Here is a 71,621-nt window from a genome sequence, read left to right as displayed (position 1 = left end):
CCTCTCCTCTCTTCCACTAAAGCCCACTAAGGCCCATATACCTCCCGGGGGGTTCCGGTAACCTCCCGGTACTCCGGTAAAATCCCGATTTCACCCGAAACACTTCCAGTATCCAAATATAGGCTTCCAATATATCAATCTTTATTTCTCGACCATTTCGAGACTCCTCGTCATGTCCGTGATCACATCCGGGACTCCGAACAAACTTCAGTATATCAAAATGCATAAAGTCATAATATAACTGTCATCGAAACCTTAAGCGTGCGGACCCTACGGGTTCGAGAACAATGTAGACATGACCGAGACACGTCTCCGGTCAATAACCAATAGCGGAACCTGGATGCTCATATTGGCTCCTACATATTCTACGAAGATCTTTTATCGGTCAGACCGCATAACAACATACGTTGTTCCCTTTGTCATCGGTATGTTACTTGCCCGAGATTCGATCGTGGGTATCTTAATACCTAGTTCAATCTCATTACCGGCAAGTCTCTTTACTCGTTCCGTAATACATCATCTCACAACTAACTCATTAGTTGCAATGCTTGCAAGGCTTATGTGATGTGCATTACCGAGAGGGCTCAGAGATACCTCTCCGACAATCGGAGTGACAAATCCTAATCTCGAAATACGCCAACCCAACATGTACCTTTGGAGACACCTGTAGAGCTCCTTTATAATCACCCAGTTACGTTGTGACGTTTGGTAGCACACAAAGTGTTCCTCCGGCAAACGGGAGTTGCATAATCTCATAGTCATAGGAACATGTATAAGTCATGAAGAAAGCAATAGCAACATACTAAACGATCGGGTGCTAAGCTAATGTAATGGAATGGGTCATGTCAATCACATCATTCTCCTAATGATGTGATCTCGTTAATCAAATAACAACTCTTTTGTTTATGGTTAGGAAACATAACCATCTTCGATTAACGAGCTAGTCAAGTAGAGGCATACTAGTGACGACTCTGTTTGTCTATGTATTCACACATGTATTATGTTTCCGTTAATACAATTCTAGCATGAATAATAAACATTTATCATGATATAAGGAAATAAAATAATTTATTATTGCCTCTAGGGCATATTTCCTTCAGCAGTCTCCCACTTGCACTAGAGTCAATAATCTAGTTCACATCGCCATGTGATTCAACACTAATAGTTCACATCACCATGTGATTAACACCCATAGTTCACATCGTCATGTGACCTATACCCAAAGGGTTTACTAGAGTCAATAATCTAGTTCACATCGTTTATGTGATTAACACCCAAAGAGTACTAAGGTGTGATCATGTTTTGTTTGTGAGATAATTTTGGTCAACGGGTCTGTCACATACAGATCCTTAAGTATTTTGCGAATTCTATGTCTACAATGCTCTGCATGGAGCTACTCTAGCTAATTGCTCCCACTTTCAATATGTATCTAGATCGAGACTTAGAGTCATCCAGATCTGTGTCAAAACTTGCATCGACGTAACCTTTTACGACGAACCTTTTGTCATCTCCATAATCAAGAAATATTTCCTTATTCCACTAAGGATAATTTTGACCAATGTCCAGTGATCTACTCTTAGATCACTATTGTACTCCCTTGCTTAACACAGTGTAGGGTATACAATAGATCTGGTACACATCATGGCATACTTTATAGAACCTATGGCTGAGGCATAGGGAATGACTTTCATTCTCTTTCTATCTTCTGCCGTGGTTGGCTTTGAGTCTTACTCAATTTCATACCTTGTAACACAGCCAAGAACTCTTTCTTTGACTGTTCCATTTTTGAACTACTTCAAAATATTGTCAAGGTATGTACTCATTGAAAAAACTTATCAAGCGTCTTGATCTATCTCTATAGATTTTGATGCTTAATATGTAAGCAGCTTCACCGAGGTCTTTCTTTGAAAAACTCCTTTCAAACACTCCTTTATGCTTTGCAGAATAATTCTACATTATCTCTGATCAACAATATGTCATTCACATATACTTATCAGAAATGCTGTAGTGCTCCCACGCACTTTCTAGTAAATACATGCTTCACCGCAAGTCTGTATAAAACTATATGCTTTGATCAACTTATCAAAGCGTATATTCCAACTCCGAGATTCTTGCACTAGTCCATAGATGGATCGATGGAGCTTGCATATTTGGTTAACACCTTTAGGATCGACAAAACCTTCTAGTTGCATCGTATACAACTATTCTTTAGTAAATCCATTAAGGAATGCAGTTTTGTTTATCCATTTGCCAGATTTCATAAAATGCGGCAATTGCTAACATGATTCCGACAGACTTAAGCATAGATACGAGTGAGAAACTCTCATCGTAGTCAACACCTTGAACTTTGTCAAAAACCTTTTTCAACAAGTCTAGCTTAGTAGATAGTAACACTACTATCAGCGTCCGTCTTCCTCTTGAAGATCCATTTATTTTCTATGGCTTGCCAATCATCGGGCAAATCCATCAAAGTCCATACTTTGTTCTCATACATGGATCATATCTCAGATTTCATGGCCTCAAACCATTTCGCGGAATTTGGGCTCATCATCGCTTCCTCATAGTTCGCAAGTTTGTCATGGTCTAGTAACATGACTTCCAGAACAGGATTGCCGTACCACTCTGGTGCGGATCTCACTCTGGTTTACCTACGAGATTCGGTAGTAACTTGATCTGAAGTTACATGATCATCATCATTAGCTTCCTCACTAATTGGTGTAGTAGTCACAAGAACAGATTTCTGTGATGAACTACTTTCCAATAAGGGAGAAGGTACAATTACCTTATCAAGTTTTCTACTTTCCTCCTACTCACTTCTTTCGAGAGAAACTCCTTCTCTAGAAAGTTTCCGAATTTAGCAACAAAAAGTCTTGCCTTCAGATCTGTGATAGAAGGTGTATCCAATAGTTTCCTTTGGATATCCTATGAAGACGCACTTCTCCGATTTAGGTTTGAGCTTATCAAGTTGAAACTTTTTCACATAAGCATTGCAACCTCAAACTTTAAGAAACAACATCTTAGGTTTCTTGCTAAACCATAGTTTATATGGTGTCATCTCAAACAGATTTAGATGGTGCCCTATTTAACGTGAATGTAGCTATCTCTAATGCATAACCCCAAAACAATAGCGGTAAATCTGTAAGAGACATCATAGATCGCACCATATCAAATAAAGTAAGATTACGACGTTCGAACACACCATTACACTGTGGTGTTCCAGGTGGCGTGAGTAGTGAAACTATTTCACATTGTTTTAACTGAAGACCAAATTCGTAATTCAAATATTCTTCTCCACGATCAGATCGTAGAAACTTTATTTTCTTGTTACGATGATTTTCCACTTCACTCTAAAATTCTTTGAACTTTTCAAATGTTTCAGACTTATGTTTCATCAAGTAGATATACTCACATCTTCTCAAATTATCTGTGAAGAACAGAAAATAATGATACCTGTCGCGAGCCTCAATATTCATCGGACCACATACATCAGTATGTATGATTTCCAACAAATCTGTTGCTCGCTCCATTGTTCCGAAGAACGGAGTCTTAGTCATCTTGCCCATAAGGCATGGTTCGCAAGCATCAACTGATTCATAATCAAGTAATTCCAAAAGCCCATCAGCATGGAGTTTCTTCATGCGCTTTACACCAATATGACCTAAACGGCAGTGCCATAAATAAGTTTGCACTATCATTATTAACTTTGCATCTTTTGGTTTCCATATTATGTTTATGTGTATCACTACGATCGAGATCCAACGAACTATTTTCATTGGGTGTGTAACCATATAAGGTTTTATTCATGTAAACAAAACAACAATTTATTCTCTTACTTAAATGAATAACCGTATTATAATAAATATGATCAAATCATATTCATGCTCAACGCAAACACCAAATAACACTTATTTAGGTTCAACACTAATCCCGAAAGTATAGGGAGTGTGCGATGATGATCATATCAATTTTGGAACCACTTCCAACACACATCGTTACTTCACCCTTAACTAGTCTCTGTTTATTCTGCAACTCCCGTTTCGAGTTACTAATCTTAGCAACTGAACTAGTATCAAATACTGAGGGGTTGCTATAAACACTAGTAAAGTACACATTAATAACATGTATATCAAATATACTTATGTTCACTTTGCCATCCTTTTTATCTGCCAATCACTTGGGGTAGTTCTGCTTCTAGTGACCAGTCCCTTTGCAGTAGAAGCACTTAGTCTCAGGCTTAGGATCAGACTTGGGCTTCTTCACTTGAGCAGCAACTTGCTTGTCGTTCTTCTTGAAGTTCCCCTTCTTCCCTTTGCCCTTTTCTTGAAACTAGTGGTCTTGTCAACCATCAACACTTGATGTTTTTCTTGATTTCTACCTTCGTTGATTTGAGCATCACGAAGAGCTTGGGAGTTGTTTCCGTTATCCCTTGCATATTATAGTTCATCACGAAGTTCTACTAACTTGGTGATGGTGACTAGAGAATTCTGTCAATCACTATCTTATCTGGAAGATTAACTCCCACTTGATTCAAGCGATTGTACTACCCAGACAATCTGAGCACATGCTCACTAGTTGAGCGATTCTCCTCCATCTTTTAGCTATAGAACTTGTTGGAGACTTCATATCTCTCAACTCGGGTATTTGCTTGAAATATTAACTTCAACTCCTGGAACATCTCATATGGTCCATGATGTTCAAAACGTCTTTGAAATCCCGATTCTAAGCCATTAAGCATGGTGCACTAAACTATCAAGTAGTCATCATATTGATCTAGCCAAACATTCATAACATCTGCATCTGCTCCTGCAATAGGTCTGTCACCTAGCGGTGCATTAAGGACATAATTCTTCTGTGCAACAATGAGGATAAACCTCAGATCACGGATCCAATCCGCATCATTGCTACTAACATCTTTCAACACAATTTTCTCTAGGAACATATCAAAATAAACACAGGGAAGCAACAACGCGAGCTATTGATCTACAACATAATTTGCAAAATACTACCAGGACTAAGTTCATGATAAATTTAAGTTCAATTTAATCATATTACTAAAGAACTCCCACTTAGATAGACATCCCTCTAATCCTCTAAGTGATCACGTGATCCAAATCAACTAAACCATGTCCGATCATCACGTGAGATGGAGTAGTTTCATTGGTGAACATCACTATGTTGATCATATCTACTATATGATTCACGCTCGACCTTTCGGTCTCCGTGTTCTGAGGCCATATCTGTATATGCTTGGCTCGTCAAGTATAACCTGAGTATTCTGCGTGTGCAACTGTTTTGCACCCGTTGTATTTGAACGCACAGCCTATCACACCCGATCATCACGTGGTGTCTCAGCACGAAGAACTTTTGCAATGGTGCATACTCAGGGAGAACACTTCTTGATAATTAGTGAGAGATCATCTTAAAATGCTACCGTCAATCAAAGCAAGATAAGATGCATAAAAGATAAACATCACATGCAATCAATATAAGTGATATGATATGGCCATCATCATCATGTGCTTGTGATCTCCATCTTCGAAGCACCATCGTGATCACCATCATCACCGGCGCGACACCTTGATCACCATCGTAGCATCGTTGTCGTCTCGCCAATCTTATGCTTCCACGACTATCGCTACCGCTTAGTGATAAAGTAAAGCATTACAGCGCAATTGCATTGTATACAATAAAGCGACAACCATATGGCTCCTGCCAGTTGCCGATAACTTGGTTACAAAACATGATCATCTCATACAATAAAATTTAGCATCATGTCTTGACCATATCACATCACAACATGCCCTGCAAAAACAAGTTAGACGTCCTCTACTTTGTTGTTGCAAGTTTTATGTGGCTGCTACGGGCTTAAGCAAGAACCAATCTTACCTACGCATCAAAATCACAACGATAGTTTGTCAAGTTGGTGCTGTTTTAACCTTCGCAAGGACCGGGCGTAGCCACACTCGGTTCAACTAAAGTTGGAGAAACTGTCACCCGCTAGCCACCTTTGTGCAAAGCACGTCGGGAGAACCGGTCTCGCGTAAGTGTACGCGTAATGTCGGTCCGGGCCGCTTCGTCCAACAATACCGCCGAACCAAAGTATGACATGCTGGTAAGCAGTATGACTTATATCGCCCACAACTCACTTGTGTTCTACTCGTGCATATAACATCAACACATAAAACCTAGGCTCTGATACCACTGTTGGGGAATGTAGTAATTTCAAAAAAATTGTCACGACCGGTTTTCCGGGTATAAATTTCCAGAAAATGGCCGTCGTGCTCACCAGCCCCAGGATTACTGTTAGCTGATGAGGCACCAACTTGATACAGAAATTCCAAGCAAAAATACAAAATATGTAGTACAAGACCATTCTGGCCTGTGAGTACAACAATTGGGTTTCTAGTGGTCGATGGCGGAAGCGGTTTGTGAGTCGTCAGTGTCCATGGGACTCCATTTCCCACAGGAACAGCTGACCAGGTCAACTCCTATCTTCGCGAGGCTGCTATCACCGTTGCTTAGTTTCCGGGGCTGTCATCGCCACGCTCCTCTCCAAGCAAGCAATCTGGCCAAGACAATAGCCAGGGACAAGCCAGTGAGTACTTTGAATGTACTCGCAAACATTAAGAACACAGGTATAATATAATTGATAATCATGCACTGAAAAATTCCATGATCACATCGTCAGTCATAAATAAAACATCTTTTATGCATGCAAGCAGGTTATTTTCATGCAACATGAATAAGCAGTAATAGAGTGGGAATAAAATGCCGCAGTCGGGCGTCTGAGCACCACCACATAAAGGGCTTTAAAAGAAATGCCACAGTCGGGCATCTGAGCGACACCACATAAAGGGCTTTAAAAGAAATGCCACAGTCGGGCGTCTAAGCGACACCACATAAAGGGCTTTAAAAGAAATGCCACAGTTGGGCGTCTGAGCGACACCACATAAAGGGCTTATAAAAGAAATGCCACAGTCGGGCGTCTGAGCGACACCACATAAAGGGCTTTAAAAGAAATGCCACAGTCGGGCGTCTGAGCGACACCACATAAAGGGCTTATAAAAGAAATAATCACAATGAATATCCAGGAGGTAGAACCGTCCCAGGGATACTCGATAATACAGATAATGCAACGGGTTAGTCCATCACAAAATAATAATCATGGTCCTCACAAGTAACTAGTCGGTATCCAAGTTTGGTTTAACAATATCTCCTCCGAAGACCGACACTAAGACCAACACTTGACCCATCCCAGACTGTAATCCTTAACCATGGACATGGCTATTCGAATAGGTTTTAATCTCTGCAGAGGATGTACTCTTTACCCACGAGTAACGGATTCCTTTAGTCCATCGGGACTAATTCCGTCTACGGCCTTTTTGTTGAAAACATGCCTAACTTGCACACACCAGCTTAACTCACCGGTGTCTGGAATCACCCACGACACCTGTCAAGCAAACTCTAAGTGGGGAGGCTACAACCTCGCGTAGCATGGGATCAAATTTATATCGCGCGCTCTAAGGGGTGGCCTCCCCTCTCGGTCCCAACCGGAAACACCCATGCCCCCGGACCAGGTGGCCTGCCTACCGGCTACAACCGGTATCTTCCACCATGGCCTCTCTGTACGGTGTGTGCTTGAAAGGGGTTGATGACTTACTGAACCGTACCCTACCTGCGGCAGGGACAAGTGGTAGTACAAAACAAGTATGGGGGTTACTGGAACAAGACTCGATCTACGGTCGACTCAGGAGGTTTATAAATTCCCTGCATGACATGTATATCAAATATATTTCAACCGACGAAATCACCACCCATTATACCTCACTATGCCATACCGGACATAACCATCCCGACGGGGACCGGCGATAAGCTCACTCCTACCCAAGGCAGAGGCTTTCCCAGATTCCTTTCCGGCATGCATGCAAGGCACATGAGGATGATTACCATCACAAGTATATTCATTTCCAACAGCAAGGAAATCACTATATGCATTCATGCAAATGATCATATCACATGAAATAACAAGTTCTCCGATATAAGGTGGTGTTATAAACGTGTCAACTAACACACCAAAAAATATTATTCCGGGGTTCAGAATGCTTGCCTTCAATGGTGTGGAAAGGCAGGGTGCACTCCAAAACTTTTGAAAGCTTTCTTCTCTTCCAAAATCCTATTTTCAAAAATATGCAAATAACACATATTTCAAAAACAGTACAAAAAAGTTGTTTGGAAAATTTTCAAATAAATCTTAAAATAACTAGACATAATTTGAGAGATGTAGGAAAAAGAATCAATTCATTTGGAGTTATATTTAAAAAGTTAAGCTCAGTCAAAGTTTTGGTCAAAATCTGTTATTTAAAATTAAAACAGAAAAAGAAAAACGTTTCGAATATACATACACGTCGAAGGCGTACTCTGGAAATACGCCTCCACTTATCCAGCGTGGACTGCGCGTGGGTCACCGACAGTGGGCCCGCCTGGCCCACTGGTCAGGTTTGACTGGTCCACGCGCGCGTCGTCTCCCCCTGACCGAACAGAGGCGGAGTTTTGGCGAGGCTTGCCGGCGAATGGCGGCGTCCCTCGGTGATCTGAGCGCATGGGCGTGCTCAGGAGGTCGAGACGAACTCGGGGGTACCCGCCATGGTCGCCGACGTGGACGGAGTTGCCGGCGACGAGCTTCGCGGCGGAGATGGCTTCGGGGGCGAAGTGAGTTTGGGGCTGCGGTGGTTCCCGATCAAAATCGAGCAGGGGAACGAGTTCACGGGAGGATGAGAAGGTTCCTGGTGAAGAGAACGGAGAGGGGGAGGCCCTGGTGGTGCCGGAATGGCCGGGGCAGTGGCGGCGGCTGCGGTTGCCGGAGATGGGGAAGGAAACCTCCCCGGGTCGATTGCGAGCTAGGGGAGCGCCATTGGGGTGGCCTGAGGTCGCCTGAGTGCTCGGACGAGCTCGGGGGCCTCCTTTTATAGCGCGACGAGGTCGGTTCCGTGGCGGTGGATAAGGCTGCCGGCGACCGACGTTCTGTAGCTTGCAGGGCAACGTGGCGGGGCTGGGGATGGCGGCAGGAGCTAGCGGATGAGCGGGCACTGTTCCAGGGGCGAGCTGCCGAGCGGGAGAGGCTCGGGCGGCACCGACATGAGCAGGGGCTGTCGGGCGGCCGTGGCGGCTAGGTTTTGGCTTGCCGGAGCCGTGGCGAGGGGCTCTTGGCGCGTTGCGGTGAGAAGGGGAGCGCGTGGCGTGGTGCTGCAGAGCGGGCCAAAACTAGGGGGGCCAGCGTGTCGGCTCGGCGCACGTGCGTGCCAAACGCACGCTCTGCTCGCGCTCTGGGCGTGCATGGGACATGCTCGTCGTAATGCCAGGGCCTGCTATAGGGCTTGGGTGAGGCTGGCACTTAACAGACCCAGGTTAGGAGTAACTGGGAGCCTAGTGGACAAGTTGGTTTGATCAAAGGTGCAAGCTCACAGTGCAATGTCAAAATTCATGTCAAAACAGATCATGCCCGTAAGGTGTTTGACAAAATGCCAAGGGCACTTAGGCATTTCTTTGAGTGGCCAAATTCTCCAGATCAGGGTCTCCTTAGATGCAAGAGAGAGTGGTCAGGTCAATTGGACAAAAGGAGAAACTTTCTAGTGCAAGTTTTACAAAACTTTAATTCTGGACAGGAGATAAATGGCATTATTTCATGAACCAAAAATGACCCAAAGGGTGCATGCTCCTAGACTTAAGGGTTTGGTAGGGCTGTCTACAAGTAGGAGAAGGCACAAGGTTACTGGAGCAAAAATAAATAGGGTTGTAGTAGAAATCACAAGGCTGGACCAGAATGAAAATGAGGTTGATTCACTCAAATTTTTCAAATAACCTCACTAGGTTTTTGCATAATGTTGAATCATATGCTACTACCAACATCCCATAATTTTGGTGGAGGCTAGAAAGAAATATTTAGATGGGTTGTAGTGCAAAATTGCACTCTGGACCAGAGAAGAAAAATTGAGTGTAGAGCTCAAAATATTTCATGAATAAAAGATATTTTTGTATAAAAGTGATTTAAAAACATCACATGACATCTCCAAATTTTGGTTGGAATTTTAAGTGAATTTATCAAATGGTTGTAGTGCAAATATGGCAACATAACCTGTAAAAACCATTTTTCAATAAAATAAAGATCAAGCAAATTAATTATGTAATTAGTCATACTGATAAAAGAAAAGTTTTTCTTGAGAGGTTAAACAAGTCCAATAACATATTTGAAAGGTTTTCATTTGGGGAAAATCTCCATAATAACAAGGGAGATAATGGTTAAAAAAATAAAAAGGGAGCCCAGAAAATAAAAGTTTTAATTCCTGGCAAAAAATTTAATTTAACAAAACAAGGCCAAAATTTTGGGGTGTCACAAAAATCCTACGCACACGCAAGATCATGGTGATGCATAGCAACGAGAGGGGAGAGTGTGATCTAAGTACCCTTGTAGACCGACAGCGGAAGCGTTAGCACAACACGGTTGATGTAGTCGTACGTCTTCACGGCCCGACCGATCAAGCACCGAAACTACGGAAACTCCGAGTTCTAGCACACGTTCAGCTCGATGATGATCCCCGGACTCCGATCCAGCAAAGTGTCGGGGAAGAGTTCCATCAGCACGACGGTGTGGTGACGATCTTGATGTACTACCGTCGCAGGGCTTCGCCTAAGCACTGCTACAATATTAGCGAGGACTATGGTGGAAGGGGGCACCGCACACGGCTAAGAATATGATCACGTGGATCAACTTGTGTGTCTAGGGGTGCCCGCTGCCCCCGTATATAAAGGATCAAGGAGGGGGTGCGGCCGGCCAGGAGGAGGGCGCGCTAGGAGGAGTCCTACTCCCACCGGGAGTAGGATTTCCCCCCCCCCCTTCCTAGTTGGAATAGGATTCGGGAGGGGGAAAGAGGAGAGAGAGAAGGAAGGGGGGCGCCGCCCCCTTCTCCTTGTCCTATTCGGACTAGGGGGGGAGGGGCGCGCGGCCCAGCCCTGGCCACCTCTCCTCTCTTCCACTAAAGCCCACTAAGGCCCATATACCTCTCGGGGGGTTCCGGTAACCTCCCGGTACTCTGGTAAAATCCCGATTTCACCCGGAACACTTCCGATATCCAAATACAGGCTTCCAATATATCAATCTTTATTTCTCGACCATTTCGAGACTCCTCGTCATGTCCGTGATCACATCCGGGACTCCGAACAAACTTCAGTATATCAAAATGCATAAAGTCATAATATAACTGTCATCGAAACCTTAAGCGTGCGGACCCTACGGGTTCGAGAACAATGTAGACATGACCGAGACACGTCTCCGGTCAATAACCAATAGCGGAACCTGGATGCTCATATTGGCTCCTACATATTCTACGAAGATCTTTTATCGGTCAGACCGCATAACAACATACGTTGTTCCCTTTGTCATCGGTATGTTACTTGCCCGAGATTCGATCGTGGGTATCTTAATACCTAGTTCAATCTCATTACCGGCAAGTCTCTTTACTCGTTCCGTAATACATCATCTCACAACTAACTCATTAGTTGCAATGCTTGCAAGGCTTATGTGATGTGCATTACCGAGAGGGCCCAGAGATACCTCTCCGACAATCGGAGTGACAAATCCTAATCTCGAAATACGCCAACCCAACATGTACCTTTGGAGACACCTGTAGAGCTCCTTTATAATCACCCAGTTACGTTGTGACGTTTGGTAGCACACAAAGTGTTCCTCCGGCAAACGGGAGTTGCATAATCTCATAGTCATAGGAACATGTATAAGTCATGAAGAAAGCAATAGCAACATACTAAACGATCGGGTGCTAAGCTAATGGAATGGGTCATGTCAATCACATCATTCTCCTAATGATGTGATCCCGTTAATCAAATAACAACTCTTTTGTTTATGGTTAGGAAACATAACCATCTTCGATTAACGAGCTAGTCAAGTAGAGGCATACTAGTGACACTCTGTTTGTCTATGTATTCACACATGTATTATGTTTCCGGTTAATACAATTCTAGCATGAATAATAAACATTTATCATGATATAAGGAAATATAAATAACAACTTTATTATTGCCTCTAGGGCATATTTCCTTCACCGACTACGGAACCAAAATAAAAGAAGACTCCCCATAATGCTACACAGATCCCCGATCGCCCCAACTGGGCTCCACTACTGATCAACTGGAAAGCGAAACAACAACAACACGATCTTCATCGAGCTCCTCCTTGAGCTCGGTTGTGTCACCTGCATGGTAACATCGGCACCTGCAAACTGGTTTTGGAAGTAATCTGTGAGTCACGGGGACTCAGCAATCTCACACCCTCGCGATCAAGACTATTTAAGCTTATAGGTAGGGAAAAGGTATGAGGTGGAGCTGCAGCAAGCACTAGCATATATGGTGGCTAACATACGCAAATGAGAGCGAGAAGAGAAGGCAAAAGCACGGTCGATAAACTATGATCAAGAAGTGATCCTAGAACAACCTATGTTCAACCATAACTCCAACACCGTGTTCACTTCCCGGACTCCGCCGAGAAGAGACCATCACGGCTACACACGCGGTTGATGTATTTTAGTTAAGTTAAGTTTCAGGTTTTCTACAACCGGGCATTAACAAATTCCCATCTGCCCATAACCACGGGCACGGCTTTCGAAAGTTCAAATCCCTGCAGGGGTGTCCCAACTTAGCCCATCACAAGCTCTCACGGTTAACGAAGGATATTCCTTCTCCCAGGAAGACCCGGTCAGGCTCGGAATCCCGGTTACAAGACATTTCAACAATGGTAAGACAAGACCAGCAAAGCCACCCAGAGTGCCGACAAATCCCGATAGGAGCTGCACATATCTCGTTCTTAGGGTACACCGGATGAGCTAGACGTCGGGTAGGCCAGCCCAGAGTTGCCCCTGGTAGCCCCGGACATCCGCTCAGTTGGACCAACACTTAGAGAAGCGCTGGCCCCGGGGGGGTTAAATAAAGATGACCCTTTGATACGTCTCCAACGTATCTATAATTTTTGATTGCTCCATGCTATGTTATCTACTGTTTTGGGCAATATTGGGCTTTATTATCCACTTTTATATTATTTTTGGGACTAACCTATTAACCGGATGCCCAACCCAGATTTGCTGTTTTTTTTTGCCTATTGCAGTGTTTCGAAGAAAAGGAATATCAAACGGAGTCGAAACGGAACGAAATCAACTGGAGAAGTTATTTTTGGAAGGAAAGCTACCGGAAAAGCTTGCAGTGCGTGTCAGGAAAGAAGGGAGGGGCCCACGAGGGTGGGGGGCGCGCCCCCTGGCTCGTGCCCCCCCTTTCGGTCCACCGACGTACTTCTTTCACCCATATATACCTACGTATCCTAAAACTTCCACAACGCACAATAGATCAGGAGTTCCGCCGCCAGAAGCCTCCGTAGCCACCGAAAGCCAATCTAGACCCGTTCCGGCACCCTGCCGGAGGGGGAAATCCCTCTCCGGTGGCCATCTTCATCATCCCGGTGCTCTCCATGACGAGGAGGGAGTAGTTCTCCCTCGGGGCTGAGGGTATGTACCAGTAGCTATGTGTTTGATCTCTCTCTCTCTCGTGTTCTTGAGGTGATACGATCTTGATGTATCACGAGCTTTGCTATTATATTTGGATCTTATGATGTTTCTTCCCCCTCTACTCTCTTGTAATGGATTGAGTTTCCCTTTGAAGTTATCTTATCGGATTGAGTCTTTAAAGATTTGAGAACACTTGATGTATGTCTTGCCGTGCGTATCTGTGGTGACAATGGGATCACGTGATTCACTTGATGTATGTTTTGGTGATCAACTTGCGGGTTCCGCCCATGAACCTATGCATAGGGGTTGGCACACGTTTTCGTCTGATTGACTCTCCGGTAGAAACTTTGGGGCACTCTTTGAGGTTTTGTGTTGGTTTGAATAGATGAATCTGAGATTGTGTGATGCATATCGTATAATCATACCCACGGATACTTGAGGTGACATTGGAGTATCTAGGTGACATTAGGGTTTTGGTTTATTTGTGTCTTAAGGTGTTATTCTAGTATGAACTCTAGGGCTGTTTGTGACACTTATAGGAATAGCCCAACGGATTGATTGGAAAGAATAACTTTGAGGTGGTTTCGTACCCTACCATAATCTCTTCGTTCGTTCTCCGCTATTAGTGACTTTGGAGTGACTCTTTGTTGCATGTTGAGGGATAGTTATGTGATCCAATTATGTTAGTATTGTTGAGGGAACTTACACTAGCGAAAGTATGAACCCTAGGCCTTGTTCCTATCATTGCAATACCGTTTACGCTCACTTTTATCATTGTTACCTTGCTGTTTTATATTTTCAGATTACAAAAACTATTATCTACTATCCATATACCACTTGTATCACCATCTCTTTGCCGAACTAGTGCACCTATACAATTTACCATTGTATTGGGTGTGTTGGGGACACAAGAGACTCTTTGTTATTTGGTTGCAGGGTTGCTTGAGAGAGACCATCTTTATCCTACGCCTCCTACAGATTGATAAACCTTAGGTCATCCACTTGAGGGAAATTTTCTACTGTCCTACAAACCTCTGCACTTGGAGGCCCAACAACGTCTACAAGAAGAAGGTTGTGTAGTAGACATCAAGCTCTTTTCTGGCGCCGTTTCCGGGGAGGTGAGTGCTTGAAGGTATATCTTTAGATCTTGCAATCTAGTCTTTTAGTTTCTTATTTTATCACTAGTTTAGTTTATAAAAGAAAACTATAAAAAATGGAATTGAGTTTGTCTCATATGCTTCACCTTTTTAATATCTTTCGTGAGTATGATGGAAAGGATAATTGTGCTCAAGTGCTAGAAGAAGAAATCTATAAAATGTTTGGCACTAAATATTTGAATGATGAGCATGATTGCAATGTTGTTAGTATGAATTCCTTGAATATCCATGATGCTAATGATATGCAAAGCCACAAGCTTGGGGAATCTATGTTTGATGAAGATGATATTTTTTGTACCCCAAGTTTTGATGAGCAAATTTATTATGATGAAAGCATGCCTCCTATCTATGATGATTATTGTGATGACACATATGCTATAAAGAATAATGATATCCATGAAACTTGTCATCATGATTTTAACTTTCAATTGGATTATGCCTCACATGATAGTTATTTTGTTGAGTTTGCTCCCACTATTATTCATGAGAAGAATTTAGCTTATGTGGAGAGTAATAAAAATTCTATGCTTGTAGATCATGAAAATAATGATTTAGGTGATAGTTATATTGTTGAATTCATTCATGATGCTAATGAAAATTATTATGAGGGAGGAACATATGCTTGTAGGAATTGCAATAATATCAAGTTCCCCCTCTATATGTGCTTAAAATTTGAAGTTATGCTTGTTTTGCCTTCCTATGCAAGTTGATTATTGTTCCCAAAAGTTGTTTTCTCACAAAATCCCTATGCATAGGAAGTGGGTTAGGCTTAAATGTGCTAGTCATATTATTCATGGTTCTCTCTTTATATTTCAATTCTTATCTTTTATGTGAGCATCATTGTCATTATCATGCCTAGCTTGGGGCATTAAACGATAGCGCCTGTTGGGAGGCAACCCAACTTTATTTTTGTTCTTTGCTTTTTGCTCCTGTTTAGTAATAAATAATTCATCTAGCCTCTGTTTATATGTGGTTTTATTATTTTAATTAGTGTTTGTGCCAAGTAGAACCTTTGGGAAGACTTGGGGAAAGTCTTGTTGATCATGCTGTAAAAGACAGAAACTTTAGCGCTCACGAGAATTGCTGCAATTTTTATTTGGAGAGTGATATTTAGTTAATTATTTTTGAAGATGATTAATAGATAAATTCCTCAGTTCCAGAAATTTATTTGAGAATTTTATGAGTTCATAAGTATACGTTTGATCCATATTACTACAGACTGTTCTGTTTTTGACAGATTCTGTTTTTCATGTGTTGTTTACTTATTTTGATGAATCTATGGCTAGTAAAATAGTTTATAAACCATAGATAAGTTAGAATACAGTAGGTTTAACACCAATATAAATAAAGAATGAGTTCATTACAGTACCTTGAAGTGGTCTTTTGTTTTCTTATACTAACGGAGCTTACGAGTTTTTTATTAAGTTTTGTGTTGTGAAGTTTTCAAGTTTTGGGTAAGGATTCGATGGACTATGGAATAAGGAGTGGCAAGAGCCTAAGATTGGGGATGCCCAAGGCACCCCAAGGTAATATTCAAGGACAACTAAAAGCCTAAGCTTGGGGATGCCCCGGAAGGCATCCCCTCTTTCGTCTTCGTTCATCGGTAACTTTACTTGGAGCTATATTTTTATTCGCCACATGATATGTGTTTTGCTTGGAGCATCAATTTATTTTTTTAGGATTTGCATGCTGTTAATTATAACAATGTTTTGCATCCTTTATTTCAATAAAAGTGGCATTGATAGCCCTTACTATGCCTATGTTACAAGTATACATGTTGCTGTTTGAAAACAGAAAGTTTATCGCTGTTGAAATAATTCCCTAGAAAATTAAGAATGTGATAAAATGTTGAAACCTTTTGCATATTAAGCTATGATAAATTTACTACAGTGGGAATTTTCTTTCATAATTTTTTGGATCTAGGGAAGTATGGATGTTGCATCATTCTTTACAGACTATCCTGTTTAGGCAGATTGTTGTTATGTTTGCATTGTTTGCATATGTTTGCTTCTTTGATGATTCTATTTGAGGATAGTACTATTAAATATGCAGAGGCATTTAGTATGCAATGTTGAATAATAATTTGTGGTTTTCTACAGTAGAGTATGATAAGATTTTCGCAATGGTGTATACTAACTTATCTCACGAGTCCTTGTTGAGTTTTGTGTGGATGAAGCTTTTGAGATTTAGGGAGACCGTGATATGAGAGGAATTAAGGAGACACAAAATCTCAAGCTTGGGGATTCCCAAGGCACCCCAAGATAATATTTCAAGAAGTCTCAAGCGTCTAAGCTTGGGGATGCCCCGGTTGGCATCCCACCTTTCTTCTTCAACAACTATCGGTTAGTTTCGGTTGATCCTAAGTTTTTGCTTTTTCACATGATGTTTGCCATTCTTAGAATGTCATTTTATTTTGATTTGCTTGCTGTTTGAATAAAATACCAAGATATGAAATTATTAAATGTTAGAGAGTCTTCACATAGTTGCATAATTATTCAACCACTCATTGATCTTCACTTATATCTTTCGGAGTAGTTTGTCATTTGCTCTAGTGCTTCACTTATATCTTTTAGAGCATGGTAGTAGTTTTATTTTGAAGAAATAGATGAACTCTCATGCTTCACTTAGACTATTTTGAGAGTCTTAAATAGCATGGTAATTTTCTTAAAATCCTAATATGCTATGTATTCAAGAATAATAAAATTCTCTTATGAGTGTGTTGAATACTACGAGAAGTTTGATACTTGATAATTGTTTTGAGATATGGAGATGGTGATATTAGAGTCATGCTAGTTGAGTAGTTGTGAATTTGATAAATACTTGTGTTGAAGTTTGTGATTCCCGTAGCATGGATGTATGGTGAACCGTTATGTGATGAAGTCAGACCATGATTTATTTATTGATTGTCTTCCTTATGAGTGACGGTCGAGGACGAGCGATGGTCTTTTCCTACCAATCTATACCCCTAGGAGCATGCGTGTAATACTTTGCTTTGATAACTTGTAGATTTTTGCAATAAGTATATGAGTTCTTTATGACTAATGTTGAGTCCATGGATTATACGCACTCTCACCCTTCCACCTTTGCTAGCCTCTCTAATACCGCACACCTTTCGCCGGTATCATACACCTACCATATACCTTCCTCAAAACAGCCACCATACCTACCTATTATGGCATTTCCATAGCCATTCTGAGATATATTGCCATGCAACTTTCCACCGTCCCGCTTATTATGACACACTCCATCATTGTCATATTGCTTAGCATGATCATGTAGTTGACATCGTATTTGTGGCAAAGCCACCATCCATAATTCTTTCATACATGTCACTCATGAGTCATTGCACATCCCGGTACACCGCCGGAGGCATTCATATAGAGTCATATTTTGTTCTAAGTATAGAGTTGTAATTCTTGAGTTGTAAGTAAATAAAAGTGTGATGATCATCATTATTAGAGCATTGTCCCGGTGAGGAAAGGATGATGGAGACTATGATTCCCCCACAAGTCAGGATGAGACTCCGGACAAAAATGAAAAAAAATAAAAGAGGCCAAAGAAGCCCAAATAAAAAAAGGAGAAAAGAGGCCATAAAAAGGAGAAAAGGCCCAAATAAAAAAACAAAAAAATAAAAGAGAGAAAAAGATAGAAGGGGCAATGCTACTATCCTTTTACCACACTTGTGCTTCAAAGTAGCACCATGATCTTCATGATAGAGAGTCTCCTATGTTGTCACTTTCATATACTAGTGGGAATCTTTCATTATAGAACTTGGCTTGTATATTCCAATGATGGGCTTCCTCAAAATGCCCTAGGTCTTCGTGAGCAAGCGAGTTGGATGCACACCCACTAGTTTCTTTTGTTGAGCTTTCATACATTTATAGCTCTAGTGCATCCGTTGCATGGCAATCCCTACTCACTCACATTGATATCTATTGATGGGCATCTCCATAGCCCGTTGATACGCCTAGTTGATGTGAGACTATCTTCCCCCTTTTTTGTCTTCTCCACAACCACCACTCTATTCCACCTATAGTGCTATATCCATGGCTCACCCTCATGTATTGCATGAAGATTGAAAAAGTTTGAGAACATCAAAAGTATGAAACAATTGCTTGGCTTGTCATCGGGGTTGTGCATGATTTAAATATTTTGTGTGGTGAAGATAGAGCATAGCCAGACTATATGATTTTGTAGGGATAGCTTTCTTTGGCCATGTTATTTTGAGAAGACATAATTGCTTAGTTAGTATGCTTGAATTATTATTGTTTTCATGTCAATATGAACTTTTATCTTGAATCTTTCAGATCTGCATATTCATATCACAAGTAAGAAGAATTACATTGAAATTATGCCAACTAGCATTCCACATCAAAAATTATCTTTTTTATCATTTACCTACTCGAGGACGAGCAAGAATTAATCTTGGGGATGCTTGATACGTCTCCAACGTATATATAATTTTTGATTGCTCCATGCTATATTATCTACTGTTTTGGGCAATATTGGGCTTTATTTTCTACTTTTATATTATTTTTCGGACTAACCTATTAACCGGAGGCCCAGCCCAGATTTGCTGTTTTATGCCTATTTCAGTGTTTCGAAGAAAAGGAATATCAAACGGAGTCGAAATGGAACGAAATCAACTGGAGAAGTTATTTTTGAAACGAAAGCCACCGGATAGACTTGGACTCCACGTCAGGAGATACGGGAGGTGCTCACGAGGGTGGGGGCGCCCCCCTAGGGCGCGCCCCTGCCTCGTGGGGCCCCCGTGGCTCCTCTGACGTACTTCCTGCACCCATATATATCGTCGTACCCTAAAACTTCCAGAACACACAATAGATCGGGAGTTCCGCCGCCAGAAGCCTCCGTAGCCACCGAAAGCCAATCTAGACCCGTTCCGGCACCCTGCCGGAGGGGGGAATCCTTCTCCGGTGGCCATCTTCATCATCTCGGTGCTCTCCATGAAGAGGAGGGAGTAGTTCTCCCTCGGGGCTGAGGGTATGTACCAGTAGCTATGTGTTTGATCTCTCTCTCTCTCGTGTTCTTGATTTGGCACGATCTTGATGTATCGCGAGCTTTGCTATTATAGTTGGATCTTATGTTTCTCCTCCCCCTCTACTCTCTTGTAATGGATTGAGTTTCCCCTTTGAAGTTATCTTATCGGATTGAGTCTTTAAAGATTTGAGAACACTTGATGTATGTCTTGCCGTGGATATCTGTGGTGACAATGGGATATCACGTGATTCACTTGATGTATGTTTTGGTGATCAACTTGCGGGTTCCGCCCATGAACCTATGCATAGGGGTTGGCACACGTTTTTGTCGTGATTCTCCGGTAGAACTTTCGGGCACTCTTTGAGGTCCTTTGTGTTGGTTGAATAGATGAATCTGAGATTGTGTGACGCATATCGTATAATCATACCCACGGATACTTGAGGTGACATTGGAGTATCTAGTGACATTAGGGTTTTGGTTGATTTGTGTCTTAAGGTGTTATTCTAGTACGAACTCTAGGGCTGTTTGTGACACTTATAGGAATAGCCCAACGGATTGATTGGAAAGAATAACTTTGAGGTGGTTTCGTACCCTACCATAATCTCTTCGTTCGTTCTCCGCTATTAGTGACTTTGGAGTGACTCTTTGTTGCATGTTGAGGGATAGTTATGTGATCCAATTATGTTAGTATTGTTGAGGGAACTCACACTAGCGAAAGTATGAACCCTAGGCCTTGTTTCCTATCATTGCAATACCGTTTACGCTCACTTTTATCATTCGTTACCTTGCTGTTTTTATATTTTCAGATTACAAAAACTATTATCTACTATCCATATACCACTTGTATCAACATCTCTTCGCCGAACTGGTGCACCTATACAATTTACCATTGTATTGGGTGTGTTGGGGACACAAGAGACTCTTTGTTATTTGGTTGCAGGGTTGCTTGAGAGAGACCATCTTTATCCTACGCCTCCTACGGATTGATAAACCTTAGGTCATCCACTTGAGGGAAATTTGCTACTATCCTACAAACCTCTGCACTTGGAGGCCCAACAATGTCTATAAGAAGAAGGTTGTGTAGTAGACATCACCCTTGAGCCAGCCGACCCAAGGGAAAGAAAAGGCTAGGTGGCAAATGGTAAAACCAATGTCGGGCCTTGCTGGAGGAGTTTTATTTAAGGCGAACTGTCAAGGGGTTCCCATTATAACCCAACCGTGTAAGGAACGCAAAATCAAGGAACATAACACCGGTATGACGGAAACTAGGGCGGCAAGAGTGGAACAAAACACCAGGCATAAGGCCGAGCCTTCCACCCTTTACCAAGTATATAGATGCATTAATTAAATAAGAGATATTGTGATATCCCAACAAATATACATGTTCCAACATGGAACAACTCCAATCTTCACCTGCAACTAACAACACTATAAGAGGGGCTGAGCAAAGCGGTAACATAGCCAAACAACGGTTTGCTAGGACAAGGTGGGTTAGAGGTTTGACATGGCAAAATGGGAGGCATTATAAGCAAGTGGTAGGTATCGTAGCATAGGCATAGCAATAGAGCGGGCATCTAGCAAGAAAATATAGAAGTGATTTCGAGGGTATGGTCATCTTGCCTGAGATCCTGCAAGGAAGAAGAATGAGTCCATGAAGAAGACAAACGGACATAGTCGAATGGATCCTCACAAACACGACGTTACCGGATTACCGAGAAGAAGTACACCGGAAAGAAATCAAACAACATAGTAAACAACCAACACATGAACATGGCATGATGCACAATCAAGTATGATGCATGTTCGGTTTAATGAGGCATGGCATGGCAAAGTGCACAAACAACCCTACAAATTAAGTGGAGCTCAATATACAACTCCGTTGCATATTCACGAAACACCACATTCAAGTTATTTAGTTCGATCTCGTTTATGTACCCAACAATATTAAATGTTGTTAAACATGTCAAGAGGGTGAAGCAAATGAAAACTACCTATCTAGGCAAGTTTAAATGAGGCCAGAAGCAACGAACAACAATTCCGGTAAATCCCCATATGCATATATTAGGTTCGGTACTGTTCTGCCCTAAACACAATTTTAGAGTTATTAAACATGCAAAGTAAAGCCACCATGTTAAACTATGCATTTTTCTACCCCATTTACATATAAAGTTTATTAAATTCTGAGTTACGGTTATTTAGTTATGAATTAAAGCATTTTAACATGGCATATGAGCAAATTAAGGCAAACATCATTTTAAACATGGATGAAAGTTGCATAATATGAAACTAGATGAAATTCTAGTCATGTTTCATATAGAGATCATTTTAATCCGGTGCATGGTTATTTAATTATGAGCAATGCAAGAAAATGGAATTTCTGTAATATGCATGCACTGGTTATTTTAGGAAATTCGCCGGACAGTAAAATAAAAACACATAGGCCGAAACTACTGGGTCTAGCCCACAACACTGAGGGGAACTGGACTGGGCGTCCTCACCTCGGGCCTTCACAGGACGGTCGGGAACGCGGCCCGCTAGCGAGCGAAGGCGGGCCGGCTCGCTCGGGCGGAGCTGGGCCAGGGCACTAGATGCGGCCTAGGCGCGAGACACAGTGGCTGGCCTGGTGCGCTGGTGCGGCCCAGGCAGGCGTCGACGCAGGTCAACGTGAGGTACGGAAAGCGACGAGGCTGCACCGAACGAGGTGGAGCAAGCTCGATGCAAGGGCACCGGCGACAGCGCGATTCCGACGACGAAGGGCTCTAGGACGACGCGTGGTGGCGGATCCAGGCGCGGGGATCCCTTTCCCAGCCAGAACTGGCGGCTAGACGACGGGGTTGGTGCAGAGCTTAGCATGGCGGCCATGGGGGTACCTGCGCAACCGGGACAGAGAGAGTGGGTGATCGTGAGAGAGAGAGGCAACCGAAGGGAGAGAGACGGCGAGGGGTGGCACAGCCTGGTCTCCGGCAAGGAAGCCGGCTAAACGCGCAAGGCAGCAGCGGAGGGCGGCGATGTCGAGCAGGAGGAGGCCGGCGTGGGGCTTGACCACCGGCTGTAGTGGAGATCGAGCATGAGGGTCTCCTTAGAGCAGGAGGAAGGCGCGCGGAAAGGAGAGAACGGGGAGCTAGCGATGCTACGGGAGAGGTAGGCGCACGGGCAGAGGAGCTTTGGCTCCTGTAGGATTCGGGCGACGGCGGTGGTTGGACGGGAGGGGAAAACGAGGAGAAGGTGGTGGCTGCGATTCGTCTCAGGTCGAACTGGATTGGGATGATCCCGAGGGGGATTTCGAGTGGGTGGCGGCGGCGGACACGGGATGGATGGGACAGATCCCTAGGTTTTAGGGTTGCCCACTATTTAAGGGATTTTGGATAGAGTCTAACACGTCCCTACGATCGCAATTGGACGGTCACGAATAAAATAGTTAGGGAGTCCAAATAAGAAAACGGTGATGTTTTGCAGACATTTAGGGATGATCCGGATCCAACGGTGACGACTGCCCGGGTCGGGTCCGGGACAGCTTTCGGGTGCGGGCGAGGGGTCGATGCACTGTGAAAAGAGGGGTAGGCATGGGCCTAGGTGGACTTTGGAGAGCGGGTTGGTCTGAGAGAAGAGGGGAGAGATGCAGCCCGACACGGTTTCCGGAGACCGAAAACGTCCGACGAAAAGACCGGCTATACTACCGCTATAGTTATCCGTTGGGGCATCAAACGGACTCCAAATGCGATGAAACTTGACAAGCGGTCTATCTACACTATAATAAGACCGCACGCCAACTTTCAACCCATTCCGAGAACATTTTCCGGCCACTTATAAAAATACTATTTCGGACATGCCGCGGGCGCATGCAAGTGTGTCTGGGCTCAGAACGGACAACGGACGGAAAGAGGAGACCGGGACGGATGCAAGTTTCGAAAACATGATGATGCAAAGTGGATGATGACATGATGAAATGCAACATGCAAGCAAATGACATGGCAATGACAGCGAATAACTGGAAGACACCTGGCGCAACGGTCTCGGGGCGTCACAACACTCCACCACTATGAGAGGATCTCGTCCCGAGATCTAGAATGGCACCGGAGGAAAAACGGAAGAGAAAGATAAGAGGTAAAACTAAGTTGCTTCTTTGACGAATGAGTGAAACCAAAGAACCTTGCGAGGTTGAGCAAATTGACAGAAAGAAAGCAACGAAGATGAACGAAGTTGAAAGCACTCCGTTAGGATAAAGGAACAAGAAAGAACAAATTCGGGCAGCACTCCGGTTGAAAAGTGATATGAAACTTGATAAGATGAAAAGAACTTGATCTGAGGGCACAACACTCCGGTTAAATGGATAAACAAAGGAAAGAAAAAATGATGTTGACAAAACAAGAAGATGGGTTGAAGAGAACAACATCACAATGCCTCCGGGAGAAATGAAAGAATGGAATTAAAGGAACAGTGAATAAAACAACATCTTGTACCTCCAATGAGCTTGCAAAGGCATCTTAAGGAGAAGGGTCGAACGGAGTTGTTGGAAAACCAACAACGAAAAGAACAAGGTTGTAGTGGGCTTATGGAAAACCTCTCAAAACTATGAGGTGAAATTCTGCTAGTAACGGAACCAATAGATTGGATTGATATCAACAAGGAGACGAGAAACTTATTTCACCGGGAGGATAAATGAAGAACTTGGGTCATATATGAGCACCATAAATAGCAACAATCCTTAGGGAAAGTTTTTGGTGAAACATGACACAACATTACTCCAACGAAGAGGTTGATGGATTTAAAATAACTCATACTTAACAATATGTGTAACATGAAATATGAACTCAAATTATCAAGAATGACATAATACCACCTGCAATGATACGAAAGAAAGAATTGCACTCCGGCTTGCAAGATGAAGAATGCTTGAACTCGTCAAAAAAAGAATCTCAATGAACACTTTGAGAAGGAATTAGATCCTTGATGAACCAACATGTAGAGCCTCCATGAAGAACTCGGGTAAACAAAAGAATGATCAAACGAAATGAAGGATGAAAAGAATAAGGTTGAAGCCTTGCAATGATTTAGATGGATCTTCGTGATGATATAAAGTGGAAACTTGTAACTCCGGAAAAGAAAGATGAGCAAATGAAACCAAGAATTTTCGATGAACCTCCGGAATAAAGAATTAATCACTTGGATAAAACAAGAATAAGAATTACGTTATGCTTATCCTTCCCCAATTTAAATTGATAACAAACAATGGATTTGGCATACTACTCATTCTCGTTGAAAGGATTAAGAGAGATATAGCGTAAACTTGAGAAGGTCTTCAACGAACCACCGGTAGAATTGAAACAACGAATGAATTGATAACAAGGTAAGAGAAATCTTGAACGAACCACTGTAAGAATTGAAAATGAACCAAGAAAAGAGAATGAAACACCAGAAAGAATTAGAGAACGAATGAAGATACTTGAGGGAATTTGATACGTGAGAACGAAGAGATCATGAATCGATTAGAGGATATTTGAATTATGCACCGGTAAGATTTTGAGAACAATAGCTGAAAGCTGAGAATGAATAATTATGAGATGATGGGCTCCGGAGAATCAAACTGAAAAGACTCTTTAAATGCTCCGGATGGGTGAAAAGAATTCTCACAATCAAAAACAATTATGAGAGGATGGCAACAAGCTAGAATCATGAATCTAGAGAGAACAGATAAAATATGGAGGTAAAACTCTTCTTCAGTCTTCAAGTGTTGAGAATGACGACGAGAAACATCACCAAGAATTATTGAGGAACTCCGGAATGAAGAATGGAAAAGTTGAGTCAACGATGAAAAGAATTTGAAAGATCTTGGAGAAAGACATTTGACTAATGATAATTCATTCTTACGTCAAACTTTGAAATGAAATTTGAGGATAGCTCCGGGAAAAATAAGAAGAGTCAGGTAAGATCCTAGAAAAAGACCTGTGGGTTAGGGACCACTAAAAAGATACACCGTTGAAGTATTTTTGAAGAGAGATTGCACCGCTTGATTTAAATGGCTTGAATGAGATAACAACCTCGAAATAGGTTGACCGGATCTTGAATGACAAGACGAGCCTTTTGAGATATCTTGAGCACTCCGAAACAAATGAATAGTGAGAAGTGAATTATTATGAGGTGCACCGGTATGAGAAGGCATTTGAAACGAGGAAAGGATATGATCAACAAAGCTTGAATTGGTTCCACCGGAGAAGAAAGAGAATGAATAATGATGAACTTGAGATTCTGTTAGGATCTTCATGAGAATCACCGGGTAAGAACATTGACGGAAACGAATGGAGAGACTTCATAATCATAAGATAGATACTTGATAAAGAAATCTTAGTCCTTGAAGAAAAAGGGTGGGTGGGCAGGAAAAAACAAAGGCCACTTGGAGGCAGATGAAACAAACACCGTTGAGCAGAACTGATACTTGATCTTGCGGATGTTGAAATGATCGGATCCACTTGAAGAGAAACACACCGGTGAAAAAGGATTGACATGACAATCTCGATTATCAAGAAGGATTAGTATTCGCATAGGAGTATGAGAACACCGCTTAGGAAAGCTATGGAATCAACTCTTGACTTCGAAGCAACTCGAATACCACAGCTCAAAAACAACACAAAGGATTGGCTTGCAAAATAAGTCGGAACAAACATATGATAGATATTTCGTCCGAAGTTTTTGTGGTGGGGCCTACAAGGGCTCGATCGTACAACACCATCATGTGCAAGGCAGTGCACATGACATACGAAGCGTCCCCGAGTCAGCATAGCCAAGGACTCTTTAAGACACAACGAGACCATTGTAAAACCAACCGTGGATAGGCGGACCACTAGACGTTGAACCCCAATTTCATATCATACATCTGTCAGAAAGATATCCTAAGAGCTACTTAAATTCCCACTTATAAACTCCCGAAACTTTCCGGTTATGCAATCAGGTGTTGGGGATACAGGGGAAGCATAATATCTCACCCAAAACTAGCAAATCCTACATCCAGCTGTATCCATCCTTCAACACATAACCAAGAAACCTTCGAAAATCGTTTACCTCAACCTTCGAAAAGCATCCGTTATACAAGTTATGGCAATACTCCCAAACTCCCACCCCAGTACTGGGTGGCGTCGAGGTTATCTCACCAACAACTGCATAAAAGAGATTTTCGATGTCGGCGAAACTCAGGTATTCCAGAACTGCAACGATAAAATTGTGACGACAACACCTCGGAGCTCAACTCCCCGGGACACTGCCACAATCCCTAAATGTCAGGAGGCACCAAGAACAATGTTCTTGTCACAAAACCATCGAAACGATTCCAAGATACCCGTGTGATCCTAAATTTTTTAGTGAAATTTGAGAAGAGAAGAGTCAAAACTCTACGTCAGGATGCCTCACCAGAGCAACGAAGGGACTGGGGAGTAAAAAGAATCCTACTCTCCGATATATATATATATATATAATCCTAAATGACTCAAAACATTTTTCTAGACTCAACAACGCCAGCGATTCGATCAAGCAGGGGGATCCTAAGGTCGGGGAAGGCTCTGATTACCAACTTGTAATGCCCATGATGCGGCTATATGTCCCACATGTCGAAGCATGACTTAGAGGCATAACCGCATTGTGGGCAATGTCGCAAGAGGGATAATCTTTACACATCCCATGTACTAAATAAGGAAAGAGATACATAGTTGGCTTACAATCGCCACTTCACACAATACATGAATAAAGCATTACAACAACCAGATACAATCAAGGTCCGGCTACGGAACCAAAATAAAAGAAGACTACCCCTAATGCTATAGATCCCCGATCGCCCCAACTGGGCTCCACTACTGATCAACTGGAAAGCGGAACAACATAACGAACACGAACTTCATCGAGCTCCTCCTTGAGCTTGGTTGCATCACCTGCACGATATCATCGGCACCTACAAGCTGGTTTTGGAAGTAATCTGTGAGTCACGGGGACTCAGCAATCTCACACCCTCGCAATCAAGACTATATAAGCTTATAGGAAGGGTAAAAGGTATGAGGTGGAGCTGCAGCAAGCACTAGCATATATGGTGGCTAACATACGCAAATGAGAGCGAGAAGAGAAGGCAAGGCACAGTCGAGAAACTATGATCAAGAAGTGATCCAAGACTACTTACGTCAAGCATAACTCCAACACCGTGTTCACTTCCCGGACACCACCGGAAAGAGACCATCACGGCTACACACGCGGTTGATGCATTTTACTTAAGATAAGTTCAGGTTTTCTACAACCGGACATTAACAAATTCCCATCTTCCCATAACCGCGGGCACGGCTTTCGAAAGTTCAAATCCCTGCAGGGGTGTCCCAACTTAGCCCATCACAAGCTCTCACGGTCAACGAAGGATATTCCTTCTCCCAGGAAGACCCGATCAGGCTCGGAATCCCGGTTACAAGACATTTCGATAATGGTAAAACACGACCAGCAAAGCCACCCAGATGTGCCGACAAATCCCGATAGGAGCTGCACATATCTCGTTCTCAGGGCACACCGGATGAGCAAGACATCGGGTAGGCCAGCCCAGAGTTGCCCGTGGTAGCCCCGGACATCGCTCAGTTGGACCAACACTTAGAGAAGCACTGGCTCGGGGGGGTTAAATAAAGATGACACTTGAGCCGGCCGACCCAAGGGAAAGAAAAGGATAGGTGGCAAATGGTAAAACCAATGTTGGGCCTTCCTGGAGGAGTTTTATTCAAGGCGAACTTTCAAGGGGTTCCCATTATAACCTAACCGTGTAAGGAACACAAAATCAAGGAACATAACACCGGTATGACGGAAACTAGGGCGGCAAGAGTGGAACAAAACACCAGGCATAAGGCCGAGCCTTCCACCCTTTACCAAGTATATAGATGCATTAATTAAATAAGAGATATTGTGATATCCCAACAAATATACATGTTCCAACATGGAACAACTCCAATCTTTACCTGCAACTAACAACGCTATAAGAGGGGCTGAGCAAAGCGGTAACATAGCCAAACAACGGTTTGCTAGGACAAGGTGGGTTAGAGGTTTGACATGGCAAAATGGGAGGCATGATAAGCAAGTGGTAGGTATCGTAGCATAGGCATAGCAATAGAGCGGGCATCTAGCAAGCAAATATAGAAGTGATTTCGAGGGTATGGTCATCTTGCCTGAGATCCTGCAAGGAAGAAGAACGAGTCCATGAAGAAGACAAACGGACATAGTCGAACGGATCCTCACAAACACGACGTTACCGGATTACCGAGAAGTACACCGGAAAGAAAGCAAACAACATAGTAAACAACCAACACATGAACATGGCATGATGCACAATCAAGTATGATGCATGTCCGGTTTAATGAGGCATGGCATGGCAAAGTGCACAAACAACCCTACAAATTAAGTGGAGCTCAATATGCAACTCCGTTGCATATTCACGAATCACCACATTCAATTTATTTAGTTCGATCTCGTTTATGTACCCAACAATATTAAATGTTGTTAAACATGGCAAGAGGGTGAAGCAAATGAAAACTACCTATCTAGGCAAGTTTAAATGAGGCCAGAAGCAACGAACAACAATTCCGGTAAATCCCCATATGCATATATTAGGTTCGGTACTGTTCTGCCCTAAACACAATTTTAGAGTTATTAAACATGCAAAGTAAAGCCACCATGTTAAACTATGCATTTTTCTACCCCATTTACATATAAAGTTTATTAAATTTTGAGTTACGATTATTTAGTTATGAATTAAAGCATTTTAACATGGCATACGAGCAAATTAAGGCAAACATCATTTTAAACAGTTTAAACATGGATGGAAGTTGCATAATATGAAACTAGATGAAATTCTAGTCATGTTTCATATAGAGATCATTTTGATCCGGTGCACGGTTATTTAATTATGAGCAATGCAAGAAAATGGCATTTCTGTAATATGCATGCACTGGTTATTTTAGGAAATTCGCCGGACAGTAAAATAAAAACACACGGGCCGAAACTACTGGGTCTATCCCACAACACCGAGGGGAACTGTACCGGGCGTCCTCACCTCGGGCCTTCACAGGCTGGTGGGGAACGCAGCCCGCTAGCGAGCGGAGGCAGGCCGGCTCGCTCGGGCGGAGCTGGGCCGCGGAGCTGGGCCAGGGCGCTAGATGCGGCCTAGGCGCGAGACACAGTGGCTGGCCTGGCGCGCTAGTGGTGGAGCGAGACAACGTGAGGTAGGGAAAGCGACGAGGCTGCACCGAACGAGGTGGAGCAAGCTCGATGCAAGGGCACCGGCGACATCGCGATTCCGACGACGAAGGGCTCTAGGACGACGCGGCGGTGGCGGATCCGGGCGCGGGGAGCCCTTTCCCAGCCAGAACTGGCAGCTAGACGACGGGGTCGATGCGGAGCTTAGCATGGCGGCCATGGGGGTACCTGCGCAACCGGGACAGAGAGAGTGGGTGATCGTGAGAGAGAGAGGCAACCGAAGGGAGAGAGACCAGAGACGGCGAGGAGTGGCACAACCTGGTCTCCGGCAAGGAAGCCGGCTAGACGCGCAAGGCAGCAGCGGAGGGCGGCGATGTCGAGCAAGAGGAGGCCGGCGTGGGGCTTGACCACCGGTTGTAGTGGAGATCGAGCATGAGGGGCTCCTCAGAGCAGGAGGAAGGCGCGCGGAAAGGAGAGAACGGGGAGCTAGCGATGCTACGGGAGAGGTAGGCGCACGGGCAGAGGAGCTTTGGCTCCTGTAGGATTCGGGCGATGGCGGTGGTTGGACGGGAGGGGAAAACGAGGAGAAGGTGGTGGCTGTGATTCGTCTCGGGTCGAACTGGATCGGGATGATCTCGAGGGGGATTTCGAGTGGGTGGCGGCGGCGGACACGAGATGGATGGGACAGATCCCTAGGTTTTAGGGTTGCCCACTATTTATATTGCAAAGGGATTTAGGATAGAGGCTAACACGTCCATACGATCGCAATTGGACGGTCGCGAATAAAATAGTTAGGGAGTCCAAATAAGAAAACGGTCGGGATGGATGGGACAGATCCCTAGGTTTTAGGGTTGCCCACTATTTATATTGCAAAGGGATTTAGGATAGAGGCTAACACGTCCATACGATCGCAATTGGACGGTCGCGAATAAAATAGTTAGGGAGTCCAAATAAGAAAACGGTCGGGATGGATGGGACAGATCCCTAGGTTTTAGGGTTGCCCACTATTTATATTGCAAAGGGATTTAGGATAGAGGCTAACACGTCCATACGATCGCAATTGGACGGTCGCGAATAAAATAGTTAGGGAGTCCAAATAAGAAAACGGTCGGGATGGATGGGACAGATCCCTAGGTTTTAGGGTTGCCCACTATTTATATTGCAAAGGGATTTAGGATAGAGGCTAACACGTCCATACGATCGCAATTGGACGGTCGCGAATAAAATAGTTAGGGAGTCCAAATAAGAAAACGGTGATGTTTTGCAGACGTTTAGGGATGATGCGGATCCAACTGTGACGACTGTCCGGGTCGGGTCCGGGACAGCTTTCGGGCGCGGGCGAGGGGTTGATGCACTGTGCAAAGAGGGGTAGGCATGGGCCTAGGTGGACTGTGGAGAGCGGGTTGGTCTGAGAGTAGAGGGGAGAGATGCAGCCCGGCATGGTTTCCGGAGACCGAAAACGTCCGACGAAAAGACCGGCTATACTACCGCTATAGTTATCCGTTGGGGCATCAAACGGACTCCAAATGCGATGAAACTTGACAGACGGTCTATCTACACTATAATAAGACCGCACGCCAACTTTCAACCCATTCCGGGAACATTTTCCGGCCACTTATAAAAATACTATTTCGGACATGCCGCCGGCGCGTGCAAGTGTGTCTGGGCTCAGAACGGACAACGGACGGAACGAGGAGACCGGGACGGATGCAAGTTTCGAAAACATGATGATGCAAAGCGGATGATGACATGATGAAATGCAACACGCAAGCAAATGACATGGCAACGACAGCGAATAACTGGAAGACACCTGGCGCAACGGTCTCGGGGCGTCACACAACTCCTCTCCAACTTTCAGGTAGGACTAAACTTTCCACTACATCTAATGTCAAATAAACCCACATAAACCCTTAAAGATTTTCTGAAATTGTTGGATGGGTCTAAAACCCACCCCATATTTCAACAGACCACGCTCCAGAGCACCAAGCGCAAGTACAACCAGCTCACTTTTTTTGCGATGGTGAAGAAGCTATTCAGTAGTTGGATGTTCACCGCAGGGCGTTGCCATGACGGCATGGCTGCACCCTCACCCAGCGCGGGCAACCCAAGGAGAAGCGCGTCTGGGTCTAGTCCCGGCACAGACAGGTCAAGGTCATCCTCCCGCGACTCTGGTTCATCGACGGGGTTTTGCGCAAAAAAGCCGCACGCGTGTCGCCCCAAAACAGTGCACGTCACTGGCAGTGGACCCATCCATGCTGAATACGTACGCGCTCGAATAGAGTGACTGTATTTGAACCAAATAACAAGTTGAATGATAAAAAAAAGGTATTTCCAAAGGTGTAGCACTAAACTGCACGTTCGACGTAAGTTTTGTGACTACTGATGATATTATCTCAATGTTTTTAGTCTCTCAACTATCATCAAAGTTTAGATTTGGTCTCCTAACTTCAATACTATAAATTTGTGCTCACTCAATACATTCAAAAGTTTGTCCTCAGCGGTTTTTACCATGGTCTAGCAGGCATAGTCAGCATGAAAAAAGGACGAAAATTTTAAGAAAAGGGAAGTTGCAGTTTTCTACAGAACAGGTAGCTTGGCGGAGATCCCGTCAGGCTAATCCGCAGGGTTAGGAAGAAGATCCCGATGGTATCAGCTGGTCAAAGTCGTGGGACGTGGAGGAATCTTGGCATGCAGCCACAAGAGACGCATTTATACGCATCGATTATTAGGGGGTCGCTCGCTGTCAGTAGCTGTGTAACGGCTTACGCGTGCCTGAGTTTCCATATCCGCTGCTTTCACATGCTGCCCGCGTGCTGCGCAGTTCACACATGGGCATGGAAAGAGCCAAACAAAAAAGAAGTCTGCAAACCACGCTCCAATCCAAGCTAGTACGAACTGTAGTTGATTCTGGATATGAGCAGTATCCAAGTGGAGCTGGACGTGTGATCGATCGGGGGTCAAGGTCAACTATGGCACGTAGGAGATGGCGCCTGCCGCGCTGCGGAGTCGGCGTTCTCTGCCCCTGTTTATGAACTGAACGTTGGATTGTCTTATCTACGTACTAGAGAAGAACATGTGTGTATGTGCACGAGGCCCCTATTTCTGTATGTCATACAGCTGCAATCGGATAAGCGTTGGAACTTCAGCTTGACTTTGCCAGAGAGCTCCGAACAAGGCCATGCCAAATTCTGCGCTGATTTATAGAGGGAGCCTAGCCGGCATGGCATCGGTGGTTGTCAGCCTTAGCTGTGCAGTCCCGATTCAGATAGGCGCGCCTGGAAGCTGTCCGCCTTGTCATGACAAACAAGAGCGCTGCACTAAGCCCGGACAGAGACTTCCATTTCATGACGGCCTCGCTGTAGTAAGCTGCGTCACGACGCTCGATTAGTTTATGATTAGGACGTCTAAACAACGGCCCACTTGAACAGCAGCGTGACGTTCAGCCGTCGCCAGCTGAATGAATATTCATTCACATCATCGCTAGACACAATCGAGAAAACAACATCTAACTAAACTTCACATATACTAGTACTACTACTGATGACTGATAGCTGGAATAGTATATAGCAGAAAATTCAATGCATTAATAGCATCTAACCCGCACGGCGCGTCACTACTCCTATATAAATGCAAGTATGCAACCCTTGCCAGTCGCAAACTTGAAATACAGTCTCACACACACCACGGAAGGCGCGCGCGCGTCCATTCCAAGGGCAATGGCGCCGCACACCACGGAAGCGGACGCCGCCGCCGCCGCCGGCGACGAGGAGTCGGCGGTGGAGGCCGGCACGCTGCGCCACCGCCACAACGCCGCCAGGGCCGACGACGACGGCGAGATCAAAGGGAGCGCGCCGGCCGGGGAGGAGGGGGACGCGGAGGCGTCCGTGGAGCGGGCGTTCGAGGGCAGGCCGGTGCCGACGTGGCGGGAGCAGCTGACGCTCCGCGCCTTCGTGGTCAGCTTCTTCCTGGCCATCATGTTCAGCGTCATCGTGATGAAGCTCAACCTCACCACCGGCATCATCCCGTCGCTCAACGTCTCCGCGGGCCTCCTCGGCTTCTTCTTCGTCCGCCTCTGGACCTCCGCCATCGAGAGGATGGGGTTCCTCCGCCAGCCCTTCACGCGCCAGGAGAACACCGTCATCCAGACCTGCGTCGTCGCCGCCTACGACATCGCCTTCAGCGGTAAGCTCTTCAAGTCCAAACTCCCGCGACTCCTTTATTCCTTTTCGATTGACGAGTGAGCAGAGCCTCTGCTTTTTCACTAAGGGGAAGCAGAGGAAGCAGAGCTGTATCAAGTGCTGTTCTTGCTGCTACTCTCCGATGTATAGTACTACCAGTGGTAGTTACGAGGGATACTTTATTCAAGGCTTCTATCAATTCTTTCGCAATCAGGCGAAGTATATTTAAACGCCGAAGTTGCTACACTAAGGTGATATAGAAAGATGATGAAACCTACTGACTTGTCCATGGAAAACCTGCATATTTTAGTGATTTATAAGCGCTCTTATATTTCTTTACAAAGGGAGTACGGTTTAGTGATTCTTTATTGTCGCATCCCCTGATAAAACTGCATAAGAGTTCAACCATCTGCATACGAACATGTGCAAAGCAAAAATGCACAAAGTAAATCATGTGAAATGAAATAGCAGGCCTAAGATGGAAAAAGCAAATATTCAGTTGGAGGAGTTTTGTGGTTCTGAGTGAATAACATTAGGGCTATGGTAGGATGAAATTGGAAAAACAGCAAGAAATTTAGAAAAATCTTGAATATTCCATCATAATTTTTAGAAAATACAATAATTTGCAAAAGGACTGTAGCAACATACTTGATAATTACAGAATTCCATGGTTTTGCATAATATTTCTGATAGCTGCAAAAAATAATTCTAAGGGGGAATCTCGATGGTTTCGACACTAGAGAGACTACACATTTCTGGTTTGTATCTAGCTTGTTTATGTAAAGAAGACTTTTCACTAGTATGCTGATAGACTGGTTAATTGTGTATTCAAACTATCGTTATCACGTACTAGTAATCGCGGTCTCAGTATGGGACAGCCAAGTTGCCTATGACCTCATGCTGAAATAGTGATCTAGATGGTTTGACTCCATATCTACACGCATGGTTGAAATATACAAGAGAATTAATAGGTTGTGGCCCATGGATGTGATGTTGTAGACTTGACTTCAACGACTGTCCCTTTTTCCAGTCTTATTAGGCCCTTCCCCCTTTTTTTTTCTTGCGAGAATCTTGGGCTAGATTTCAAATATGACCTCTTCAGCAAAAAGGATAGAGATGTGTCTACGAAAAGAAGTATGGTTTCTTGGACTATTATCAATAACCAATGGCAAAACCTTTTGGCTGAGGCTTTCAAATTTGAACATTGAGAAGAACAAATAAATCTAGGGATATTCATTTGCTTGTTTGAACCTAAACTTTGGCTGAAAACATTTGATGGCTTTGACTACCTATAATCTGGGTTCTGTACATGGAGAAATGTGATATTCACTGCACTGGCTCATTCCAATTGATCAGGTGGATTTGGCAATTACTTGTTCGCCATGAGTGGAACCATCGCCAGCCAAGCAACAGAGGCTAACGATGCTCAGAATGTCAAGGACCCCCACATCGGGTGGATGATAGGGTTCCTCTTCCTCGTCAGTTTCGTTGGGCTATTTGCTCTTGTGCCCCTGAGAAAGGTAAATCTGCAGCCTGTTTCTGCATTCCTACTTATGTTCTTACATCATCCCTGCATACCCATCTACTAATCGTCTCAAATCACTTTCTGGTTCAGATCATGATCGTGGACTACAAGCTCACCTATCCAAGTGGCACCGCGACTGCATATCTTATCAACGGTTTCCACACGCCAGAGGGTGCAAAGCTTGCAAAGTAATCTAGTCGTCTGAATGTCACAGTGCTAGTATTCTCCTTGGTGATATATAGTTAGTGACAACATGATTATGGTATTTCAGGAAGCAAGTAAGGACATTGGGCAAGTTCTTTTCATTCAGCTTCCTCTGGGGCTTTTTCCAGTGGTTCTACACTGCTGGAGACGGCTGTGGGTTTCAGAACTTCCCTTCCTTGGGCCTTCAGGCCTACAAGAGCAGGTTGGATAATGCCTGTTTTCTTGGTCTGAATGTCTGAAACTTGCCTGAAGCCTTTTGTATCTATATGGAGATCTGAACTCATTGTCCAAACTGAACTTCACATTTCAAAATTTCAGGTTTTATTTCGATTTCTCCCCTACCTATGTTGGAGTCGGGATGATCTGCCCCCACATAGTGAACGTGTCTGTTCTACTGGGAGGCATCCTGTCGTGGGGTGTGATGTGGCCCTTGATACACAACAACAGAGGGAGTTGGTACTCGGCTGACCTCAAAGACAGCAGTCTCCATGGCCTCCAAGGTTACAGGGTAAAACAAACATCTACACATTTCATCATCTTTGATTTCAATTTGTTTGGCTGATTGGTGCCACTGATGCTGGTACTAATCAAGCAACCAATCCCAACTACTCTGCAGGTGTTCATATCCATCGCCATGATCCTCGGGGACGGCCTGTACAACTTCGTCAAGGTGCTCGTCCGCACGAGTGTCGCCTTCGCGGCGATGGCGAAGAAGAACAGCACCATCCCGGTCTCGGACGTGGGCGGCGCCAAGGCCACCGGCGAGCCTGTATCGTTCGACGAGCAGCGTCGCACCGAGCAATTCATGAAGGACCAGATCCCCAAGTCGGTGGCGTATGCGGGGTATGCCGCCGTCGCCGCGGTGTCGATCGCCACCCTACCCCAGATCTTCCCGGACCTCAAGTGGTACTACATCCTGGTGGCGTATGTCTTCGCGCCCGTGCTCGCCTTCTGCAACGCCTACGGGACAGGCCTCACCGACTGGTCCCTCGCCTCCACCTACGGCAAGCTCGCCATCTTCATCTTCGGCGCGTGGGCGGGCGCCCCGCACGGCGGCGTGCTCGTCGGCCTCGCCGCCTGCGGCGTCATGATGAGCATCGTGTCCACCGCCGCCGACCTCATGCAGGACTTCAAGACGGGCTACCTCACGCTCGCGTCGCCCAGGTCCATGTTCATCAGCCAGATCATCGGCACCGGCATGGGCTGCGTCATCGCGCCCTGCGTCTTCTGGCTCTTCTACAAGGCCTTCGACGACATCGGCATCAGCGGCAGCGAGTACCCCGCGCCCTACGCCATCGTCTACCGCAACATGGCCATACTCGGCGTCGACGGCTTCTCCTCGCTCCCCAAGCACTGCCTCACGCTCTGCTACGTCTTCTTCGCCGGCGCCATCCTCATCAACCTCGTCAGGGACTTGGTGCCCGCCAAGGTCGCCAAGCTCATCCCGCTGCCCATGGCCATGGCCATACCCTTCTACATCGGCTCCTACTTCGCCATCGACATGTTCGTCGGCACCGTCATCGTCTTCGTGTGGGGGATCGTGAACAAGGCCAAGGCCGACGCGTTTGCGCCGGCGGTCGCCTCGGGGTTGATCTGCGGTGACGGCATTTGGACGCTGCCGCAGTCGATCCTCGCTCTTGCAAAGGTGAAGCCACCGATTTGCATGAAGTTTCTATCGAGATCCGTCAATGCCAACGTGGATGCCTACCTAGGAAATTAAGTCAGTGCCTGTGCGGCAGTTCTCCTTTCCTTGGAAAAAAAGGAAGGCCTCCCTGTCTATAGTTTGAAGTTACACATTCTGTACTGTATCATCATCCTATAATCACGATTGTATATGGCTTGTTACGTATGGTGATTTTGTAGCTAATGTATGTAAGCTTTAAGGTTGTGCTTATTAAGTGGCTATAGGGATGTAATGGGCTAATGGCAAACAAGGGGCGTCTACAAGTAAGTCCCGTTTGGTTAGCTTTAGCTAGCTCCATAGTTCATTTCTCTAAAGAAAAAACAAAACCAAATTTTAAACTGTTCGATTGTTGGTGGGACTGCTCCTTAAACGATTGACATCCCTAAATGGCTACCCCTCGGCTGATGAACTGTGAGAAGCAAATGACAAACTCGGTCTGTGCTGCTCGTGGTTTTCTCCTACCGAATTGAATGTGTGGGCCAGGCAGGCGTCCTGTACTCGTACACAATCGCACCCATATGGTATCGTTGTGTAGGCGTACACACTTGAGACCAACGGTGTGTTTGACTACGGGAGAAGTACATCCGAATCTCAACACCATCCGGTGGTGGCTAGATACCCGGTAGAAACCAATTCCACTCGAAATGTCACTCTCAGCGAGCTCCATAAATTATACCGATCAATCCTCGTATGCCGACTCTTTAAAGTGCCATTTTTAGCCAAAATCGTCATATTAATAGTTATTATGCCGATATGGCCAATCTGATGACTCTGCTAAAGTTGCTCTTGGAGATTTGCTTTCCTTGTCCAAGATTATAACATCTACCGCTTTTTGCACTGAACGCTCTTTATCTTCGGTCCGTTATCTGATGATAGTGGACTGATAGTGGAGCGCGGCCAAAGTTTGATCGTATGGAAAAGGTATACTACCGTAACAACCAGTGCACACTGACCCTGTAATCGCCCGGGGCCGATTTACGGATGCCGGTGAGCCGTCGAAATCAACCGGCACCTACGCAAAACGTACACGCATATACGACGATCAATAGAAACGGATGCGTACACGCGTGCCGTGCGCCCGTTACCTCTTTCGCTCTGTCGCGTGTTCGGTCGCCGTATGCGCGCGCTGTCTCTACCTTCTTTCTCATGGATCGATTCTGCTGGTACATGATGCGCATGTTCTCTTCTCTCGCCGTTTATGAGCCAGGGTGGCAATGGCATGCCTAACTTAATTCCTGTTTGATTCCCTCCTGCTGCTTATTAGTTAGCTGCCAAATTGCCTCCAAAATATAGCTCGCTGGCAAATATGGAACGCATGCATGTAATTAACATGGTTGATTTGTCTATGCAATGTGGATACTCCTATATGGAGTAGTACGCTACTGCACACCCGTATTTGGAAGCATTTTACTTCCTCATTGATTAGGATATATCTCGCTTGATTAACTCCTTGTTTATGTGTAGCTATATAGGTGCGTCACTCCCTTGCTATGCGCTCGTTAAATATACGTCGTCCAGGGATTTTCCTATCGATCGGCTCGATCTTGCTTCCACTACTCGATCCATTGAAACGATGGTGAAGACGAGGGTCGGTGCCGTCCGGCCGTGGGCGCTTCTCGCTCTTGCTCTCCTCCTCATCGCCGGCAGCTGCGTGGAGGCGGCGGACGAGCAGGCGGCGAACGGCGGTGGCAGGAGGAGGAGGACGCATCGACGTTCCGCGGCGGCGGTCGCGGACATGATGGTGCCCATCACCTTCCTCAACGCCTCCGTCGAGAAGGGCGCCGGTATGTCCACTCCAAGTCCAAGCATGGTTCTGTGAATCACTGCTCGTTTCTTCTTGTTCATCTGCTCCTCTTTTTTAATTTTGGCGGGGGACTTCTGCTCCTTTTCGGTGTGTACTATGGGAAATGGTATCTGATCTGCTTGATCGATTCAGCTGATAGCTAGCGAGTGAAAAAATTTAGGCATATGTAGAGTGTAGTGGACAATTTGGTCAGCTAGATTATCAAGAATTGTCTGCGAAATTCTGGCGCCGGTCGGTAGTTTCATATGTCTATGAGCAATTGGAATCCAGTGGCGTTCGACAATACATGCATGCATTCTTCATCTTTTCTCTTGTGCTTCTTGCGCTCGAGATCGGTCCCGTGCGTCTTCAGCGTGCACTCAGATCCAGCTGCCGGGGCCCCTTCTCTGCCTCCTTCTCTCCTTCGCCGCGGCTGGCTGGTCACCATGTTCATAGCACATATTAAGATAATCCCTAAAAAAATCTGATCAAAATTCGAAACATACATCAAGAAGCAAAAAAAGAGAAATCTGTTATGAATAGTTGCGAATGGTTCTTTGTATACTATTCACATATGAGTTTCTCTTTTTTGCTTCTTGGTGTATGTTTCGAATTTTGATCTGAATTTTTTAGAGATTATCTTAATATGTGTTATGTGACTTGTCTTCCTTCTCCTCATCGTCAACATCGAAGCAAACCAGACCAATGCGTCGAATCCTCTCCTTTCCCTCATCCTCACACACCGCTCCTCCGGCAAGCTCAAGAGGCGGCCAGCCGATGCTGCAAGGCCGGGCCAAGGTGCTGCAACACGCCCGCACACTGCTTCAAGGGAAGAGAGAGGCGGCGGCGAGGTGTTTGTCAAACATCCCATGTTGCAAAGGCACGAGTCTGCGAGCTCGCCAGCTTGCTATGTCATCAACGTTTTTGAAATCATCGGTGTTGTGGCGGTGTGGGTGTTGCGAGCTCGCTGGGTTGCAACTTCATCGTTGGTTTCAGAAACATCACTGATGTTGCGGAGACACGCGTCCAAAAGAGAATGCATGAGGCGAATTGCTACTCAGCTGATGTTTCTGAAATATGGCCAACGTTGCAACTGTTTTTGTGAAGGAAGGATGAGCGAGATGAGGGATACACTGCGGGCCATTTGATCGTGGCTGATTTGATGGTCAAAGAGGCGTTGGATAATTAAAAGTTATCACCCGGCCGATGCGTAGTAGGACCCAAATAAAATGTTGAGGATGTAGAAGGTTGGTCTAGGCAGGGTTCTAGCTTCCATTCCACGGCACAGCCCACAAACCCCCTCCCAATTTTTTCATTTTCCCTTTTCACCAAAAATGGAAAGTGGTGGTCAGTTCGATTCGTTACTTACTTGCCGCGGAGTTGTCATTTTTTCCTCCTGTGGTTTCGACAAAAGCGGTGGCGATCCGTTAGCCTAGCCACAAATGTGATCGTTTTGAGCAATTTACTCTGCCGGAATCAAGCCTAGCTAGCTAAGAATTTTGAGTGGTATTGGTATATGCTATTGAACTGTTTCTGACGTCTGCACAGTATTGATTTACTTTAAATCATGTGCAACACACCGAGACTAATTTGCTATCTACGATTGCAGTGTGTATGGATGGGACGCCGGCCGCTTACCACCTGGACCCGGGCTCCGGGGCAGGGAGCAAGAGCTGGATCGTCAACCTCGAGGTACCCAGCGGGCGCACTTATACAGTGGTGCATACATGATTTTACCTGATCCTTGGTGCATCGTAAGTGCAGGGAGGCGGGTGGTGCAACAACGCGAGGACGTGCAGGTTCCGGACAAGGACTCACCATGGCTCCTCCAACTTCATGGAGCGGCAGATCGCCTTCACCGGCATCATGAGCGCCAGTCCCGCCGAGAATCCTGGTCCGTCTCAAGTCTCAACTCCAAAAGCAAAGATGGTTTGCATGATTAATCTCGGGCAAACGAGGCCATCGACGACATGTGCATTTTTCATGCAGATTTCTACAACTGGAACCGGGTGAAGATCCGCTACTGCGACAGCGCCTCCTTCGCCGGCGACACCTTCGACAAGGTGCATATTAATTCCTTAGACGCAACAATGTGTCAGCTCTTCATGCATCGATCCGTGGTGGCATCATCACCACTGTAAATATGTTGCAGGGTACCGGGCTCTACTTCCGGGGGCAGCGGATTTGGGAGGAAGCCATCCAGCACCTCCTCTCCATCGGGATGGCGTCGGCCGACCGGGCGCTTCTCACGGGCTGCTCCGCCGGTGGGCTGGCGGCGATACTCCACTGCGACCAGTTCGGCGCCTTCTTCGCCGGCCGAAGCACCACCGTCAAGTGCCTCGCCGACGCAGGCCTCTTCCTCGACGCGTACGTCTACCTATTTACCTATATCGCTGATTCACCGTCACTCTCACGGGTCTCACCCAGTTGATGGACTGTTTGCGTGCAGCGTTGATGTTTCCGGGGGCCGCAGCTTGAGATCTTACTACGGCGACATTGTAGCCATGCAGGGAGTGGCTCCAAACCTTCCGCCCACCTGCACCGATCACCTCGACGCCACCTCGGTGCGTGCGTGCTTCATTTACTTGTTAATTTGCGTGCAAGAAAGATCATTCGTGAGTGACTCTCTTCTGTCTACTGATCCTAGCTACCTTGCTGTTTCTTTTGCATGCACGTCTGCAGTGCTTCTTCCCTCAGAATATAATCGACAGCATCAAGACCCCCATCTTCTTGCTCAACGCAGCCTACGACGTCTGGCAGGTAACTAAATGTTTGCACGCAGGAATGACTTATCTTAAGGTGGGAGTAACTAATTTGCACAAGGAGGTAGCAAATTTGACGGAAACTTAATCAGATTGAGGAAAGCCTGGCCCCAAGCAAAGCCGACCCCAGCCGCGCCTGGCGAGCCTGCAAGTTCAACCGCTCGGCCTGCAACGCGTCTCAGATAAACTTCCTGCAAGGTAAAAGAACAATTCATACTTGCGATATCTAATCCAACTTGCCACTCAAAACCTAATTTACCGATTGAGCAACTAGCATGAAAGCCGTTGCGCGGGCTAGCATGAGAGGCAAAACACAATACTCCTTGACGATCTGGACAACTACTGAGTCGTGAGTAACTAATTTTGTTCACACATGCAGGTTTCAGAGATCAGATGGTGGCATCCGTGAGAGGCTTCTCCGGTTCCAAGAGCAACGGGCTCTTCATAAACTCGTGTTTCGCCCACTGCCAGTCCGAACTGCCGGCCACCTGGAATGGCACCCCTGCCATTCAGAACAAGGTAGAATACGTCAAGTCTCATCAGCATTAACACATTCGTTAACAGTTTTCATGTAAATTTTGTGGTCGTTGCAAATACAGAGGATCGCGAAATCTGTCGGCGATTGGTACTTTGGCCGGGCCGAAGTGAAGGCGATCGATTGCCCATACCCTTGCGACAACACATGCCGCAACATCATATAAGAAGATCTTGCAAGCAAGGGCCGATTCGAACCTCACGATTAGGATTTAGAACTCGAGGCAAGTATTTGTTAGTTTTTCATAGAGACTTCACTTCAGGCCGGATGATATGTCTTTGTGTATGATGTAATTATGAAGGTCTCCTCAGAATAAACTTGTTAAATGTAATAGAAATAAAAGATGAGGCTGAGAGAGGGGATAGGGGAGAGAAAAAATACCCACAATTTTTCAATGGGCAAAGACCCCCACCTCCCTAAACTTAAGGACATCTCCAACGGCAACCCACAAATTTTCTCACGCATCTGTCCGCGGACCGGGAGGGGAGGAACCAGTCCACGGATGCGGAAGGACGTCATCCAATCGTAGCCGCATACATTTTGACAACAATTCGAACTAACCAGGTGAAAATCGTTCAAACCGGGCGGATTTCATCCAAGTTCGGATTTAATTTACATGAACGGTCGATATTTCGATCATTTTACTAAAAACTAAAAAAATACTAAACCCTGTATCGGACGACCACCTCGTAAGCGTGGTTGTTCTGCCGCACCATGGTCGGCATCTGAGCCGTTGTCGTCGTTCCTCCAGCAGCGCGAGGATGCCAGAGGGCCACAACAGCCTTGCCCCGCGGCCGCCTGACCACCTCTTGTTGCGTCGTGCGAAGGGCCACCTTTTCCACTGCCGAAGGCGCCCTTGCCCCTGTCGGCGTTGGCGGAGCTGTCGCTAAACGACCACTCCTCGCCGATCTTGGAGAGCTCGCCGTCAAGGCGGCGCAAGCACCTGGCGGCCGTCTCAGCGGTGGTGATGGAGCGGTCGAGCGCCCACGCCATGGAGAGGTCCGGGTCCTTACGGACCCATTCCGGCGCCACGTCCATCTTGGCGAAAGCGGAGCGGCGAGTGGCATTGTGCCAGTCGTACCTCGCCTGCTGCCACGCCACGCGCTCGGCCTAGGATACTACGGCATGAGAGCTGGAGGCACCACCATAACCACCGCCTCCGACGGTGGACGATGGAGGCATTCTGCGCCGTTACCTTGATGAAGGCATCGTTCTGTAACTACTGTCGACCCACTCGTGCCGCTCCGGGGGAAACCCTAGGATCTGGTTTTCTAGATCGGACGATGGCGGCACTGCAATGTCATTTCTCTATTGGGAGCATCGTTTGTGGAGCAGCGCTGGAAGTCAGAGGTAGGAGGTGGAGCGGCTTCATCTTGCACGGAGCTTCGGTGGAGATGTCAAGTCATGCCTGACCGACGGGTGTTACGCTTTGTCATGCCTAGTTGGCAGGTGCTACACACGACCCTTTGTCATGCCTGGTTGGTAGATGCTACGCACGACAAATCTTCCACAGACTTCAAGCTGTGTCGGCTGGTGGTACTTGGCGGCGTGGTGCTAAGGTGTAACGGCGGCTACCGCGGCGTGCTCAGCAATTCGCCCGCAGGGGGTGCTGATGTTGGACGCCGTGGTGGCGTCAGCGGCAGCTAGACCTACAGCTCTGAGGATGGAGGGGCGGCAGTTGGCGGCGGCGGCCTCTGAGAGAGCGTCGGACCGGTGTGTGCCCCATCCCGGACAAGTGGCTTGGTTGGGGCCTCGGGTCTTATATGTTAGGCTTGGCTGCAAGGTCTGTGATATTAGGCCTGGACTATCAGCATCCCTTCATTAACTGGATAGGAGTAACGACAGACGTTGCCTAGACCGTGACTCAGACTTACTGTTGTATTTCTTTGTAAGGTCTTTTGTGAATAATTAATAAAATGGCTGCATGCATCGCCCAAATGCAGAGACCGGGGGTCTTCCTCCTGGTGAAATCCTGTTCAAAGTGTCACAATGTCACAATATCTAGTTCAAAGTGAAATTAGACAACATAATTATAAAATCTCAACTTTTTATAATGTGAAAATGCTTCTAGACGAATCAGCACACATCCTAGCTATTACTCCCTCTGTAAACTAATATAAGAGCGTTTAGATCACTATTTTAGTACTCTAAACGCTCTTATATTAGTTTACATAGGGAGTATAAAAGTATTAATACTACGCTCGAACAGCTTCTGCCTTTTCAAATTAAAAGAACTGGAGGGAGTGCTAAGCTCTAGCAATTGGTTGTAGTTACAATTGTACAGTTATAAAACCTAGCCAAGAGGCTGTACATTTTAGAAATACAGGCGCACTTATATTACAAATTTACGAGAGGCTGCTAACCTCTGAGCGAACAAAATAATTGACATCTTTCAACCAAACAAGGACAAATCTAGATGTCTACGTCAAAACTAAAAAGGACCAAGATGCTCACTTTGTCCGGGGCTCCAGGCCTTCTCAATCTGTACCGAGCTGCTCAATCTTCACAGTTGACTCAGGAGGGTTCTGCTCAGCCCACACAGCTGCATCCTGGTACCCAAGCTCGTACAATTTATCGAGAACTTCATCTTCAGCAGGTTCCAGAGCCCAGTTAAACAGCTGGAATTCGTTCAAGAGCACCGAGGGCAAGTTTTAGAACAAAACCATGGACAGTTGCAAGAACTTGTACATTTGAATTTCTGCTACCTGTCGGGGAGTTGCTCTGTTCTCCGGATTGCAGTCTGGACTAATACCAATCCCTTGGAGTCCTAGTCTGCCAGCTGGGAAAGCGCAGATTCGAACCTACAGTAACAGCCATACCAGTCAGTGATGAGCATTGTGTTAAACCAAAATGTGGTCTGAATACTACAGTAGACTGGTTCCACCAGTGGACAGTGAATGGTGCTGAAAACAGAGTAACAGAATGTACAAACAAAAGCCTCAGCTCGCAAGTGAGGACGAATATCAGGCAAACTTATGCCCGTGCTCTCATATGAAGGAGGAGAAGCGCTTGTGTGAAAGGCACAAAATATAGATAGTATTTGAGTTAAGTATGGTTACGAGTATAAAGGAGTATAAACAAGTGTATTTGAGAAAGAATATGCAAAGAACAATACTGTGAGTTAAACACATGTAGCAACATCCTTTCAATGGCAGGTCATCAAACAGAAGGAGAGATGTCTTCATCGTTGGGAGAAAGGAAGAAAATTCCTCCCAGAAGAACTAAATGAAGACAAGGCTCCAGATAATTGTGTATCTAAAAGTACCCTAAATTCCAAAAATTATAGCATGCACGACACTAACAATGCTTATGACCACGTTAATGTTTTAGGAACAGCAAAAGGAAGTTGTAGATATACTGTTTCAGAAGCAGAAGTGGGTGGCATAAACAATGTAAGGCCCCCGTCAACGCACAGCCTGTTACGGAATAAAGTCGCAGGCCTGGGGGCTAAGTATCTGAAACAAGAACAAAAAAAAATTGTCTTTTCATTAAGCAAAATATAACTAAATAGTAAATACACAAATCCAGTGTTAGGAAAGGTTAGCATGATACTCACCCAGGAATAAACGAAGATGTAATAATTGCACTAATGACGTCTTCCTTGGAGTCAAACTGGTCGACCAGTAAGCCCCTAGGCCTCCAGGACAACTGAGTAATAGCAACTGTATGAGAAGAACATCAGTTTTCTGAAAATGACTAAGCTAAGTTGCCAGAGATCAAAATAGCAGAAAATGCACATAGACAATATGAAGATACAACACTTGTATAGTATAAAGAGCTTGCCACGGATCCTTCCGTTGCAACTGATATGCAGATCATCTGGGAGAAACTTTTCTAGAACATCCTTGAGTACAGCCTGCACAACAAGGGCACGGGATTACATGGTGAAAACCTGTAAAAGTTCACCAGCTAATACAAGTAAGAACTAGTGCTTGGACATAATATCTTTGATCTTCAGCTTTTTTTTAAGGGCGTATAACAAGATGGCAGGTTATTCATCACCCTTTTATGCCACTACTTTGCTTGTAGATGAAAACATGAACTTAATCTTGAGTTAGTACAGCAAACACCAAACAAACCAAAATTTGAAAAATGAGATAATCTATAATACTACAACACATTCCCAACTCAGTTGGAAAATTATTCATAAATAAGCCATGACTCGCATAGTTTTGCCTATAATTTACACGCAGGTACTCGAGTCAAGAGTTGGCATCCGGCAACCAATGATATATGACAAATATAACTTGAAGAGCTAAATTTTCATAGCTCAGTAGGTTTTGATTTTTTTTACTAGATTTTTTTTACAGAACCAAGAGCTCAAGGATTAAAACAGTGTATGCATACATAGTAAACAAACAGGCGTTCCACATCGTTTCTGTCACAGTCCATTTTAGTCACCAAAATTCATGGTAACTCATGTCTCATGGTCATGCACTGCTGATGCTACCGATTCAGTTTTGCAGCATCTTAATCTTTTTAATAATCAATTCATAATGTTGCACTTCAACAGATAAACACCACAAAACAGAACAATGCAAGGGATTCATAAAGAAAACACAACTCATCAATTCAGAGGAAAATACTTCACTGCAAGCATTTTTCCAGGTCATTTGCTCCCTTACCTTACCATAATTTATCCATACAGCACTCAGTAAGTCAGTATACTTAAACATATACTCCCTGCGTTCCAAAATATGTGTCGTGGGACAGAGGGAGTAATTTACAAAAATAAACAAAAGACATACCCCAAGGCGAAAGGCAGTCCCTTTACTCCGGCAGTCTTCAGCTAGAATCTTGGTCACCTGAAGAGCCTCTTGCATTGTCTTCCCGGATGCAATCACTGCACAGATTATGGCACCAGCTGATGAGCCAGCTAACGGAGTTCTTTCCTAATGCATATGCCAAAAAGGGAAAAGAAATAATCTATAAGAAGGTTTCTACAATAGACGAATATAAGTGTGGAATTAAGTCACATTCACATATAAGTGATGAGCACGCAGGTATATTAGTTCCCATGCATAACCACGCATGCCCTGCCACCACCTAGTACAAAGTAGCATGAGATCAAGACACAGCCAAGCTACATGTATTTTAACCCAAAAGGTGCTCAATTGCTTGTCGGCACCAGGCACAACAATGGCTGAAATCACAATTTGTCCGAGCTATACAGTACAGAAAGTATGGATGCACATGAGGATATGGCGATGAGGTGGGGGATAAAGATGCGTACTGTGATGTAGCCTTTGTCGAGGAGGCACTGCGCGACGCCGAGGTGGTAGGGGAAGAGAAGCCCGGCGGCTGAGAAGCTGAACCCGGGGCTCGCTGTCGCCACCTCCCGCCGCTGCCGCTGCCGCTCCGCCTCCACGTCCTCCGGGCGCTGCTCCCACAACACCCCCTCCCTCTGCTCCACCTCCTCCACCGGCGCCGCCCCCCTCCCCGCGCGGATGAACAGCGCACTCAGACCCAGGAACAGCTCCCCCGTTCTCACCGCAATCGACTTCTTCTCGCTCTCGGCCTGCGGCGGCGGCTCGGGGTCGCGGCGCGCGGCGGCGCGGGCGAGCAGGAGGCGGAAGCGCGACGCTCGTGCGGAGGAGGAAGCCGAGGGCGGAGGGGGAGAGGTGTGGGACGGCGAGGGTTTGGGCGGGGGGCCGGAGGCGGAGGAGGAGAAGGCGAGGAGGGAGGCCATGAGGTCTCGTCGGCGGCCGACGAGAAGGCCGCGTGCGCTCGCCCGAAGCATACGGTGCTGCGTAAGCTTGGATTCTTCTATGTCGTCGTTTTGTGCGTGGATATCACACAATTTTTCTTTAGATTAGAAAAGATGAGATTTGTTTTCTTTTGACGCACGTTACCTCAGTGAAATTCAGAAGACACGGATATTATGATGTTCTTGCGGCATGAACCCTAGATTTTATTTTTTGGCACGCGGCAGATTAATCCGAGTTTTGTGCCACACACGGCTGCCAGTTGCGGCCAAACTCTAATTTTTTTAGCAAAAAAGATCAAAATTTATATTAATCAAAGACCACAAATAGTGGGATACAATTTGGATCATGTGATTGGTTAAGCCTCGCTCTTATAAAGGGATCATGCCTAAGGGGATGAATGACACTTCCATTGTTCTCATCCCGAAGGTGGATAACCCGAAGAGGCTAACTGAGTTTCGTCTAATAAGCCTATGCAATGTCATATATAAGGTGGTGTCAAAGTGTTTGGTGAATCGACTGAGACCTATTTTGGATAATATTATCTCTCCTCAACAAAGTGCATTTGTCCCTGGAAGGATGATTACAGATAATGCACTAATTGCCTTTGAGTGTTTCCACTTTATTCAGCAGGAGAAAGACCCTAGCAAAAGCTTCTGTGCATATAAGCTGGATTTATCAAAAGCTTATGACAGGGTGGACTGGATCTTCTTGGAGCGAATGATGAAAAAGATGGGCTTCGCTCGCCGATGGGTGGACTGGATTATGGCTTGTGTCACCTCGGTGAGATATACAGTGAAATTCAATGGAACCCTCTTGGAATCATTTGCACCGTCACGCGGGCTACGGCAAGGTGATCCTTTGTCCCCGTTTTTGTTCCTGTTTGTGGCTGATGGTCTACCTACATTGTTGAATGATGGAGAGCAAAGAGGGGATTATACCCCGCTAAAAATATGTCGAAGAGCGCCGGGAGTGTCTCACTTATTATTCGCAGATGATACGTTGCTCTTCTTCAAGGCAGATGCAGACCAAGCTAAAAAGGTCCAACAAGTGCTAAATACATATGCAAAGGCCACTGGACAATTTATTAATCCGTCTAAATGTAGTGCCCTGTTTGGCACTTCGTGTCCAGCCATGATGCAAGACGTGGTGAGAGATATTCTCCATATTGGTACTGTTACCTTTGAGGAAAAGTACCTAGGCCTTCCAACGCCCGAGGGTCGCATGTCGCGAGGTAAATTTTAGAATCTGCAGTCCCGGTTGTTGAAAAGGATTATTGCGTGGGGCGATACCCTCTCTCTGGCTGGCAAGGAGACTATGATCAAGGCAGTAGCTCAGGCCATCCCTACGTATATTATGAGCGTTTTCAAGTTACCTATGTCTGTCTGCGATGATCTGAACAGAATGGTCCGGAATTTTTGGTGGGGGGCATCGGAAGGCAAGCGGAAAACACATTGGATAGCATGGCCAAGGATACAAGCTCAGAAAAGCAAGGTGGTTTGGGATTCAGAGATTTCCGCCTCTTCAACCAGGCGCTCCTAGCGAGACAAGCTTGGCGTTTGCTAACTAATCCTACCAGCTTGTGTGCGCAGGTTCTCAAGGCACGGTACTATCACGACGGGCGCCTCGAAGATACGGTATTCGCCGGGAATGCATCTCCGACTTGGAAGGCGATCCAGCACGGCCCCGAGCTCTTGAAAAAGGGCATCATATGGCGCGTCGGGGGCGGGCAGGACATCCGCATTTGGCGAGACCGATGGCTGCCTAGGGAGCCATCACGCCAACCCATATCCCTGCAGGGTACGTGCCGCCTAAGGAGGGTGGCGGAGCTCCTGGATGGCGAGGGGTCCTGGCGCATGGACCTGCTCCGCCGCTACTTCCTCCCTGCGGATGTCGACGTCATCAACAGTATCCGTATGTCGACCCGCGTCACCGAGGATATTATTGCATGGGCACCGGAGAGGAACGATATCTTCACCGTTCAGTCCGCCTACCGCCTGGCCATGGACGAGCGCGAGCGTCCTTCGGCTTCCGCCGTGAGCAGGGCATCGGATGGTCGTCGCGCCATCTGGAAGATCATATGGGGGTGCCCTGCTCCCCCTAAGGTACGCGTGTTCGCTTGGAGAGTCGTCACCATCTCACTTGCTACTTGGGCCAATAAAGCCTCGCGACACCTCGAGCTTACAGACATTTGCCCCTTGTGTGGTGTTGAACGCGAGGATGGATTCCATGCGCTTTGCAGGTGTCCCCTGGCAAGAGAGCTCTGGCGAGTTATGGCCTTGGACTGGAACATCCCCAAGGTGGAGGCCATCGCCAGCACTGGCCCAGAGTGGATCTTTTCACTGCTGGACCCCTTGGATGAGACGGCGAGACTGGTGGTGCTCATGACCATGTGGAGAGTATGGCATGTTCGGAATGAGATCACACACGATAAGGCGCCACCCACTGCCGAAGCCTCTCGACGCTTTTTGCACAGATACATCAACTCACTCTTGTGCATACAGCAACATCCTGATGGTAACCTAGAGAAAGGGAAGATGATGGTCCTGCCTTCACCACCACGCGTTCTAGAAAGTACGGCGCCCAAGGTGCGCGCACACTGGGTACCGCCCCAGCTGGGCTGGGTTAAGTTGAACACGGATGGGAGCTACATAGCGGCCACAGGTGCGGCGGGAGGAGGTATGATCCTGCGTGATGACAGAGGCGAGATCATCTACATCGCATGTAGGGAGCTACGTACATGCGACAACGCTTTAGAGGCGGAGCTAGCAGCGTGCAGAGAAGGCTTGGAGCTGGCCTTGCACCAATCTAGCCTACCTATTCTGGTTGAGGTGGATAGCGCGGAGGCGGTGTCAATGATTACAGCACGCGAGATGGATAGATCATCACATCGTGCACTTATAGAGGAGATTCGTAGATTGGCTCGAAGCGATGCTAGGGAGATCTCTTTTACTCTTTGTAGCCGTCTGCAGAACATGATTAGTCATGAGCTGGCCGCCTATGGCCGTAGCACTCCGTGCACAGCAGTCTGGCTTACTCCCGGGATGAATTTTGTTGTAAACCTGGCTCTCGTTGAGAAGCCTCCTTGAGTAATGAGAATTCTTTTTTCCCCGCAAAAAAGAAATAAAGGGCATCTATAGCCGGGTCGGGCTAATTTAACCTCTCAAATGTTGGTGGACGTATTTTGAGCCTCTATTTGTCATGAACACAACCATACCCTCCACGGTAAATGATTAACAATACTCTTTTAAAAAGTACTCTTTTCAAAGGTTCCTCCCATCTTTCCAGGCTGCGAGTGCATCATTTGTCGCAACATGAGAGTTTTCTCTTTTTTGTAGATTTGTTTATTTAAAATTTTATCTCTTAAACCGTGCGTCCAAACCTCGAACCGTTTTCATCGTTGTATTCCTCTTATCGAGATCTTCAAAACTAGATCACAGATTGATAGGTTTCAACGAACATTTTTTAGGAAAAAAACTGAACCGAAAGCATGTTTTTTTCCTCTTTCGTGTCTCTTATGAAAGCAAATTCGTGCTTCCACATTAAGTGAATACGTGCCTCTCGTAGAAAAAAACATTTTTTTCAAGAGGCATGAATGTGGTTCCTGCAGAAGTAAATTCGTGCCTCCACGAGAAGTAAATACATGCCTCTCAGGGAAGGAAAAAATGAAAACATGTCTTTTTTCCTTTTCAAGGCGTGACTATGCCTCCCGCGGAAGCAAATCCGCGCATACACGAGAAGTAAATCAAGTAAATCGGTGCCTCTTGTGAAAGAAAAAAAATGTTTTTTTGCTTTCCCAAGAGGCAAGACTATGCCTCTTGTGGAAGCAAATCCGTGCTTACACGAGAAGTAAAATTTGTGCCTCTCACGAAAAGGAAAACACCTTTTTCGCGCATTTTTTTTCAAAACCTAAGAAAACCCGGGGAAAACCAAAAAGCAAAAAAACTTGAAAAAAAACATCTAAAAACCGAAAACGCGTACAGAAAAATTAAAAACAAATTCGGAGGAAGCACTCAGAGCGTGGCGACGGCTGAGAGCACGCCAAGTGGCGTGCTCCCAGCCCATCAAAAGTGACCCTTGCGGGGGTTTCTGAAAGAGTACTCGCTGATTAGTTGCTTCCTCCACTTTCCACTTTATATGTCTGTCATGCATTTGATTGCGCAGGGTTGAAGAGAGAGAGAAACAAAAAATAATAAGGAAAACGTTTGTATTCAACCAGATAAAAACATCGCACGCATGTTGCTCGAGAAGTGTCCCTTGGACCATCGATCGCTTCCCTCTCAAGCCTAATCTCTTCGCTCGGCCTCTCTCCTCCGCGCGACTTCCTCACTCCTGTTTTCCCGCTTCCCTATATCTGGCTCCCATGGAAACTTCATTCATCCGCCCACACTGTTGCGGCACAGGAGGAGCGACGACACCCACAACCTGCTGCAACCCGCCACGCACCCCGTTGTGATGTTGCAACCCCGTGGGGTGATACGTGGCGCACTCCTGTGACTCAACACGCAGGGGACGGGCAGTCGTTGCCGACGATGCGATGTGTCGCTCGTCGACTCCTGTCGGTGCTGCAACACAGCAACTTGACCACGACCACGGGTCATATGTTGCATTGGACCTTCACCAGAGCCGTCAGTGCTGCTTTGGAGTCCTCTCGAGGTTGCATTGGAGCTTCACCGGACGCGTCGGTGTTGCGTTTGAGATTTCCGGAGTTGCATTGGAGCTTTCACCATAGCCGTCGGTGCTTTTCTGGAGCTTTGTCAGTTGCTGCATATGCTGTCGACAATGTCAACGTCTAATGCATCATCGTCGGTGTTGTGATGCAACATCGTCAGGGTCGTAGAGGTGCTGCGATTGAGGACAACCAAGGTCGAGAGGGGTCCTCATGGATGTCTGGCGAGAGGAGGAAGACGAGTTGCGAAGCCTATGATTGAAAGGCCCCATGCGCCTAATCGGATGGCCCCCGAGGAGGAGGATTTATTGCAATCAACATCCATATGATTTGTAGCAACAACCAAAAAATATAAAACTGAAAGTGCAATTATCCCTGGGTGGTTTTGGTAATTCCTAACAACATATAACTCATTGAGCTAATGCTACTTAAAGATAAACATTTCAGGAAAGCTCAGTGATTGGCATGGCATGGATGAGAAAAGTGGATCCCTCAAAATTTTAAGGATAAAGAATTGGCTCAAGCTCAAAGCTCAGGACTCTACATCTTTTCATTTTAAGCGATCCAAGATCACATTGGGTCCATAGAAAAAGCCAATACTATTAAGAGGGGATGAGGTGTTGCCTAATGGCTTTCTTGCCCAAAGTGCTTAGTGATATGCTCCAAAAGCCCTCAACTACTTTCTCACATCCACATATGTCCCAAACCAAAAGTCAAACTCGGCCCCATCGAAACTTTCTATCCGGCGCCACCGAGTTCAGTTGACATAGCCACTGCCAGAAACCCTAGTCTTTTCAGTCTCACCGATAGGGATCTCGGTCTCACCGAGATGGGATTGTAATCTCTCTGTTTCCCGTCGTAACGTTTCGGTTAAACCGAGATGAGTGATCGGTCCCACCGAGATTACAATGCAAACTCTCCATTTCCCTTTCGTAACGTTTTGGTCCAACCGAGATGAGCGAATCAGTCCCACCGAGTTTGCCTGACCAACTCTCTGTTAGTCCATGACCAGAATCGGTCTCATCGAGTTTGTGTAATCAGTCTCACCGAGATTACGTTATGCCCTAACCCTAACAAAATCGGTCCCACCGAGTTGACATGTCGGTCCCACCAAAAATCCTAATGTTCACATTTTGAACTAAATCGGTCTGACCGAATTTCATGTTCGGTCCCACCGAGTTTGGTGATCTGTGTGTAATGGTTAGATTTTGTGTGGAGGCTATTTATACCCCTCCACCCACTCTTCATTTATGGAGAGAGCCATCAGAAGATGCCTACACTTCCAACATATATTTTCTGAGAGTGAACCACCTACACTTGTGTTGAGGTCAAGATATCCCACTCCAACCACATAAATCTTGATCTCTAGCCTTCCCTAAGTCGCTTTCCACTCAAATCATCTTTCCACCAAATCCAAATCCTGTTAGAGAGAGTTGAGTGTTGGGGAGACTATCATTTGAAGCACAAGATCAAGGAGTTCATCATCAACACACCATTTATTACCTCTTGGAGAGTGGTGTCTCCTAGATTGGTTAGGTGTCACTTGGGAGCCTCCGTCAAGATTGTGGAGATGAACCAAGGAGTTTGTATGGGCAAGGAGATCGCCTACTTCGTGAAGATCTACCCGAGTGAGGCAAGTCCTTCGTGGGCGACGGCCATGGTGGGATAGACAAGGTTGCTTCTTCGTGGACCCTTCGTGGGTGGAGCCCTTCGTGGACTCACGCAACCGTTACCCTTCGTGGGTTGAAGTCTCCATCAACGTGGATGTACGATAGCACCACCTGTCGGAACCATGCCAAAAATCTCTGTGTCTCCAATTGCGTTTGCACACTCCAAACTCCTCCATTTACCTTCATATGCAATTGTTTTACTTTCCACTGCTATACTCTTAGAATTGCATGTGTAGGTTGATTGCTTGACGTGTGCTACATTGCTAAAATCTGCCTAGAACTAAAATTGGGAAAAGGCTAGATTTTTATTTGGTCAAGTAGTCTAATCACCCCCCTCTAGACATACTTTCGATCCTACAAATAGTATCAGAGCTTTGGTCTCCATTTGATTTGATTTCCATAGATTTTGGTGGTCTTAGCCTTGGTTTCACAACCTAGGAGAGTATGGCGTCTAGCGAGGGAAATTACCACCATAGAGGTCCTTACTTTGATGGTACAAATTTTGCTAGTTGGAAGCATAAGATGAAAATGCATATTCTTGGACATAACCCCGCCGTTTGGGCTATTGTGTGCATTGGCTTGCAAGGTGAATTCTTCGATGGGAGAGAACCAAACCGTGAAGCTACCGCGGAAGAGTTGAAGATGCTACAATACAATGCTCAAGCTTGTGATATTCTCTTCAACGGATTATGCCCCAAAGAATTCAACAAAATCAGCCGTCTTGAGAATGCAAAGGAAATTTGGGATACTTTGATTGATATGCACGAAGGTACCGAATCTGTCAAGGAATCCAAATTGGATGTGCTTCAAAGTGAGCTTGGCAAGTTCAAAATGAAGGATGGTGAAGGCGTCGCTGAAATGTACTCTAGGCTTGCTCTCATCACAAATGAGATTGCCGTCTTAAGAAGTGAAGAGATGACCGATAGATTCATCATCAAGAAGATCCTAAGAGCCTTGGATGGAAAATATGATACCGTGTGCACATTGATCCAAATGATTCCCAATTACAAAGATCTCAAGCCAGCGGAAGTTATTGGAAGAATTGTTGCTCATGAGATGTCACTCAAGGATAAGGAAGAGCTTCACAACAAGTCAAGTGGTGCTTACAAAGCCACGTGTGATGCTCCCACATCATCAAGTGAGAAGCAAACCTTCAATGAAGAATTGAGTCTAATGGTGAAGAACTTCAACAAGTTCTACAAGAGTAGAAGCAATGAAAGAAGTTCCAAGTCAAGGTCCTACAATTTTGGAAGACCTGGACACTACTCCAATGAATGTATGGCCCCCTACAGAGAAGATTCTCCCAAGAGAAGGAGTAGAGATGATCATTATGAACGAAGACCCTCTCGGAGAAGCAAGGACTCGGAAAGGAAGGACAAGTCATCAAGGAGCTACACAAAAACAAGACATCAAGCTCATGTTGGTGAGTGGGTATCCGGTTCCGACTCCGACAATCACTCCGAAAAAAGTTATCACTCCGACTCCGAATATACTCAAGATGAAGGTGTTGCCGGACTAGCACTTGTGACAACCAACTCCTTCGACATATTTGACTCACCAAATGAAGGAATTTGGAGATGCTTCATGGCTAAAAGTCCAAAGGTAACACACCCCGAGTATGTTGATTTCAATAGTGATGAAGATGACTTGCTAGGAGATGATGATTTACTTGTTGACAACTCTAGTTATGAAAACTATGATGAGCTTGATATTAATCATGATAATCAAGATAAAACGAATGACGATAATAAGAAGGAGATTGAGCGTCTAACTAAAGAACTAAACACTCTTAAGTTAACTCATGAAACTACCTTGGAAGATCATTGAGAACTTTTAAAGACTCATGATAAGCTACGCTTTGAAAAGCTCAACCTTGAGCAACAACATGAATTTTTAAAGGCAATCAATGATGATCTTCACAAGAAAAGTTCTTCTTATATTGCCAAGCATTTACTCTTGTCTACTTACATGCCACAAGTTAAATCTAGCAACAAAAACAAGAAAGATTCTTCGTCTAGTAGTAACAACAATCATGCTAAATCCAATGTTGTTGCTTCTAGTAGCTCTCTTGATTCCACTAATAATTTTCTTAGACAAGTTACACCTGAGCAAGAAAATAGCTTATTGAAGGGAATTATAGAGAAAGGTGTTTACAAGAGCCTTGCCAGAAGTAAGCAATTTGAGGAAATTGTACGCAAGCAAGGAAGACACTAGAAGAATCAAGGTGTTGGTTTTGAACGAAAGTTCAATGCTAATGGAGTTGAGTGGGAAGAAGATCAATACCCCAAGACGAAGTTTGTTCCTCAACAAGAGAAGTATGACCTAGTTCTTTTAAAGGAACACAATCTCAAGATGATCTTCCACCACAAGACCACAAGAAAAAAGGCAAGGACAAGTTTCAAGAGGAGATTGATGCAATCGAGGAAGCACCCAAGGCCTTGGTCAAGTGGGTTCCCAAGACTACGTCAAGTTCTACTTCATCAAGTACGACTACAACTCCAAGGATTCCCATCAAGATGGTGTGGATCCCGAAGAAGAAGAACTAGAGAGTTCTTGAGGGTGACTCCGCCAACATACTTCACTCATATCATTTTGGCGAGGACAAGTGCAAACAACTTCCATATCTTGCACTAGTTCAAGGAGTCACAAACCCTCTTGTTGGTAAGACAAGGGACAAGGTAACCTAATGCTTCCATGGACATCATCTTGTGTACACATCACTCTATGTCTATGGATATCCTTGTTTGTTCCTTGTGAGACTAACCCATGTAGGTATTGAAAGTGCAACTCACTCCAAAGGATTGCTCCGAATGATCTACATCAATATTGAGCATCCACATCTTCAACACCTACATGAAGTCATCATCAACAAAACCCAAGGTTAATTGATCCCTTTTAGGGGGGGATATCACATCTAGGGGGAGCTTTACTCTAATTAATTGAGTTAAAGCAACTCTAATGGTGTGAGTACAACATTGATCTATGTAAAAGTGGTAACCCCACTTGTGCTTAAACGATGAGTATGGCCTATGATCAAATGTTCTCATTTGACTCCTAAGTCAATATACTCATATATAGATGACCTTGTCATCGCCAATTGCTTGATAGATGCTAGAGTGTTTGTGCATGCTTCGTCACATATTTCATTTGCCATTTTAATTGTGTGAGCATGTTGAATGCATATTTGTCTCATTCGAGGACATCCATTTGTTGCTTTGATTGTTTGGTTTTTTCTCTTTTGCCAAATGGATGGACAAGAATGCCTAAGAACTCCCTCTAGCTATCTATGCTTTTCTCGTCTCAAACTCTATTCATGCTACATCACAAAGTTTGATCAAGTCAGATTCGAACCACTCTGTGTGAGGAGCACTCGGAGTTCCCGATTCGTCATAGACTTAAACTTCGAAAACCTCTTTGTGTATTTCAGTTTGACCGATTCATCCTTTTCGGTCCTACCGAGATCACTTAGTTGATCTAGGTTTTCAATCTCGGTGCAACCGATTAGAACCTTTCGGTCACACCGAGTTGCAGTAACTGCCTGCAGTTTTGCATCTCGGTGCCACCGAGTTGTTCCACTCGGTCACACTGACAGGGTCAGGTTATATATACCGACGGGCCAAATTTTGGAAATTTTTCCGAAACCCTTCGCCCGTGCATAACCTACTCTGCCTCTTCGGGTCTCCGGATCGTCTTCTCGCCGCCAGTGACCTCCCACTGCTGGTCTCCACCGCCGTCAATGGCAATCTGCTCCACCTTTGCCGCCGTAGCGAACACCCGCCGCATTAGGGTAAGTGTTCGATCCCTTGTGCTGTCTTTTTCACTCCGATTCCTAGCACGAGGACAATGCCATGTTTCTTGCCACGACTGAGATTCATCCATCCAGCTAAAACTTCCCTAGGTCTAGATTGATTCGAAAATTTTAGGGTTAGCTCTCCACAGAGCTCATCTCGGACCGACCGAACTGCAGAAATCGGTCTCACCGATTCGGCCTTGGCCATTGCACATGCGCTCTTCGGTCTGACCGAAACGTGCAAATCAGTGTGACCGAGTTCAGGACTCTGTGAAACCCTAGCAATCTCGGTGCCACCGAACTGTGACTCGGCCCTACCGAGTTCACTAGTTTAGGTTCCAAGTGTTGCTTCGGTATCACCGAGTCTCCGAGATCACTTCTGTAGAGAACTAAAACTAACCTTTTTGACTCAATTGTTTTGCAAAACTCCTTTACTTTGTGATGCTCATCTTCTCTACCTCATCTATAATCTATTCACAGGGTCTGCTGACAGTTTGCCTATAAGATGTCTGACCAAAGTGACAGCCAGAACAAATCTGAAGAACAGGTCCAGATGAGTGAGGGAACTAGTCCCTCCAGCTCTTCTGATGATGGAAGTAGGAGCACTCTAAGTAACTTTCCAAAGGCAACAACCAGAACAAGGAAGAAGAGAACTTCTGATTCAGAGGATGAAGATTATGTGGCTGTTGAGGATGAGGCCACTTCAAAGAAAAAGGTGCTGAAAAAGGAGTATGGCTCAGCTGCTACAGTTAAGCCAGGGATGCATAAAAAGGCACCAGCAAAGAGAGTTCCTATGTCTAAGGCCAGAGCATCCACTGCTGAAACCTCCAAGCCAACTGAAGAGGCAGTTGGAGAAGGGAAGAAAAGGAAGGAAAGGGTCAAGAAGACCACTGCCAGAGTGCTTGGCAGATCATCAATAATGAGAGGCTCATATGAAGAGGAAGAGGATGTTGCACCAGCACCCAAAGCACAAAAGCTCATGGGAGATGCAATCAGATCAGGGGTTTCTCCATCTAAGCCCAAAGCTGCTCCCAAGGCTACTGCTCCAGCTCAGAATCCTAAACCCAAGAGAAGCACTAGAAACATTCCTGCCGAGGAGAAAAACAAGGCCCCAGTGCCTGAAGCTACTGAAGAAGAGGATGATGAATCCCATGTTCTGCGGAAGTTGAAGCCCAAAATTCCTAACCATAATGATACTCACCTTGTGGCAGAAGACATGCACATCAGGAAGGATGCAGGACTGAGGTTATGGAGACAATCCGATCCATATGCTGTCAGGAGGAGGACTATTGTGGACTACAAATTTCGCACCAAGGAAATGCAAGACTTTTATGAGACAATCCTGCTTGACAAGAAGCCCATTGTGTGTGAAATGAGATGGGTTGACTGGTAGTACATCAAGGAGAATGAGGATCACTATCCAGGTGTCTATGACAGCTTCAGGGCATGTGGAGTTGATACCTTTGTGGCCCAGAAGCTCACCAAGTGGAATGATGAGTTGATCATGCAGTTCTACTCCACTGCCTATTTCTATCCAGATGGGAAGATCATTTGGATGTCTGAGGGTACTAGGTACCAATCTTCTGTTGATGATGGGCTCAGTTGATCAATGCCCCTGCAGAGCATGAAGATGACTTGGATGTATATGATGAGAATAAGAAAGACCACAACACAATGGCCAACATGTACAAAGAGATCCCAGATGCTGCTTTGGATACTCACAAGTTTGGATCTGTCCACTACTTGTTGTCTGGTCTGCCTACTAAAAATTGGATCCTCAGACACACACTACTACCCAAGTTAGGTGATCACAAGATGATCAGAGGACATGCCATCAACTTGCTACATTTGTTTGATGTGCCTCAAAAATTTAAAGTCATGAGTCTGATTATGGAGACAATCAAAAGGACAACAGCTGATTAGAAGAGGAGTTGTGGGTATGCCCCACAAATTTAGGAGCTCATCAACTCAAAGATGGGCACAGACAAGTATCTTTTGGATAAGGAGCACCTGCCCATCTACCCTGATTTTGAAGACAATAATGTTGTAATGACTGAGGAAGATCCATCATCTGTGCAAGCACATGAGAAGAGAGAGAAGGCAAGGGCAGAGAAAGCTGCAAGGATTCCAACTGCTAAAGCGGCATCTCAGGTTTTCCTGAAGAGCAAGCAAGATCAACTTGGATATCTAATTCAAGCTACACTGAGGATTGAGAAGGGCTTGGCCACCCTGACTCAGAATCAGGAGAGCCTGGAGAGGATTGTGGAAACAAAATTCTATGATCTTGATCTGAAGGTGACTGAGATTCAGACTGCAGTTGAGCAACTTCAGGAGGAAGCAGAGGAGAAGAAGGGCAAGTCAACTACTGATGCTTTCAAGAGTGTGCCATGAGGTCCAAGGTCTGCTGTAGTGCCAGTCTCAGATGCTCGAGCTTCAGTGTCAGCACCAGCAGCCACAGCTCCAGTGCCACCTCCAGCAGCCACTCCATCAACTCCAACTACTTCATCGAAAGCCTTCATCCTTGGATTTCTCTCTACACCACCTCCCGAAAATCAAGCCCGAGAGTCGTTTAGCACTATGCATTTTTGAACTTTTTGGTAACTTGTTTCCAAAGGGGGAGAAAAATGTATAGATCTGTCAGATTTCAGGTTCCGGCAGACCCTTGAGGTTCGAACACTGGGGTGCGCGCTGAGATTTCGCCTCCTACCTACCTGCACCCCTCCGCCTTGCTAGGATCTAAACTAAGGAAAGAAAAACACAAGAGACACATGGTTTATACTGGTTCGGGCCACCGTTGTGGTGTAATACCCTACTCCAGTGTGTGGTGTGGTGGATTGCCTCTTGGGCTAATGATGATGAACAATACAAGGAAGAACAGCCTCGCGAGGGTCTGTTCTTGGTTGGGGCGATGAACTGCTGGGAGGAGTTCAGTCACCTTTCTCTCTCTCTCTCTCTCTCTCTCTCTCTCTCTCTCTCTCTCTCTCTCTCTCTCTCTCTTTCTGATCGAAACCCCTCTCTAAAGAGCCTCTTCCTTCGAACCCCCTTCTCTTCCCTCTTTTTTCTCCTCTCCCTCTCTTGCGAGTGGCTGACCCTATTTATACAGGCCCTGGTCCTCTTCCCAAATATCGAGCGGGAAGGGAGCCAACAATGGCGGGCTAATTTGAAGAGGGCAGCTAGTATCAGCTATCCTGACAAAAGTAGTCTTCGCCTGCGCAAAGCTCTAGTGATGACGCCGTCTTGGGCTCCACGGTGACCTCCGTCTCGTAGTCCTCCTGGTCTTGGTCTCGTTGCACCGAAATGGCAACCTTTGCGTGATGCCTCGGTACTCCGCGGCTGCGCTTGCCCCCTTTACACCAAAGAGGAAAGGAGGACACAGCGTGGGCTGGCACCCGCCTGGCGCCCTCGGTCGTCATGGCTTGCGTCACAAGCACCTCGTGAGGCATCCTGCCTTGGTCTCTCCGCCTCCTCGTGAGCCAGCCTGACGAGGCCGTGCCTGAGGAAGCTCCGCGTCGTCCGCCCCGCGAGGCTTGGCCCCTCGCGAGGGTCTTGGGTTTGTGTTGGTGAAGATGGGCCGTGCTGGGCCCCCCTTTGATCCACGCCGCAGGCAGGCAAGTCTGGGACCCCCATTCCCAGAACACCGACAGTAGCCCCGGGGCCCAAGGCGCGCCTGGGCTTGGCCGTGCAGGGAGGCGGAAGGGCAAGAGTGAAGCGCCGCGGGCCCTAACAGCCTGCGGCCTTGGGCGCCGCGTGGCGGTTGATTGGACGTGGGCGCCTTAGCAACCGCGCGAGTTGATAAAGGAGCGGCATCCACCTAGGCTTTGCTTCTTGCTTTCCCCGGTTGCTGCTCAGATCCCCTTTCTTGCGCCTCTCCTTCCTTCCTCCAAAATTTCCAGATCCACTCCGACCGTGTGACCTAGGAAGTCATGGCGCCTCGTCAGCCCCCGGCCGTAGCTTGGTACTCGTCTGCCCTGGACCCGCCGAACGTGTCGGAGGCGAGCCTTGCCCGGTTGCGCCGGATGGCGACGGCGCGGGGCAACAACGGGGCGAAGGTGTTTAAAGCCGGCTCCGCCACCCCTAAGGGTCAAGGAAGCACCTTCTATCCGCTCTTCGTAAGTGCCATTGCTGCTGGCCTGGTGCCTCCCTTCTCCGAGTTCTTCTTCTCTGTCCTCCGCCACTATAAGCTGCAAGCCCTGCATCTCCACCCCAACTCCGTCCTTCTCCTGGCAATCTTCGCCTATTACTGCGAGGCTCACGTAGGGGTGCAGCCCTCAGTGGCCTTGCTGCGCCACTACTTCTACCTCCGGACCTCTCATGGTACTGCTTCCGCGTGCGCGAGCTTTGTCGCGTACGGTGGCGCCATTGCCATTTCGAACCCCGGGAAAAGGATTGAGGGCTTCAGGAGCAAGTGGGTCTTGGTGGATGCTGGGCGCATCCACCCTCGGCTGATCTTGCCCATGGAGCAGCCCACGAGCTCCAGCGATTGGGGTCGAGCGGAGCTCACGGACCCCCGCGCGAAGCTGATGTTGGAGAAGATGGACGCGGATCTGAGGCCGGCCAATATGGCGGTGGCGAAGCTGACCGGCGCGTCGCTGCTGAGGGAATTCCTGGAGCACCAGCTGGCTCCGCTTCGGCAGTACTCATTTCCGATGTGGAGGCCCCATCCGAGCCCTGCGGCCTTAGCCGACGGAGATCTGGCTGTGGTCCTCCAATCTCTGGTCGGGGGCGACGTGGTGAGGTTGGCGGACGCTCCTACGCCCTTGTTCCTCCGCGACGACTGGGAGCAGGTAGTGGAGTCCATGCCCGTCTTCAACGGGGATGGGCCCGTGCCCGTGGAAACTCCCAAGAAATCGGTGGACGTGCCCTCCGACGACTCCAGCGAAGAGGAGGAAGGAGGGGAGCGGGGAAAAGGGCCTGACTCCGAGGCGACTGACGGAGAGTCGAGGGCTCCCCTCCCCCGGCGCAGGTCCCGCGTTCTCCGCCTCTCTCCGAGCGATGACGACGAGGATGACGACGAAGACGACGAGGAGGACAACGACGAGCAGGACGGCGGGAGCTCGCCCCCGATCCTGAAGAAGGACAAGACCGGGCTGATCTCCCACGGGTCCGCCCCGGCCCCGGGGCGGACCGCAGACGCACCTTCCACCTCCAAGCTTCCCGAGGTTGATCCTTCCAGCCGGCTTTCAGGCTTCAAATTTGGCCGGAGGCCGCTTGAGCTCACTGGTGAGGACCCGTAAGCATTCGATTCTTGCCTTTATTTCTTGCTCTGCTTCTGAGGCTTGACGTCCGCATCTCTTGGATAGGCTGGCGCCCGCAGCAAAGAAGCCGAAGGGAGCTCCCGAGGTTCCATCCGTGGCAGCGCCTCTGCCCGCGAAGGAGGGTGACCGCGACGCACAGGCTTCCCCTGCCTGATCGTCCTCGCGAGGCTTGGCTGAGCCGGCTGGGGCGAGCTCAGCCCCCACGGCCCAAGTGGCTCCCGAGGTGCTCTTGCCTGCCGCCGCCACTACAGCTGTCGGGGCACGGCAGACTCCGCCTCAGGATGCTGTGGCCGCGCTGCCGCCTTCTCCTCCTACTCCACCGACTGCTGTCTCTCCGAGTCCTTCTGCCGTTCTGGATCGTGCTGTTGCTGAGCTGGACCGACTGCGGCAGGATCTTCTTGGCGCCGACCCCCGCTTGGTGGCCGGGCGCTTGGAGCTGGCTTCAGGATGGGTTCGCTCCGACGCTTCGATTTGGACGGTGCTGGTCCAGGCCTCGACGGCATGCGATGAGGAGAAGCAGGCCATCCTTGAGGCGAAGGCTGCTCGTGACGCAGCCCTGGGGGAGGTGGTCGACGTCCGTGGACGTTGCAAGGCGCTGGAGGGTGAACTGCAAGATTTGCGGGACCAGCTCGCGAACGAGGTCCGCCTTCGCCAAGAGCAGGAAGAAGGCATGAAGGCTCGCGAGGCGGCTATCAAGGAGAGGGAGGTCAAGCTCAGGAAACGCCGCGACCGCCTAGGCGCGCTGGAGCAGGAGTTGGGGGCGAGGAAGGCCAACCTGGACAACGAGGCCCTGGTTCTTGCCGAGGACCGCGTGGCCTTCACGGAGATGGAGGCGAGGGCTCGCTCCTCATTGAGGACGCTTTACGACAGCGGCCTGGAGAGCCCACTGGCTGGCGCCGAGGATGGCCCCGCCAAGCTGCTTCCCTTCCTGGTTCACGCTCTTGAAGATGTCGCCCTTGGCCTTGGCCCCACGGCCGAGGCCGAGGCGCGTGTCCTGTCTTCTGCAGCACTGACGCGGGTCCTCACCCACATCTACCTTCGCGATCCCGGTGTCGACCTCGACAGCCTGCTGGAGCCAGTGAGTGGCGAGCGTGCCGCTGCCGCTGCCGAGGCCGTGAAGGGTCGCGCAGAGGCCCTGCTGGGGAAGTTCCGGGCCTTCAACACCAAGCCGAAGCAAGGCGCTGCTGACCCCACCGCTCCGCGAGGCGTACCCAATCCGCGCTGCTCCACCGCCGACAAGTGACTCCGTCGCGGCTCCTGTCCTGCCTTTAATTCCTGCACATGTATCATGCCTCGGGGAGGCGTTTAAACTTGTGTTTGGCATTGAGATAACAGTGTGGACTGTAATATTTGCTTTTGAATTCCTTGAAATTTGCGCTTTTCCTTCCTACTTGCTTATGTTCTACGCCGGCAGAGCCCGGCCCCGCGCATGCCTCACCCAGTGTTGGTCCCGACCGAAAACCAGGACGGGGCCAAGGAGTGAAGGGCCACGTGACAAGTTAGGCTCCTGAGTCGCAATGCTCAGGAGTCCCCCTTGGCGCACGAACAACAAGTAGGGAGGTGTGATGCGGGTGGATCTACCGTTCTACGTCTGCAGAGCCCGGCCGCGCGCGTGACTCACCCAGCGTTGGTCCCGACCGGAAACCAGGACGGGGCCACAGAGTGAGGGGCTACGTGACCAGTTAGGCTCCTGAGTCACGATGCTCAGGAGTCCCCCTTGACGCTCAAACGGCCTTCGTACCTTGGCTCCGCTCGGGGAGAGACGCGCGATGAACCAGGCCCGAGGGGACCTAGCTGGGCGGCGTGCGTCTGGGTGTGACCCAGGCGCAGCCCCCGTGCCCAACCCCCTCGCGCGACACTCCCGAGGGGAGGCGTTACGATGAGGCTAGACACTAAGCTCTGGGCTCCCTGAGGTTGGTGCGGCCCGGGGGCCACCCTCAGTTGTTTATCACCAGCGCGGAGCATAGCGCTACCGTATGTGTACGGGCATAGCCGCTCCTCGGCAGTGTCGTCAGCTAGCACGAAGCATGGTGCTTCCACTGGTACGTGGGAGGGGCCCCCCTCCGGGAGGAGCCCCCGGGGCGTGTACAGCCCCGCCCTGACACGTGGCTGGCACGGTAGGGCCTGGCGAGGTGTATCTGGGCACCCGTGAGCCAGCGCGGGACTCACGGGGCCCTACCTCTAGGCGGGTTGCGCCTGGCACTGGGCCTTATCTTGTGATGTGTCCCTGCAAATTTGGTTAGATGTCGGCACTCTACGTCCTCGGGTCCCGGCCCTCGAGCTGGTCTCAGCCGTCGCTGGTATGCCAGGTCACGATGCCATGGACAAGGCCAGAGGGTGAGGGCTGGGGAGCCAGTAAGAGCCCTGAGTTGCGATGCTCAGGTACCCCCCCTTTAACGTGCAAGTGGTCGGCATGGAGAAGAAGAGGTGCCGTGGACCGGCATCAAATAATCAAGCATGGTGGGTCTAACACATAATCGGAAATAAACGCAAATGGGATACATGCCGCTGGGCCTGGCCCGAGCGGCTTGGGGATCATGCAGCCCGAGGGGCGCCCCCAACAAGGTAAGCTAACAACATGAAATAAAAAAGGGATACACGCCGCAGGGACGGACCCACGCGGCCTGGGAATAATGCAGCCCCGGGGGGGCACTCCCAGCTGGAAATAAAACTCGAAAGATGTCACCTGATGATGTTGAGGATGAAGGAGCGTTGGTGTAGCAGGCTCGGTGGGCTGCGGGAGCCGATCCTCACGAGCCCCCAGGCCCAGGGGCCTCGGGAGGCTCCGGAGGCGCTGGCGGCTCCTCGCAGGCCATCTCCATCCCTGCCAGGGCTGTGGAACGCCTGGCCTCTCGTGCCTCCGTGATGCCCCTCATGAGGCGCTGGTACGTGTCAGCCGCGCTCGGCAAGCCGTAAGGCATGCGAACGTAGCTGTGGGGTGGGCCTCTGCAGCGCCCCACTCGCGAGGGCCAGAGGCGCTCCAGAGAGGCGACTCGGTTGAGCCCTGGTATGTCAATGCAGACGCGCAGCCCACCATCCTCGCCTGGATGGGGAGCCACTGCTGGTAGGCAGCGGCCGCCTTTCATGACTCTTGACTCCTGTAGCTCCTGAATGGCCTTGCTGACGAACTCCTGAGGGTCTGGATCTCCTTGCCTTGCTCCTTCTTGAGGGAAACGTGCTTCGAAACACGCCTCCATGTGGTGCCCAAGCGCCTCCCTCGTGACCCTAGCTAGGTCGGTGGCCCTCCAGGGGAGAGCCCCCAAGCCCTGCCTGAGGAGGGCGCCGGGCACGCTTTCCTATGCGATGGAAGGAGGTTCCCCCTGGGCAGGCGCGGGCCCAGAGGGGCCTGCCTCCTGAGTGGTCGGGCCGGACGATGTCTTCTTCTTCTTAGGGGCGGTCTCGGGAGGCCTCCTGCTTCCACGATCCGGGTCTTCCAGTGACGCGGCCGGAAAGGCTCGTTCCAGAGAACACACCGCGTCCTTCTCTTCACAGGGCACCGTGATGACTCCGTCGCTTCCTGGCATCTTGAGGACGTTGTAGCCGTGGTGAGTTACGACCATGAACTTGGCCAGCGCTGGGTACCCAAGGATGGCGTTGTACGGCAGGCGAACGTGAGCGACGTCGAAGTCGATGAGCTCGGTGCGGTAGTTGTCGCGTGCCCCGAAGGTGACAGGGAGGCGGACTTGCCCAATCGGGACCGTGGAGCCGTCGGTGATACCGAAGAAAGGCTTGGTTGGCTGAAGCTGGCTGTAGGGCACTTGGAGGTTGTTGAATGTCTCCACGGACAGGACTTTGAGCCCTGCCCCGCCATCGATGAGGGTCTTGGTGACCACCACGTTGTTGACGATTGGGGAACAAAGCATCGGGAGGACTCCGGCTGTAGCCGCACACTTGAGCTAATCTGCTGAGCTGAACGTGATGGCGCACGCCGACCACCTAAGAGGGCGCGTGGCTTCGAGCCTGGGGAGGACCGCGTTCACTTTGCGGGCGAACTGCTTGAAGATGCGCTGAGAGGCTGGGGCTTGTGCCCCGCCCAGGATGTAGGCGATCGCGCGCGGCTCCTGGAAGCCCCCAGCCCCCTCGTCCTGGTGGCGGTCCTCGTTTCTCCTTGGCTGCGACGACAGCAGTGGGAGGCCTGCGTTGCCTTGCGGGCGATCCTCGCGAGCCTGATCCCTCCAGTCTCCCTCGCGAGGCTGATCCCTCCAGCCTCCCTCGCGAGGCGGGTCTTGCCAGCGATCCTCGCGAGGTTGATCGCGCCATCCTTGGCGCAGGCCACGGTCTTCCCAGCGTCTTGCGTTCCTTCCTCCTCCTCGACCGTAGCCCCGGTCACCGCAGTCAGGGCGACGGCCGATCCTTCCTTCTCGCACGACTCGGAGCTCTTGACATTCGTTGGTGTTGTGGGTGTGGAGGTTGTGGTACACATAGTACCGGCTGCCCTTGGAAGGTTCGGGCTGATCTCTGCCCCGCTTGGTGTCTGGTTCTGCCGCGAGCACGGCAGCCCCCTTGCACTTCACATCCTTGGCCTTGGGCTTCTTCTCTTCTGGGTCTGCGGCAGGCAGCTCGAGGAGGGAGAGACGCCCTTCCTCGGCCCTGGCACACTTGGTTTCCAGGTTGAACAGCTCCAAGGAAGTGCACAGGTCTTCATGCATCGCCAGCTCCTCCTTCATCTTGACGTCGCGCACGCCGTCGGAGGAGGCCGAGATGATGGCCTCCTCAGTCACCTTGGGAATCTTGAGGCATGCGTTGTTGAAGCGCTGGATGTACTTCTGCAGGGTCTCCCCGGGCTGTTGCTTGGTGCGGCACATGTCGCTCACGGCGGGTGGCCGGTCGCGAGTGCCCTGGAAGTTGGCGATGAAGCGGGTGCGCATCTCGTCCCAGGAGGAGATTATGCCTGGAGCCAGGTTCAGGAGCCAGGTGCAGGCCCCGTCCTTGAGCGCCATGGGGAACTAGTTCGCCATGACCTTCTCGTCTCCGTTGGCAGCTTCGATGCCCAGCTCGTAGAGCTGGAGGAACTCCGCAGGGTCAGCCGTGCCGTCGTAGCGAGGAGGCAAGTCCGTCTTGAACTTGCCGGGCCACGCGACGCTGCGTAGCTCGGCGGTGAAGGCGTGTCAGCCTGCTGTGGCCACGAGAGGCCTTGGATGATGGGGAGCTTGGTCTTGCATGTCCCCACGCGCTGCAGCTGGGAGCAGCGCGGGGTATTGACGCGCGGGAGCAGGAGCATGGTCGCGACGTGCTGGAGCAGGGAGTGCCCGAGCAGCTTCTTGCGGGCGAGGGACTTCTTGACAGCTCTGCTCTTGCCGCGCTGGCACCTGACGGAGCGGGTTCCGCCCAGGGGCCACGCGCCTTGGAGCCATGGCGCCGTCCTGAGGAGGAGGAGGCCGGGGCGCCGCCGGAGCTTCATCGCCCGCGCGGGGCAGGGTGCGGTGCAGCGGAACGGACGGCGCAGGAGAGCCCCCTGCGGCGCGGACGAGCTCGGTGACGCGGTCGAGCCATTCTTCGTAGACGTCGTCGATGGGACGGTAGCGCAGGAGTTCGTTTGCCGCGATGAGTGCAGCCCGAGCCTCCATGGGCACGCGGAGCGCGCGGGACGAAAAACCAGCTGGGGTGAGCAAGGGAGTTGCGGTGCGGCCATCTTGCCGCACGGACGGATGCTGGGACGATGCTTGCTGCTCGTCCCCCGCCGGGCCGGTGGCGACGTTGACGACAGGTGACGGGGAACGGCGAGGATGCCCGCTGACAGGGGCCGTCTGGGTGACGCGGGAAGCGAGCGCGGCCCGGTGCTCGGCGCGGGACCGACGAGCGTCAGACATGGGTGTGATGGTCGAAGGAGAACAGGGTGGTGGAAGACGAATCCTGGCGCACCCCTACCTGGCGCGCCAAATGTCGGATTTCGGGTTCCGCCAGACCCTTGAGGTTCGAACACTGGGGTGCGCACGGAGATTTCGCCTCCTACCTACCTGCACCCCTCCGCCTTGCTAGGATCTAAACTAAGGAAAGAACAACACAAGAGACACAGGGTTTATACTGGTTCGGGCCACCGTTCTGGTGTAATTCCCTACTCCAGTGTGTGGTGTGGTGGATTGCCTCTTGGGCTGATGATGATGAACAACACAAGGAAGAACAACCTCGCGAGGGTCTGTTCTTGGCTGGGGCGATGAACTGCTGGGAGGAGTTTAGTCACCTTTCTCTCTCTCTCTTTCTGATCGAAACCCCTCTCTAAAGAGCCTCTTCCTTCGAACCCCCTTCTCTTCCCTCTTTTTTATCCTCTCCCTCTCTTGCGAGTGGCTGACCCTATTTATACAGGCCCTAGTCCTCTTCCCAAATATTGAGCGGGAAGGGAGCCAACAATGGCGGGCTAATTTGAAGGGGGACAGCTAGTATCAGCTATCCTGACAAAAGTAGTCTTCGCCTACGCAAAGCTCTGGTGATGACGCCGTCTTGGGCTCCACGGTGACCTCCATCTCGTAGTCCTCCTGGTCTTGGTCTCGTTGCACCGAAATGGAAACCTTTGCCTGATGCCTCGGTACTCCGCGGCTGTGCTTGCCCCCTTTGCACCAAAGAGGAAAGGAGGACACTGCGCGGGCTGGCACCCGCCTGGCGCCCTCGGTCGTCATGGCTTGCGTCACGGGCACCTCGTGAGGCATCCTGCCTTGGTCTCTCCGCCTCCTCATGAGCCAGCCTGATGAGGCCGTGCCTGAGGAAGCTCCACGTCGTCCGCCCCACGAGGCTTGGCCCCTCGCGAGGGTCTTGGGTTTGTGTTGGTGAAGATGGGCCGCGCTGGGCCCCCCTTTGAGCCACGCCGCAGGCCGCAGGGAGGCAAGTCTGGGGACCCCCGTTCCCAGAACGCCGACAAGATCATAGGCTTCGAGAGAGAGAGAGAGTTGTTCTTTTTACCTCTCTTGCTATTTTGGTTGAACTTCTTTATTGAGTACTTGTGTGAGATACTTTTTGTCCTTGTGAGATACTTGTTGATCATGTGTTTGATCATATGCTATCCTTAATGCTTGTTGGATAATATCATCTCTTATATCCTTATTTGATTATTCACTAGCTTGGTGATGAGTGCATGCTTTTAATCTCTATCATTTTGAGCGCTCCACCAAGATGTATGTGACATGGAAGAGTAACCCATGATCCTAATCGATTGTGCATTTGCATTCAAAAGCAAATTTTAAATAATGCACAAATTTAGGGGGAGCTCTTGCTTATCACATACTTCTCAAAGCGATGATATTTTTTTAATCTTATTTATCATTTGTCGAAGCTTTGATCTATATGTTGTCATCAATTACCAAAAAGGGGGAGATTGAAAGTGCAACTATCCCTGGATGGTTTTGGTAATTCCTAACAACATATAACTCATTGAGCTAATGCTACTTAAAGATAAACATTTCAGGAAAGCTCAGTGATTGGCATGGCATGGATGAGAAAAGTGGATCCCTCAAAATTCTAAGGACAAAGAATTGACTGAAGCTCAAAGCTCAGGACTCTACATCTTTTCATTTTAAGTGATCCAAGATCACATTGAGTCCATACGAAAAGCCAATACTATTAAGAGGGGATGAGGTGTTGCCTAATGGCTTGCTTGCTCAAAGTGCTTAGTGATATGCTCCAAAAGCCCTCAACTACTTTCTCACATCCACATATGTCCCAAACCAAAATTCAAACTCGGCCCCATCGAAACTTTCTATTCGGCACCACCGAGTTCAGTTAACATAGCCACTCCAGATACCCTAGTATTTCCGGTCTCACCGATAGGGATCTCGGTCTCACCGAGATGGGATTGTAATCTCTCTGTTTCCCTTTGTAACGTTTCGGTCAAACTGAGATGAGCGATCAGTCCCACCGAGATTACAATGCAAACTCTCTGTTTCCCTTTCGTAACGTTTCGGTCCAACCGAGATGAGCGAATCGGTCCCATCGAGTTTGCCTGACCAACTC

At 47.6% G+C, this 71,621-nt stretch overlaps 3 protein-coding genes across 3 annotated transcripts; 2 read left to right on the top strand and 1 right to left on the bottom strand.

Annotated features, from left to right (window-relative positions):
- The first annotated feature begins 33,559 nt into the window (after nt 1–33,559).
- Nucleotides 33,560–37,721, top strand: LOC125539096 (probable metal-nicotianamine transporter YSL12). Its single transcript, XM_048702464.1, has 6 exons — nt 33,560–34,102; nt 35,455–35,618; nt 35,714–35,811; nt 35,895–36,029; nt 36,146–36,335; nt 36,444–37,721. The coding sequence occupies exons 1-6, from the start codon at nt 33,637–33,639 to the stop codon at nt 37,545–37,547; spliced, it is 2,157 nt and encodes a 718-aa protein (XP_048558421.1). The 5' UTR covers nt 33,560–33,636; the 3' UTR covers nt 37,548–37,721.
- A 994-nt stretch (nt 37,722–38,715) lies between these two features.
- LOC125539097 (pectin acetylesterase 3-like) lies at nt 38,716–42,944 on the top strand. The gene is made up of 10 exons (XM_048702465.1): nt 38,716–39,295; nt 40,904–40,986; nt 41,059–41,188; nt 41,284–41,357; nt 41,447–41,661; nt 41,744–41,858; nt 41,977–42,054; nt 42,149–42,254; nt 42,436–42,575; nt 42,656–42,944. Exons 1-10 carry the CDS (start codon nt 38,968–38,970, stop codon nt 42,755–42,757), a joined length of 1,371 nt encoding a protein of 456 aa, XP_048558422.1. The 5' UTR covers nt 38,716–38,967; the 3' UTR covers nt 42,758–42,944.
- Nucleotides 42,945–44,784: 1,840 nt separating this feature from the next.
- On the bottom strand, nt 44,785–48,383 carry LOC125539098 (patatin-like phospholipase domain-containing protein 4). Its single transcript, XM_048702466.1, has 7 exons — nt 47,825–48,383; nt 47,340–47,483; nt 46,375–46,447; nt 46,148–46,253; nt 45,950–46,046; nt 45,297–45,392; nt 44,785–45,209 (listed from the first exon to the last, which is right to left on the bottom strand). The coding sequence occupies exons 1-7, from the start codon at nt 48,329–48,331 to the stop codon at nt 45,069–45,071; spliced, it is 1,164 nt and encodes a 387-aa protein (XP_048558423.1). The 5' UTR covers nt 48,332–48,383; the 3' UTR covers nt 44,785–45,068.
- Between the last annotated feature and the right edge of the window lie 23,238 nt (nt 48,384–71,621).

The sequence above is a fragment of the Triticum urartu genome, chromosome 2, assembly GCF_003073215.2.
Source record: "Triticum urartu cultivar G1812 chromosome 2, Tu2.1, whole genome shotgun sequence".
Lineage (NCBI taxonomy): Eukaryota > Viridiplantae > Streptophyta > Magnoliopsida > Poales > Poaceae > Triticum > Triticum urartu.
The sequence above is the reverse complement of the archived record's forward strand: the minus strand, read 5'-3'. Positions and strand labels throughout refer to the sequence as shown.

Coding starts and splice junctions, on each gene's coding strand:
- LOC125539097 (XM_048702465.1), top strand. CDS start 38,968: ATGTGTAGCTATATAGGTGCGTCACTCCCTTGCTATGCGCTCGTTAAA. Junction 41,358..41,446: donor CCGGCGACACCTTCGACAAG/GTGCATATTAAT, acceptor AATATGTTGCAG/GGTACCGGGCTCTACTTCCG. Junction 41,662..41,743: donor GCAGGCCTCTTCCTCGACGC/GTACGTCTACCT, acceptor GTTTGCGTGCAG/CGTTGATGTTTCCGGGGGCC.
- LOC125539096 (XM_048702464.1), top strand. CDS start 33,637: ATGGCGCCGCACACCACGGAAGCGGACGCCGCCGCCGCCGCCGGCGAC. Junction 36,030..36,145: donor CTTCAGGCCTACAAGAGCAG/GTTGGATAATGC, acceptor TCAAAATTTCAG/GTTTTATTTCGATTTCTCCC. Junction 36,336..36,443: donor ATGGCCTCCAAGGTTACAGG/GTAAAACAAACA, acceptor ACTACTCTGCAG/GTGTTCATATCCATCGCCAT.
- LOC125539098 (XM_048702466.1), bottom strand. CDS start 48,331: ATGCTTCGGGCGAGCGCACGCGGCCTTCTCGTCGGCCGCCGACGAGAC. Junction 46,047..46,147: donor ACATCTTCGTTTATTCCTGG/GTGAGTATCATG, acceptor TTCTTGTTTCAG/ATACTTAGCCCCCAGGCCTG. Junction 45,393..45,949: donor CCACTTCTGCTTCTGAAACA/GTATATCTACAA, acceptor CTGTTACTGTAG/GTTCGAATCTGCGCTTTCCC.